Genomic DNA, 72,089 nt, shown 5'->3' on the forward strand with positions numbered 1-72,089 from the left:
TCTAGTTGGTTAAAGGTGGGAAATAGAGACGAAACGCAAGCCGTAAGAAAGAGTGCGTGTGCCACCTCTCGTTTCGTCCTTGGAATGTCCGCTGGATGGCGGTGCATATGCGGAATATATGATTAAAAGACGCGAGACGGTGGTACTTGGAGTGTTGAATAAATCGACGAACGGACACACAGACAGATGCATGGACGAACTCACCGATGGCTGCACCAATGGATGGACGCATGGACGGACGCAGGGACGGACGCACGCACGGACGGGCGAATGGACGCACGGACGGTCACACAGACGGGCGCATAGACGGACGGAAGCAAGAACGAATGGACTGACGGATGCTTCGCCCAACACTCCACCATTCACTCCGTGGATATGCTGCCATTTTTTGCCATAAGGAAAGACTACAAAAGCTTTCTGCCGCACGTAAACAATACGGAAGGTTCCGACCGTACATGAGAGAGTGCGGTAGCTTTCTGCATACCTCAAATGTACATAAGCTTTCCGTGATACGTGAAGGGTACAAAAGCTTTCAAGACGTACGTAACATTGCCGCTTCTCACGAGTTGTCACTCTGTTTCGAGACACAATTTTGACCAATGCACGATGGGAAGTTGTGACCTAATCTCGGAACGTGATTTAGGCATAAAACTACAAGTGCCTCGTTTTATGTACAGACATTACTTGCTGCACTAAGGAATGCAGGGATGTTTACAATGAAAAATAATTCAAGTGTATAGATATAAAGCGTAGCTCCTAAGTTGTAGACATAGTGTGATGCAGGTAAGAAGAATAATAAATAATTTAACATACCAAACAACATTCATACGAGAAAAACAAAACAGTCATTCAGATGCCACGCGAGTGATTAAGCGATTCGATAACATGGCAGCTAACGAGGTGTGAGACAGATTTTCAAGAATTTTTCGCAAGGATTCAGTGTAAATAAATATTTTTTTTTCTTATGCAGACCTACGCCTCTCTGTACGTAATACATCCAAGACAACTGCATTGTATGCTTGAACTGTTTATTGATGAGAGATCAGTACTATATTAGATGGTTAAACATATATGACGAAGTGTGTAAAAGAAACTTGGAAACCAACAAACTACTTAAAAACGCACAGATTTGGTCTCGCAAGACATACATCAAAGGACCTTAGTATCTGGTTTGGGCATGGCGAAGAAGCTTAACGCTCAGGCAGACCTCAGAGCTCATTGTGTCACAAATCAACAGTCGCTGAATCATTAGAAACTTTCAGGTATCAGTGGGACTGAAACATTAGTCGCACGCTTTTCGCGTTTTTTCAATGAACGCACCAGCCAACAAGGCACACAGGAAAAAAAATGTGGAGGGCGCCACAAAGGGACCAGAAGTTACGACCGATTCCAGCAAGCTCGTACCGGTGGACTCGCGGACTGAGGGCCCAACCACGTTCGCCAGACGTTTTCTTTTATTACGAAAATGTTTGATGCCACAGTCCACCAACGCTTCATTGACATCAAATTGGTCGTCGATGCGATATCGAATAAATGCACATGGCAAATTGAAGATCAACTACGTTATATCTGGGCTAGTATGAGACTGACCATTATACTGAATGGTGAAATAGTGCATCTTTACATGTCCTTCTTTTCCCCTTGGCCATTGTAAAAAGTATGATGTAATGCGCAGAAACAGATTAAAAGGAAAACCACACACACAAAAAAAAACATGTCTGGTTTTATTGCACGCTGTCACTTATCAGCCACGCCCATCGACTGGGACAGAGCGCGCAGCCCCCGCGTTTGTCTGCCCGCCACGCGAGCCGAATGTGAGCACCGAAACTTGGGAGGAGCGATGCATTTATGGAAAAGGAATTTCAGCTGCTCTAACATGAAGCCTTGAGAGGGGTGAAGAATGGACCCTGTTTTTAGTTAACGCGCACGGAAATAACCTATATTGTGCAAATATGCACGAGAGCAATCCACCATCGCGAGTACATTGCAGGTGAAGATCCATCGCTTATGTAGCATACGGCGTGTCCGGTGAATGATTGCACAGCGCGTTGTTTCTCGAAGGTTAGGGAACGTGCCCATAGCCAATTCGGGGCGTTCTCTTTCTCACCACGTGGCGAGCGCTGCGGTGGTGACGACAGAGAGTGAAAACTCTGTCTTGGCGAGAGAAGGCAGTCTCGCTCTTGTGCTCAAGGAAATTGACCGTCACGACGGAAGCAGCATACGACGACAATACACAATGACAATTGAGACCATTCCCTTCAAAATGTGCGCAGCTTACACTACTGACGCAAACCTGCAGCCAACACGGGAGCCTCTTTTCGACATTGCTACTGCTGAATTGCAGCTAGCAATGTCAAGGTTGTGCTAGAAATTCTAAGATATTGCTAGCAGTACATATCGTGGGTAGATACTATTCAATATTTCGATTGGTACTACGCACGTACTACATGGTTTTCGCGGGAACATGCAACGTGAGAATGTCTTACGCGGTTCTGGTGGCAAGAAGTCAAGATACTGGCGGTTGCCTATAGTGATTTCAAGAAGGTATGGGACTTCCTTTTTAGGGCTTCATAACTGCGGAACGATTCCAACATCGAGGATACAGAAAGAGACAAACAGGCCAAGCACTCATTGCAAACAATGCGTTTATCTGTGCGAAAACAAGTACAGGTGGCTATTCAGACACTAGAGCCCGTGAATGACAACTTACGAGAACACAGCAGTTGTCTTGGAGCGAAAACCGGTGGCAATATATAGCGGTTAATTGTGGCAGGTGTGATTGTACGTTCTATTTACAGCTTACATGCATTGTTCGAAGATAGCGAAACTTCTGATCTCAAGAACAAATAGGAAGCCTCGAGGTTATTTTCTCTCTCAGGTTTCTTTACCTGTGGTAGCGTTAACGGACAATGGGTTTAGCTATAAGTGTACTGCTACGGACATGCTTTGTCTATGGTACGACGGATTCGCGTTTTCAAATTCTTACCCACCCTCTTAAGAGAAAAGCCTATACAGTGACCGCTGGGCCCTGTGTCTTTTTTTTTTATGATTCCTCAATTTTCGTGCCCTTCTGCAGTTGCGATTTTAGTCACGCCATTAGATGTTACGGAGTACACTACAGATAAATGTCACGTGAGCACTTAGCCCGTAATATTGGCTGGTTTTATAAAGGCGAAACTTTTTATAACACTACCCGTTAATCCCTCATAGCCGTTGTAGTGTGTAACTGGTATAACTTTTTGACCTCCAAGGTGGTGCCGATGAGAGATTCCTTTTGTGCGTTGTTGAACAACAATAAATAATGCTCAATGTACATGGCAATGGCTGCTACTCGGGAATGAGAGACAGGAGAATTCGGCTTTTAGTTAAGGCGCACACTGAAATCGCCATTAGCAGCCATCGGCATCTACATTGAGCACTATCTGACAAGAAAGAGTTGCTACGTTATACTCGCTGGGTGTAACCTACTTAGTTTTAGAAAGATTTAGCGAGCGTTGAGCCGCAGTGCCATGAATGCAATGAACTAGTATATACCATGAACACGAGGTGGTTAAAGGTGAGAAGTAGATACAAAGCACAAGCCGTAAGAAAGTAAAAGCCGAATTCTCCTGTCTCTCATTTCCCATTAGCAGCCATTGGCATGTACATTGAGCACTATCTGCCAGGAAAAGGTTGCTACGTTACACTCGCTGGGCGTAACTGTTTTAGAAAGGTTTAGCGAGCGTTGGGCCGCAGTGCCATGAATACAGTGAACTAGTATATACCATGAACTCGAGGTCGTGTAAGGTGGGAAGTTGACCCGAAGCCCAAGCCATAAGAAACTGTGCGTGTGCCACGTATCGTTTAGTCCTTGGAATGTCCGCTGGATGGCGTGCTTCTATATGGGGAATATATGGTGAAAAGATGTGAGATGGTGGTACCATAGAGTTTCCTAATATACACCATAGGGAACTCTGTCTGTAGTGTCTATGAAAGCTGCAACACACGGCGCTTCACCGAGCATGAGAATGATGGGTAGTACACACATTTGTCTATATTTCGTACTTCTGGTCTGCTTCTGGCTCCGTGTCTGTCCGTGTGGCTTGGATCTGTTTTTTCAGGAAAACAAAAACTAGCAAAGTTCACCGTTTGCGATCCACAACCTTATTCTTTTAGGCTTACCATTTCGAATCAAGTCACTAAGTTCAAAAGGGTTTGTTCTTTCTTTCAAAACAAAACAGAAACACAGCAATAAACGAATTCGCAAGTACGACTTGCCGCCCACATGTGCGACGACTAGGCAAGTGTGTGTACTACCTATAATTCCCATGGTCGCTGAACGGTCGCAGCGCCAGAGTGCACTCTAGTTAATTTTGGGAAACTTTATGGGTGGTACTTCGAGTGTTGAATAGATGGACGAACGGACAAACAGACAGATGCATGGGCGGATGCATGGACGAACGCAGGGACGGACGCATGAACAGACCCATGCACGTACTGGCGGATGGACACATGGACGGTCCCACAGACAGACGTATAAACGAACGGCAGCAAGAACGAATGGACGGACGAATTCTTCGCTCCACGCTCCATCATTCAGTCCGTGAATATGGTGCCAATTTTTTTTAATTGCCAGACTAGTTGTTATGCGGTTTAGCGCAATTGTAAGCCACCGGTTTAGTTGTTAATAGTCTTACATGATTTAATTCATGTGACTAGATGCAACAAAGTTCTTGTCAGGAACGTGTTTTAAGACGAGCTGTTTGCCTGCTTTAGGCACAAAAATGTAATGTGATAGCCCGTTACGCTTCTTTACGTGACTTCAGTTCCAAGACAAATTACTACGTGATTTCATTGACGGCACTAGGAAATACATGAGGTTGAGCGATTTAATGCCATGACTACAGTTGCGAGCTGTTCGCTAGGGTGCTATTTCTTAATGCTGCGTTATTTAGTAACTTGCCAGTTTCTACATGATTGTATAGGATTTTAGTGATGTAGCAACCACAACTACTAGGCTTCTTGCGTTCCACACCGGATGTGCTAGCGCATGTGTTATGGGAGCGAAGCAAAAGATTAAGCAGAGGACGAGGCGAGTGCGTGCCGCTTCATACAATGACAGTTCCTGTTTGCACAACTTGGCACCGCAAAAAGCTTAAGCAGCTCTGTCAATGAAACTTTCGTTGATATCGATGTGATTACAATCCAGCCAACAACCTCTTACGTTGACTTCTAATGGTGGAGTAATGGTGGAGTACGAACAAGTAGGTTCCCATGGCAGAGTAATTGCGGGAGTTATATGTGCAAACAAAAAAGTCCTAGTGAGCTAAGATTGATTGATATGTGGGGTTTGACGTCCCAAAACCACTATATGATTATAAGAGACGCCGTAGTGGAGGGCTCCGGAAACTTAGACCACCTGGGGTTCTTTAACGTGCACCCAAATCTGAGCACACGGGCCTACAACATTTTCGCTTCCATCGGAAATGCAGCCACCACCGCCGGGACTCGAACCCGCGACCTCGGGTCAGCAGCCCAGTACCTTAGCCACTAGACCACCGCGGCGGGGCGGAGATAAAATCGAGAGTTACTTTGAGGAGCAGGAAAAGTTGCTTCACCGAAATCAGCTGAGTGGCCCGGAATACAGCGTTATGCGCTCCTTTTAGCATGTCCGTCCACTTCATGGCACCACCGCTGTCACGTGCATGTTTGGTGACAGCTTCAAAGCTGCAGTTCCGGGACGAGCCGCTCATCGGACTGTGTCACCGACACTCCTATTATGTATGAGCCGGAATTCAACAGCAATATGAGAGGGCGATCAGCGGAACGGAATACCTATGCCCAAATTATGCTGGGCAACTTAAGCAATTATGCTTCCTCGTCGCTTCCATGTTTGCTTCGGTTGAGTGCATTGTGTTCCACTCGCGGATTCAATGGTGCTGCTCTACTCCAGAGTCGAGTGTTCGCCCTCAGAGTTCATCGGCTGCTTCGATTCCACCATCGGAACTCAATATCGGACCACGATTACTGGGGCCAGGATCTCTACCCTATGCGCCACCGACGTTCATGCAGGGGCGGGAACTTCCTGTATCTCCCATGTATTCGCTCTGGCATGCTGATACTCAGCGGCAGCGCCGCTTTCATTACTGGTGGTTGTCAGGCATTGTACCAGAAATAAATCACGAACAAAAAATTTCTTTCATAACGTCATTGGTGAGGTCACCAAATAGTGGGAAATGATGAAAAATCGAGAGAAGGAGGCTTGCCGCAAAAGCCCTTCTTTCCCACTTCGCATACAAGCGGAAGACGATCGTGCCTTCCTTCAGGCCCGCTGGGGTGATGCAGTCAAGTGTTAAATTTTCATAATCATTTTTCCAATTCCGTTCGTGTGTTCTGAAGAAGCGAAAGTTAGGCTGATTGATATCTCAGTATAAGACGAACCTAAATCGACACAAATAAATTGAACTTTTTATTCAACATTTTTATAAAAATGACATAGACTGAGTGTGAAAGTGTCAATCTATAAAATCAACTTTAATTTAGAATAAACATATGGACACACTGAGCAAACATTGAAGCCAGAATATCCAAACCATTGCGGAAATAATCAGTAATCCCGAGTTGGACACGTCGTTTTGACTCAATCATGTTTGTTATGATGTCGCAAATACTTCGCTTACAAAACTTGGGTACCAAACAAGACTGCAATTGAGAGGCATGGGGAGGCTTTGAGCGAGCAGAAATTCTTTGAGAAAGAACGTCGCTGGAAAAAGTGTTGCAGCAAGTTGACTTGTCCTCATCAAGGCAATGGCATTGCCATGACGAAGAAAGTTTACTTGTCAAAACGCTGGCTTCACTGGCATTCTTTGTACTATTATTTAATTGTCCATGACGTGCATATGAGTCACAGTATTAGAAGTAAAAAGTCGCAAACTTTCAGAGTGGCTACAAGAAATTCATGAGCAAGAAGCAGCTTATATGTACGTGCCGTCATTTGAACTAAACGGAGACATTCCTGTGCTGATAAAGCCATCTTCTGAGGCAACGGACATGATGCAAGTATACCGGCTCGGCAAATCCTGTCTCATCAAGGTGACCTTCAGAGGGGATTGCAGCCATTCACATGTCAAGGTTGGTCGCTTTTGTCACACTGTCCGACCATTCATCCCAAGGCAACTGCACTGCCACAACTGTCTAAAACTTGGTCATGTTAGTGCTGTGTGTAACAACAAGCAAGCATGCCCACGTTGCGCTGGACCCCACAAAGCAGAGGCATGCCAAACAACTCCTCTAAAATGCAGCAACTGCAAAGGGAACCATGAGACCTCATCCAAAGACTGTTAAGTAGTCATGAAGAATAGGAGCATTCTGAGACAAATGGTGAAAGACGGATCCTCACGAAAGGAAGTGGTAACGGTTGGTCAACGATGGCATTCCCGTGGACGGAGGTTCTCGAAGAAAAAAAAGCAGTCCTGTGCAGAATGTGCCTTCACTTACGCGGCCGCCACCACCACCGCCGCCACCACTATCATTGTGACCTCCCCCGCCCCCTCCACCAGGTGGCGTACGTCCAGAGGGGCTGGGGGACACTGTGGCACAACAGAGAACATCTGGCTCTGACTGGCCCGCTTTGCCGCGGGAACCCGTGTCCACAGAACTACAACATTGACAGTCAACAACGGATATGCCCCCAGCAGGCAGTCTATCCGCACAAGAGGCACAATTTTTTTCTGCATTGAGCTCGTTCATGAGTGTTATCCGCACTCTCTTGGCTAGTCTACAAATCGCTGCCGCTAATTGCGCGCTGCAAGTCTTGGACACACTAGAACCAATTCGCGCCGGACTTCAGTGACAAGATGGTGCACCATAGACCACAACAGCCTTTGCGAGAAACTTTCAAGCATGCTATATTATTTTAGTGGAACGCTAGACATCTACAGTCAAGATTGCCGGAGTTTAGACAGTTCAATTTTGAGAATAAGTCTCCCATAACCGTCATTTGTGGAGCGCATTTTTCAAAAATACCTCGACTGTCGGGCTATGAATCGTTCGTTTCTTTATTGTGCATTGAGCGAAGTCAAGTTGCTGTGTGCATAAGTGTTTGCCAAAGAGTATAGTTTCACAATAGAAATCTCTGCGTGTGTTTATATCTTAAAAAGAAAAAGTTGTCGTTTACGCTGATAGGCGCATATATAGCACCGTCACGTCGACTGGATCAACAGATATTAAATTATATATTTGCATGACTCCAGCACCTTAGACATTGATGGGCGACTTCAACGCCCATCATACACTGTAGGGAAGCATCAGGACAAATCAAAAAGGCACGAACCTTATCGATCTTGCATCAGAGCATGGGCCTCAGGTGCTGAACGACGACCACCCTACTTATCTTCGAGGACTAACCTATTGCCGTTGCCTGGACTAGACATTAGTGTCGAATAGCATTGTCACGAAAGTCAAAGGGTTCCCAGATATTGAAACTTACGGCAGCGACGATATCCCCACGTACGTGACAGTCCGAGGTCTGAACGATTCTCCTTCCCCTGGACACTCAAGACATATTGACTGGGAGTATCATCATCATCATCATCATCATCATCAACAACAACAACATCAGCCTGGCTACGTCCACTTCAGGACAAAGGCCACTGCCATGTTCCGCCAGTTAACCCGGTACTTTGCATGCTGCTGCCAATTTATACCCGCAAACTTCTTAATCTCATGTGCTCACCTAACCTTCTGTCTCCCCCTAACCCGCTTGCCTTCTCTTGGAATCCAGTTAGTTACCCTAAACGCCAGCGGTTATCCTGTCTACGCGATACATGCCCGGCTCCTGTCCATTTTTTCTTCATGATTTCAGCTATGATATCCTTAACCCTCGTTTGTTCCCTAATCCACTCTGCTCTCTTCTTGTCTCTTAAGGTTACACGTACCAGTTTTCTTTCCATTGCTCGCTGCGTCGTCCTCAATTTAAGCTTAACCCTCTTTGTAAGTCTCCACGTTTCTCCTCCGTAGCTAAGTACCGGCAAGATACAGCTGTTATATACCTTCCTCTTGAAAGATAGTGGCAATCTACCTGTCATAATTTGAGAGTGCTTGCCAAATGTGCTCCACCCCATTCTTATTCTTCTAGTTACTTCAATCTCGTGGTTCGGCTACGCGGCTATTACCTGCCCTAAGTAGACATATTATTTTACAACTTGTAATACATTATTACCTATCTCGAAGCGCTGCTCTTTCCCGAGGTTGTTGTACATTTCTTTCATTTTCTGCAGATGTATTTTAAGACCCACCTTTCTGCTCTCCTTGTCTAAATCCGTAATCATTAGTTGCAATTTGTCCCCTGAGTTACTCAGCAATGCAATGTCATCGGCGAAGCGCAGGTTACTAAGGTACTCTCCATGAACTCTTATACCTAGCTGCTCCCATTCTAGGCTTCTGAAAACCTTCTGTAAGCACGCGGTAAATAGCATTGGGGAGATTGTGTCCCCTGCCTTACACCCTTCATGATTGGTATTCGGTTACTTTCTTTATGAAGCACTATGGTAGTAGTTGATCCGCTGTAGATTTCTTCCAGGATGTTTATATATGCTTCATCGACGCCCTGATTCGATTATTCGATCAGATATCAGTGGAGAACAAATGCATGCACGAACCACCGGAATCCATTGAAGGAGTGATTTGGTGTTTGATGGAGACGTCCACGAGGATGTGTTCGAAAGGATCGAGACGTACCGCACTGGACAAGAGTTGAAACAACTTCGAGTGGTCCGCCGACGTGCCGAAAGATGACACAGACGCACGAAATTTATCTATGACCTCAGAGAATCCAGACGCATTCAGAAGAAAATCCAGCGTCAAATGCACAAACTCCAGGAACAACGATGGAAGAGTTTTTGTGACTTGTTAGACCTTCGAAAGCCTTTGCTTTCCGCATGGAGGATTCTTCAAGGTATTCACTCGCATCCGCAACAGCGTCATCCCTTCGCAGCTCTGGCTCTACATCAAAGTCGCTCACAGCTTGATGTTTCTGGTGAATTTTGTTCAAAGATCACCGGTGACATCTTTATACCAATCGCTCTATTGCCACTGGACGTTCAAGTCGCACGACAACAGCAAATGAAGGTTGCATTCCCTATGAAAGAACTTGATACAACATTGAACACCTGCAGACGCTCATCGTCCCCAGGTCCGGAAGGAGTGACCTTTACTGCCCTACGTCACCTAGGCCTGAAGGCGCAGCGCTGTCTCCTGGAAATTTTCAATAGGTCTTGGCATGGTGGAATGGTGCCTGATGAGGGGAAGCGCAGTCGCCTGGTGCCTTTGTTGAAGCCCGGAAAGTCCCCACTGCATTTGGCATCATACCGGATTACAGCACTAGCAAGTTGCGTCGGCAAGGTCAGAGATAGGACGCTGGAGAGGAGAGGATTTTACCTGGAATATTATAACAACTATCGTGATGCCATGGCTGACTTTCGATGAGGTAGGTCCTCAATTGATAGCGTCATTAACTAAGTGACCTCTCTTCAGCAACAGAAAGCTAAGAAGCGGCTGTCCGTAGCTCTGTTCGAAGACGTGGGAGGTGCCTATGACAACGTGACCCATGAGGCACTTCTCAATGCTCTCAATGTTCTGAATGCTCTTAAAGCAGCAGAACTTGGAGGTCATGGCGTTGAATGGGTAAGAAACTACCTTACAAAGAGATCCATGTTCGTTTTAACTGAAGATGGGCCTACTAATAAGCATTTCACAAATGGTGGGGTGCCACAAGCCGGCGTTTTGAGTCCGACTCTTTTCAACCTTGTTCTGGTGAACTCACCTAAATGCTGCCACAGACGGCTTATATATCTCTCCACGGTGAGGACATCTACATTTGGGCGTCCGGTGCGACACGGCCTGAATTGCGCGCGAGGATACAGAAAGCACCAACAATGACAGCGGCATACCGTCGCAAGCAAGGTTTGACTATCGCCACAGAAAAATGCGCTTCGGTGGCGTTTACACTCAAACCGACGTATTTCTACCCATTGTACATCGATGGCACATCAATCGCATGTAAGAGCATTCATAGATTCTTAGGTGTCATCGTAGATTGTGACCTAACCTGGATCCCCCATGTCGCGTACCTGAAAGAAAGCTTATTGGCATTGAGAATGTATTCAACTTCGTCGCCGGAAAACCATGGGGCTCATCCATGCTCTCCATGTTGCAGCTTTATACAGCCCTCTTTCTCGGAATTCTCCGGCACAGCCTTCCTGTCCTGTCCAACACGTGCAAGACTAACATCCGTGCACTAAAGAGCGTACAAGACCAAGCACTTAATGCATGTCTCGGCATTCCAAGATGCTCATCGACAGTGGCAACAATTGTTATCGCACAAGAACAGCCGGTCGCAGCGCACATCATTTTTGAGACGCTGAGATGGCGTTTATTACGGCTATTGTCACATTATTTAGCGTGTTCGACAGCACGGAGGCCCCATGCTTATTTTTGCAGTATTGTGACAAAACATCAGAACTCATTACCGCCCGGCTTCAAAGTTGCGATGCATCCAGCAGCTGCGTTATGGAGTCTCCGTTGACCTGACATGCGCTTATCAGTTCCTTGAATCGTTAAGAAGGCATGCATGTCACCGCTAGCCCTAAAGCAATTGACTTTGCGTCTGTTGAACAAAGGTATTTAAACCGCACACATGTTTACACCGATGACTTCACTGATTCCAACAGCTCCACAGGAGCAGTGGTTGTTTTATCTGATGATGTGTTGCTTCAATACAAGTTTTCTCACACCACTACGTCGACAGCAGCAGAGCTTGCAGCGCTTCAAGGTGCAGTAAAATACATTCTTCGGCAGCAACCTAAACAATAAGTTATCATTTGCGACTCGAGGTCAGCCTTACAGACACTTCGGTTTTCAATTCAGCATGGCTTACACAAAGAATCACTATATCAGATAAGGCAAGACTACCACAAACCGCTGAAGGAAGGTCAGGATATTGTATTTCAGTGGTCCCTGAGCCATTGAGAAATTGACGGCAATGACCACGCAGATGAAGCTGCTTGATCGACTCATTACCAAGACCTGTGTACGCCCACCCCACTCTTGAGAACTGACGCTGCAAGGCAACTACAATCACTTGCTCACCGTATAACTCCTCTACAATGAAATACGCCGGGATTCGCTAACACGTGCCTGTAATAAATCGACCCAAACTTGCAACTTCGTTTGCCATCCGGGCTCTGACGATGCACTAAATGTTTACTGTGTCGCATGGGGCTGGCCGCAGCATCTACGAATGCGTACTGTCGTCTCTTTGGAATGGCGAACGATTCGGCATGCAACATCTGCGCCTGCGAGGAAACGCTTGAGCACATTCTATGCTGTTGCCCAGCATACCAGTCTGAACGACGTATTATGGAATCCAAGCTCTGTCAGCTGGACTCACGGCCGATTTCAGCAGAGAAGATTCTGGGACCTTGGCCAGGGGTTTCCCATACGCGCAATGCCACGATAGCCCTCTTGTACGTCTTAAGGACCATCAGGCTTCATTACCGATTGGGAAAAAACAGTGTGAGACCATGCTGTGTAGTATCCAGCTGACCATTCATCCTTCTCTGCATTTCTATCACTTTCCTTTCTATCATTATCCCTTTCCCCTTTCTACGTGTAGGGTAGCCAACAGAGCCAAGCTTGGTTAACCTCCCTGCCTTTCTTCTCTATTTATCTCTCTCTCTCTCTTGAACTAAACGCCTGGTCGCATTTTTAATGGAGGCGAAAATGCTGTAGGCCCATGTGTTGAGATATGGTTTCACGGTAAAGAACCCATGGATGTCGAAATTCTCGGAGCCCTCCGCTACGGCGTGTCATATATATATAAATATATATATATATATATATATATATATATATATATATATATATATATATATATATATGGTGGTTTCGAGAAGTTAAGCCCAACATACTAATGAACTAAACGCCAAAAGTAAAAGAAGTTTAAAGTATGTAGCTGAGCGAACTAGAAATCAAGCCTTTCAATAAACGCATTTTCCCGACACGAGCTTGGCTGCCGTCTTCACCAATTAAACAAGCGACAGCGCACTTCTGTCAGTCTAGTCAGGCTTGCAGAGAACTGTGTTTACTCATGTATCCAAGCAAAATCAATCGCTTTTCTAATAATGGGTCCAAGTTCTTGGGCTCGCGCGTTGCCGATATGAAACACTGAGAAACCTTCGCGGAACTAGACATAACCGAGTAAGCACACTTCAGAGCCGCGGAAAACATGTGTTGCCTGATTAAGTCATCATAGACAAATGCGTGGTTTACTTGTTCGGCGTAGCTTCCTTCGGCTTCTGATCTCTGCCCGCCACTACTTGCTCTCTTTATCTTCCCCGTAGTCGCGATCTAACTTCTAATATCACTGAGCGAGGAGTGAGAAAAAGATGAAGCAAGTGCTTTAACTTCAAGTGAATCACTTCGTGTGCTTCGCCTGATTCGAAATTTAAATTAAGAAACAAAAAAAACGCATTTAAAACAGAAAGAGAGGAGATCTTTACCGGGATATAAATCTTTTTATTTGTAAAAAAACTTGCGAAAGCCAATAAATTCTGACTGACTGATTGATATGTGGGGTTTAACGTCCCAAAATCACCATACGATTATGAGAGGCGACATGGTGGAGGGCTTCAGAAATTTCAAACACCTGGAGTTCTGTAACGTGCAACCAAATTTGAGCACACGGCCTACAACATTTCCGCCTCCACCGAAAAAGGAGTCACCGTAGCCGGAATTGAATTCCGCGACCTGCGGATTGGTAGCTGACTACTTTACCCATTAGATTGCCGTGGCGGGGTGAAAGTCAATCAATGCGAGCACTTAAATCAACCTCACTCTGTTCAACCGGATTTTGAAATGCCCGGCAACTGCGAGAAGCGTGCATGTTCTTGAAAACCGAAAACAGGACCGAGTTTCCGGGGCATGGTAAGCGTACGACATTTTACAAGTGCTTCTCATGTCTCTCACATCTTTTATCGTAGATGTGGTGGTGTGGCAATATGTGGGCGGGGAATTGAACTATTGCCTCGTCCCACTAACGAGCACTGGTGCGAATGCATGTGATGAGATTCCTCGCAACGAAGGTTTTCAATGCAATATTGTAAAATACTATGTCGTTGACGCATTGCTACCGACGTGACCATTCGGTTTTGTGACCACTCAGTGCACGCTTTGCCTTTCGTGTCATGTTAGCGTGCCGGCTCCATGTGCGAACCCACGTTTATCTGCCGACCACTGCTTAGGGTGCGATAGCAACAGATAACAGAAATGTATTGTGAAGCGCGGTGAGTGTTTTGGGGCAGCACGAACATTCGATCATTACAACGACTATAGGCGCCGCAACGGTAGGTGGAAATGGTGGACGAGACGGTGATATCGTTAGCGTGCACATCAACGTCGCAGAGCGTGAAGACGCTTTTATGACTACTGAGAGACCAAACTGCATCGCAGATTATCACCGTGTGACAGCTTCGGAGCACGGCTGCAAGGCACCGCCTGAGTGGCTGGAATGACCGAATACGATCACCTTTTATTCAGCGGCTGTGGTAAAGTTAGTGAAAATGGACAGTGAAAGAGACACCCCTTCTTGGTGGAACGCCTTCCTGCGTTCATGGCAGAAGCTACGAGCCTTGTCCCTATCGTTCCTGTAGCAATGGCAGAACCACTGCAGCGTTCATCTACAGTGTTGCCAACTAAATATAGAAAAACAACCAACGGCCCTGTAAAAATATCTTATCTCACATGCACAAGTTTCTTCAACCTACGTTTCCCATGTACGGCTAAAAAATGCGCTGTGTAGCATTAATAAAGTACATACTATACTTCACAGTGATATATGCAGTATAATATGGCCTTATTCTTACCACTAGAAAGAGCGGTGAAACATTTTTTCTCGAAATCACAATGACATAGGTAACATACGAGCAACTTAGCATCGCACTGATTGCGCCAGCTTATGTGGGAGAAGTGTTCCGTACAGAAGTGAAAGTGGAATGAATATGTCCAGCTGGGCTGACGCAGAAGCGTTAGCTTCCGAGCTTTCCAAAGGTAACCTTCAACCATTTCTGTAATCAGCGGTAACTATCGACCTCTCATGTCGTTTGCCTAGAGCATATTACATAAACATAAATTGAAGATGTGCGAATGTCTTACTGCACGCTCCCACCGGCTAGAAAATATTGCGAGTTTTAAAGGTAACAAATCAACATGCATTCACAACAGTACATTTTTCACTCACGCCCGTCGCACAAACTTAAGACCCACCCTTCCCTTGTGTGTAGGGTGGAATGCGGGCTGTCAGTAAAGAGTCAGCTTCTACACGCTTACCAGGAGCACATCATGTTTCCCGATAAAGTGGCGTGAATCCGTATAAACCACACAGTCGTTACGAATCTCGTCTAATCTTGCAGTAAAGAAGCAGATGCTCCAAATGCGCTGCTCGAGAATATAAAAAAACACTAAACAAAACCCCTAAGAGAGCTGGTTCATGCGTAAAATTTGTTCTCGCGGTTGTTTGAGAATTGTGCGCACCTGGAGGTGCAAGGCTTCTGTGCAGTGTTGGAGGCTTCTGCGTGTTTCTTGTTTAGAAAAATACGTGGGCTAGATGAAAACAACTCAAACTAAACGACATTGATCGATGTTATACCAACAAAACTTGTCTGTATATTTTTTATGCTTTGTGTATCGGGTGATTGCATCACGGAGTGCGAGGCAGTATATATAGCAGTGTGAGGCAGTATTCGAAGCTAGAAAGGTCCTTCATTATGGAGTTCCGAAAAACTGTTTGCCTCATGGCCTGCGGTAAGTATTAGTGTGCAGCAGCAGGTTTTTAATATTTAAAGTGTAAAAAGAACACTTTCGATGAAGGCTTTGTTTTTTTTTATTGATTGGGTTGGGACAGGGAAGGGGTGATAGCACACTACGAGATCTAGTGCATGAAGAGCCAGCATGGATAATTGCACACATCACAATATTTTCAGCTTTGTTAAAGTTTGCGGCCCAGCAATCAATGCGGTGCCGCTTCGAGTGCATGTAAAACAGTCAATAGAGCTGTTGACGTCAGAACCAACGGCACGCTATGCGTATGCTACCCAATGGCAATCAACACAGTAAGACAGGTTCCACTGCTGTAGGAATTTTCTCGCCACCTCTCTTTCGTGCAGCTCAGCCGTTTTCACAAAGAGGAATAGCTCCTTATCTTTGTATGTGATCCGAAGGATGCCTTTGTTAACAATCCTTTTAACATTGCACTAAGAGAAATTGCCATGGTTTCATAGTATCACCCATAAAACCGTGAAATCGTGGCAGGCAGGGTTGCCCAGCGGGACCGTGCCCCGCCGTTCTTGCTCAAACTTATTTGCAAGGAAATAGCGAGTGAAAAACGACCGTTTCCAGGGATTGCCCCCTCCTCAAAAAAGGATTTTTCCCGCCCTCCAAAAAAATATTTCTGTCGATGCACCTGCTCTATTAGCTTTACTTGTTAACAAATATATATCTGGTATTCTTTTGGACAGCAGTAAAACCATCTTACTTTTATCGAGTTTTGGATACACATGTATTTTCACCGTGCTGCTAAGCGATGTGAATATTGCGCTTGAAAACTTTTCTTCAATGACATACTCAGTTTTCCGCACGTGTTATTATGTAACTTTATCATTAGCTATTTGTACAATTTTGCGAAAGATATATAACTTTACGCCCCACGATCCGCTGATGTGGCGGAAGTGTTGCTCTCTTACGTTCAAGCATTTGATGGCGAAATCGTCAAACTTGTTCTAATAAGTAATGTGGAAATTTGGTCGTGCACGAAGTGGCGAATGTAAAACCTTACCAAATATATGTTTTTCTTTTTGCTTTTTCTTACAGCGATCCTGTTTTCACTAGTCGTAGAGCAAGCATACGGACACGTAAGCCTCACCTCTGTATATAAAAATCGCCAATGGCACCGCAGCTTTAAGAAGCACACACATTTTATATATCATACCTGCATGAAACATACTGTTTTACACTACGCCTGAGCACATTGTTTTGAAAGCGCCGCCTCGGCGAAACGGTGGCTACAGTGCTCGGTTGCTGATCGAGAGGTTGTGAGCTTGATAGGGCCGAGGCTGTTGCATTTCTATGAATGCAAAATGGCAGAGGCCCGTGTAGTGCACGATGTCAGTGTACGTTAAAGCACATTACATGGTCAAACGTTCTAGAGCCGTCAACTTTGCGGCGTCTCTGGTAATCATATTCTGGCTGTGAGAAGTAAAATCTCCATTACTAATATTACTTGTCAGCCATTGATTGGTCACAGGTCACTGACAAACCAAATGTTGATGAATAAGTTGAGGAGTTCAAGGGGCTTCTGGTAAATAGCCTGCGTAAGGTTATTCCGCAATATGAACCTAAACATAATAACAATTCCCACTGCTTTTCTTCTGATAATAAAGTTCTAATACAATCTACTAATGAATAAAACAAGAGTAAAGTTTGAAAGCCCAAAAGAGGGACGAAGTAAATAGGAGAAACTGATTCATTCTCCAATTTTTATTTACGCACACACATAGAATACAGTCCAGAGACTGCAATTGAAATGATACGTATCATTTGCAAACCTTGTGTGGTGTTCTGTGCTGAGTGAGTGCGTTGGTACTATTTTGCCTGTGTTTGGGTTGGTGTACCTCACCGTGGTCCTCATTTCAGTTTTCAAGGGAGGTCACACACACCTGAGAATCATTTAGGAAAACAATTGGTCACATGTTTTTGGCTCCGCATGTCGTTTACTGGGAAGCTACCGAACAAAAATTTTGAAGTGTATAGAGGCATCCAAGTATGGTTGAAGATCAGGAGTACATATTTCAAGTATGGTAGGAGGGTAAATAGAAGAGAACACAAGTAGGTTACCAAGGCGTATGCCAAGTTGGCTACCCTAAACTGAGGGAACGGTAAAGCTAAGTATAGAGATGAGACAGAGAGAGAAAGATAAGAGAGACGGAGAAAAAAAAACAAGAAATGTGTCAGCACATGGGCTGACATCAAGGCAGTAGTTGCATTATACAAGATTCCAAGGCAATCGTCTAGACTCGTAGTGCTAAATAAGAACAAAGGAATTTGATTGCCTTGTGAGCCGATGAAGGATAGACTGTGCTCCACAAGCATCTGCACGGAGTGGCCAATAGTTTAATTGTCGCAACGCGTCAGGGAGTTTTCCTCTCTTAGAGGCAAATCGAGAGCAATAGCAGAGCAGATGACCGATGTCTTGTTCAGTGCCGCAGACGTCGCATTCCACAATTTCAGTCACTCCAAGGAGCGTTGTATATGCTTTTGTGAAGGCAATCCCCCAACCAAAAGCTACAAAAAGCAAAGCTTCAATTAAAAGCAAAGCAAGTCCGGATGAAGGTTGGAGTTCAAGTTGAAAGCTTATTTGATGGATTCTTGTATGTCTTATGCTTACGGTATTCCACTCCAGCAGACACAGACTACGTGCCAGGCGAAGAAGCAACTTTGCAGTGTCTGTCGTTGATTTGGGTATCAGAAGGGTGTGCTCTCTTTGCTGGGATGTGTGAGTCGCGTTTTCTGCGGAAGCATTGCCACTGATCCCACAAGAACCCGGTAATCACTGTAAGTTTACCTCATTGCGTGTTTCTGTAACGTGATGATGAAGCTTGAAAATCTCTTGTGAGCTGCTCGTAGAAACCTCGTCGGAGAACTGACTGCATGAACGATAAGGCTGGTTTCGAATCAGAAAACACAGTCCAGTTGCTTGATCTATAGCAATCGATGTGCCCTAGGTCACCGCACAGAGCCGCTTTTTCTGCCACCGCAGATGTCATATGTAACAGCTCGATTCGCATTGGTTATTCCTTCGAGTTGGTATTTCTCGAACCACCTGACCAAGACGCTGCGGTCTAACCATTTGTGTAGATATGCACGTGGTCACTGTAAATGTCGTGCAAGAGAAGCATGCTAAATTGCTTAAAGGCTATCGAAGGCAACTTTGATCTTTTCTGCAGCCTTGATATTGCAAGACGTACTTGTGGAAGGGTCAGGCACCGTCAAGGATACAGCCGCTCTCCACAGGCGTGTAATCTGAAGTTAATGATGCAGAATGCGAACAGCCAATTGCACTGAATGTCGTACGGGGTCTTTGAACAGTGGAGATTGTCAAGTAGTGAGATGGCTTCCTATAACTTTGTCTGAGGGAAGTACACTTTTTTCCAACAGTGATGTGCACCATGATAGAGTAGCCCGTGCAATGGTAATTATTTCAGTCCTTGATGCACTTTTTCGTAAATGAATGCATATCCTGAGAGCCTGGGATTGAGTGTTTGGGGGTGTGCGTAAGCTAGTTTTGTCCGTAGTAAATATTACAGGTAAGCTGTACCACAGAAACTCAAATAATATCCTGTACGGCTGTAACATAGACTGCAAGGACATTGTCCAAGTATTGCCTGCAAGAACCTGAATCAGTGCCAATGGCAGTCAGCCGCTTTATAACTCGTTTGACGGGGGGAGGGGGGATGTCCAAGACATGTGTCGGTCGATCATGAAGAGCAAACCTCATAAGCGCGAAAATGCACGCGACAGCGACAAGCGACGCTATGAGCGACGAAACGGCGTTCACGCGATTGCTCGTTTCTCCAGATTTGAAATCCGTCGCTCATTGCCCGGAAGTCCTGGGCTCAAGCTGCCATTAGCGAAAAACCGCAAAAGACAACGACTACATAGGTGCACGTGACCCCGCCTGAGTCACGTATGCGCAACAAGAAATAACGCAATGTTTACGCATGTGCATATAAAAAAGAGCTGCAAGGCACTCATAATAACTTTCTCTTCCATTACACAACAATGTATCTTATTTTTAAATTGTATACCACTAACTACGCAGTTTTTTTAGTGAGAGTAGGCGGCTTCATGCCAGCAACAGTTGAATTCGCTCGCCGAAGCCGTCGCGGGAATGAGGTTTGCCTGCGCAAGCGACTGATCGCGCGAAGACGATCTACGTCGCATCGCTCGTCGCTGTCGCGTGCATTTTCGCGCTTATGAGGTTTGGCCCTTACTCCCAAGAACCTTTGACTCTGGGTGCACTACGCCAGTCGCCTACTAATTATTACACCGTAAGCGGATATCGGCTCTCTGGGGAGCGCCACGACTGCACACTTTCCACTTGGGATATCAAGCTCTTGCTTACGTAGATAGTGCAATGTCAGTGATACTGCCTTCTGAACATGAGCGCGAAGTTTAAATGGAGTCGCACTTGACGTTTATACAAAGACGCTCATTACGTTCACTTATTTTGAGAAAATGAATGAGGCGAAGGGTCTTTAGGATGAGTGACAGATAATTATAACACCACAAAAATGATTGAAGCAGCGGTAAAAAGCACTATGTAGCATGTAATAAATGCACGACACCAGACGTGAGCCCTTCTTACCTTTTGATCAGATTATCAGACATTCCATAATAATCTCTTGGTGCTATGCGCAAATTGAGAAATGTTTACTGACCCTTAATTAAAAACGCCTGCTACGAGAATATATAGACATTGTTATGCCAGCGAGTCCTCGTAAAACGTCCGTGCCTCTGAAAAAGGCAATCTGGGTCAAGGCCAGCCCGCAGTCCGCCTGACGCGAACAACTCAACGGCGTAAACACGCGCGGCGCCTCTCTGGCCCACGTGCAGTGAGTCAGCAGCGCACGTGACAGCGAGCCGGCGTCTTCGTGTCTGGGGGTCTGACGTGGCCCAGCAGCGACCCCATTGGAGGAATCTGCCCTGACGACCAGCGGCGCTTCTGATTGGACATTTTGGTTGGACCCGGTGCAAATAAAAGAAGCCCTGCGGCGCGTCGCGATCGGCGGTCCTATGAGAGAGGAGTCCCCATGTCGGAGAGCCGACATGTGTGTGAGTCGGTGATCTTAGGCGAAAAGTTGACCTATGTGTTAGAGAGGAGAGCTCGGCTCTTCGAGTCTCTGTCGGCCCCAGTGCCGAAATTGTAACGCCTCTGTATATATGCTGTACATAAACCTTGTTTAACTCACCGTCGTCTCGTCCGCTCGTCTTATCAGCTCTGCGCAGAAGCAGTCGCGAGCTGAGAAACATACGCTACCAAACGGCTGGTGACCTTCCCGGCGGAGTTGAAAGCAGTGGCGCCTTCGGGACCGTGTTGGCGTCCCCGTCTTTCGCAAATGTGGTGGCTTCGGCGGGATCGGTCCGTCTTTCGCAACAGTGGTTGGCAGCTGCGGGATCGGCCGGCGTCAGCGACATCGATGCGGTGAGTGCCTGATGTTTTCCCCTCAGTTCACCAGAATACTCTAGCTCAGGTTGTAGTAGTTTAGAGAAGGGCTGTGTGAAGCATTGAAGTGAGCTTTGATCGTTTCAAGCCAAGTCGAAGTGCTTTGAAACCAAAGTTAATGCAGAGGGGGTAAACACGGGAGTGTCAAAAATTGCTTGCGCGTCTTGCTAGTAGGCTTATAGTGGGTACGGCAAGTAGACTCTTAACAGGGGCAAACAGCAAGAGGCTAGTGTGAACGATGGAGAACCTTAAAGTGAAGGAACTCATCGAAATTTGTGAGGAACTCGGCATTACTTTGGGCCGTGCGAAACGAAAGCAAGCGATCCTTGCGATCATGAAGGATGAGGGAGTATCGGCTGAGGAAGTCGATGAGGCCTGGGTGGATATTAAAGCACGCCGTGAGGAGGCTGAAAGGCGAGAAGTAGAAGCTCGCGAACGTGAGGAGGCTGAAAGGCGAGAAGCTCGCGAACGTGAGGAGGCTGAAAGGCGAGAAGCTCGTGAAGAAGCTGAAAGGCGCGAAGCTCGCGAAGAAGCTGAAAGGCGCGAAGCTCGCGAACGTGAAGAAGCTGAAAGGCGCGAACGTCGCGAGGAGGCCGAGAGACAGGAGCGTCTCGAGTTGAAACGACTAGAATTGGCAATCCTACAGTGTTCGCAGGCGCCTAGCGTAGCTTCTCCAACAGTTCAGGTCAGCGGTTTTAGAATTCGGGACCAACTGCCACCGTTCGTAGTAGGCGAGAGCATGGCGAAGTATCTCGTCAAGTTTGAACACGTCTGTGAGCGAAACCCTTTGGAGCGGTCTCTTTGGGCGCAGAACCTGTTAGCTCTTCTTCCCGGCGAAGTGTCCGACGCGATAACTTGCTTGTCGAGGGAAGCGTTTGAGAGCTATGACGAGGTTAAAGAAGTGCTCTTGAGACGTTATAAGTTGTCATCCGAGGGTTTCAGGCAAAGGTTCCGGTATGCTGAAAAGGGGAATGAGTCACACGTTGACTTCGCGTTTCGTCTTAAGGCCGATTTAATTGAATGGCTCAAGGGCGAAGGTGTTTATGATCACCGCGATAGAGTGGTGGAATGCGTTGCATTGGAGCAATTCTACCGCTGCATCGAGGATAATGTCAGGCTTTGGCTGCAGGACAGACTTGGTGAAGTACAGCTAAACAAGGCAGCAGAGTTAGCTGAGGAGTATTATACTCACCGAAAGTTGCACAACAGGGCAGTGCGCGTTGAAAAGGATGAGAGAAAAGAGGGCTTTTCAAAGAAACCTGATCAACGGAGACCCGCTCCGCACCGTAATTTCAAGAAGAACCCGTCTCTTACGAAGGACAGTGTAGGGGAAGGGCAAACAGAAGCGGAGAAATCGAGTGAGGTTTCTACCACACAGGCATTTGAATCGGAAAGCAAACGGAAGCCGCTAATCTGCTACAACTGCAAAAAGGAAGGACACATCGCGAGAAACTGCCAGGAAAAGTTTGCCTTCGCAACGATCCGAGAATCAGAAAAAAACATGCGGTTGTTGGAGCCGTATCTCCAAGAAATTAGGGTGAATGAGAAAACGTGCCGAGCACTTAGAGACTCAGCGGCAACCATGGACGTTGTCCATCCTTCATTGGTGTCTCCGGATGACTTTACAGGAGAATGCGCGTGGATCAGGCAAGGCGCCGAGGAGCAGAGTGTTTCCTTACCAATCGCCACGGTTGTCATTGAAGGCCCGTTCGGTGAGCTTCGCACCGAAGCGGCTGTGTCTGCCGCGCTAAATGATCGTTTTCCTTATCTTTTCTCCAACAACTCAGAGCAGGTTCTCAAAGAGCAGGGCAAATCGTTCTTCCCCAACTTAGCGTGCATGGCTCTCACGCGATCGCAAGCGCGGAAGCTATCGCGGCAGCTTGATCTGGTTCAATGCGGTGAACTCTCCAGTGACCTTGTCGGCGGGTCGACGGAACCCCAGAAAGGAAAGTTTCCGCATGAGTCATGTGAGCAGTCACGCGAGCGGCCCGTCGCCGAACCGACCGGCGCGGTTTCCGTAGAAAGGGGAGACGACATAGCGCCATTGAGTCAGAGCGAGAGGGCTGCAACGCTCTCGCCTGTAGCGGAAAGTTGGAGCGAGCTGCCGAGAGTTGATCGAGAGACGCTCATTCGAGAGCAGCGTGAGGATCTCTCGATTGAAGCGCTAGTGGAAAGCCAAATTGAAGCGCTAGTGGAAAGCCAGAAAAACGCGGCAAAAGTGCTGTCGAAGGAGCACTACGAGGAATCGGTGAAGAAGCGTGCTTTTGAAGTAGGGAGTCAGGTAATGCTGCTGCAGCCGTTCAAAAGGAACAAGCTTGAGGTTGATTGGGAAGGGCCCGCCAAAGTATTATCGAAGCCTTGCGATACAAATTATGAAGTGAAATTAGGAAGGCGGCCGGACAAAATTTACAACTTGATGAAACCATACGTTCAACATCAAGCGGTCGTAAATCTGTTGTTGAATGCTTCAAAGGAAGAGGAAGCAGAAATTTTGAGTTCTAGTGAGGTAATTGAAGGGGGATCGATTGTAATCCGGGAGCAGATAAACCTAGAGCCTAGCTTAAGTGAAGGAGGACCTGAGAAAGATTGGTTCCGAGTTTGAAGACGTGTTTTCGGACCGCCCCGGAAACACGAGGGTGATCGAACACGATATCGAGCTAAGCGGTGAGGAGTCAATCCGTAGCAAGCCGTATCGTTGTTCCCCTGTGCAACGTCGAAAGTGTGAGCCGCTCTTGGTGACGCATAGGTATCGTCGCCTAAAAGTGGCCGGTTACTGAAGTGGAGCATGTTGCTCCACAGCGCAACTTTGACGTTCGCTATCAAAAAAAATAAAAAAAATAAAGGAAAGGTAAACGCTAATGCAGGTGCATTGAGCAGTGCGTTCCAGCTAGTAACTTCTCAACCTTTCGGTTTCTCGCTGGTGATTCGGCGCAAAATTTTGACCTCATCACGACCTGGGCTGAGCGCTCTCGTTCAGAGTGATCTCAAGGGGCCAACTTTATGTGGTATTCTAATTCGTTGCGTTGTTCTAATTGTGAAACATTCAAGTTCTTACTTAAGGAGTCTTGTGTCCCACATGGGCCTCTTGATGTAGAGGGAACAAAATTCCGATAGACACGTAGATAGGTATATGTTGTACTATACTTTGTCTGGTGTTTTGTCGGGTGACCGAGGGCACTTGCTTGTGTCGTGTGTTGTTTGTTGTCGAACCGTTCTTCGCAAGTTGCAGAACCATCGACAAGTGCTGAAACCGAAGGTGGTCAGAAGAGACGAGTGAAGCTGGTCGACAAGTTGTGGCGACAAGCCAGTAGAGCTGGGATCCGTCGTCAAAAATGGGATGTGTTTCCGGCCCTGGAGGCGAACCTGAAGGGACCTGGCGAACGAGCGCACCTGACATCCGAGCCCCGTGGAAGCAGCTCGTCTTTCGGGTGCATTGTCTGGCGGCGGGGGTGCTGTTATGCCAGCGAGTCCTCGTCAAACGTCCGTGCCTCTGAAAAAGGCAATCTGGGTCAAGGCCAGCCCGCAGTCCGCCTGACGCGAACAACTCAACGGCGTAAACACGCGCGGCGCCTCTCTGGCCCACGTGCAGTGAGTCAGCAGCGCACGTGACAGCGAGCCGGCGTCTTCGTGTCTGGGGGTCTGACGTGGCCCAGCGGCGACCCCATTGGAGGAATCTGCCCTGACGACCAGCGGCGCTTCTGATTGGACATTTTGGTTGGACCCGGTGCAAATAAAAGAAGCCCTGCGGCGCGTCGCGATCGGCGGTCCTATGAGAGAGGAGTCCCCATGTCGGAGAGCCGACATGTGTGTGAGTCGGCGGTCTTAGGCGAAAAGTTGACCTATGTGTTAGAGAGGAGAGCTCGGCTCTTCGAGTCTCTGTCGGCCCCAGTGCCGAAATTGTAACGCCTCTGTATATATGCTGTACATAAACCTTGTTTAACTCACCGTGGTCTCGTCCGCTCGTCTTATCAGCTCTGCGCAGAAGCAGTCGCGAGCTGAGAAACATACGCTACCAAACGGCTGGTGACCTTCCCGGCGGAGTTGAAAGCAGTGGCGCCTTCGGGACCGTGTTGGCGTCCCCGTCTTTCGCAACAACATGCACGTTTAATACTTTATTTTGATGCGTTTGTGGTGTGAGCAGTGGAGCGTTAAACGCCTATTTTTCTGCGCTCGTCAACTTGGCGTAGTGGAGAGTGAAGGTTGGTCTACTTCGTTTCACCGTCATTTAGCAGCCAAGCAGACCACATCTCGGCGCTTGTAAAAAACAAAAAAAAAACAGACACCTGTGTGGTTCCTAGGAACATCTCGGCATGCTACGTTATCACAGGGTGAGTGCCAGTGGTTATCAGCTAAATGTGTCTAATATCAAGGCTGGCTAACAAGTGAGAAGCACACCCGACATTCAACGGAGAAACCCGAAGGTGCTAAAGGTGGTTCTTTCAAAACAACCTAAAAGCAACTAGTACAGACAAACACATACCTTTGAATCTCGGAGTAACGAATATGGATGTCATCGCGATGAACGGCATGCTCCCACTTCGCTTTTCTTTAGCCCACTGAGAATGAAAGCACTCGAACCTCCGGCACAATCTCATTATCGGTGACGGTTGGACCCGCAGCACTGCCAATTGGGAGAGTTTGCAGGTGTACGTACACTACGTTAATATTCGGTGAACGAAGCACATCACATTACCACGCAGTATTTCACAAGCGCAGAAAAACACGGCCATTGTCCTGCAGTCACCCAAAAAAAAATCTGAGCACCCAGCGACCAGATCCGTAAGGCTAAGCAATCCTGCTATGTCGAACGGTGGCAGCAAGCATGCGCACGTCTAGTCGGCAGGAAATGAAGGCTGCAACTGATGCATGACGTCACAGGCCATGGCCGTAGTAGTTAGTGGGCGTGAAATATTTTCCTAGGTGGCATTGCTAAGACGATCGCCACTGCGACGAACTCTACACAATTTTTCTCCATACTTAGCCTTCGATTTGTTGTGATCAGGTGCATTCTTAATTGGCTCTCAACCCCACCGGCGATTACGGAATTGCTGGGAAAGACGTGTTGAAGCTGGTGCTCGGCACTGCTTCCTTTAAACAGCTTCCTCAAAGGAGAGTGATCACAGCTTAAGAAACGAAAACAAAAAAACAAGCCAGGAAAGCTTCCATGACACCACCCTCTGCTCGAAAGAATACCTTGGACGTGGTGCTGTAGAAGTTCCTATTAGATGCTGGCGTGATGACGTTCAAGTCACAATCGTATGCACAAGTAATAACCGTTGCCTCTGCTTATCACAGCGATGAGCTACCGCGAAGCGAATGTCGCAGTTTTACGAGAAGCGTCAGGGAACTTTGAAAATGCCTAAAGAAAACGAATATGTCACATGGTATTTTCTTTTGCGTCTGCCACTAAGCTGACTCAACACACTAGTGCACAACAATTTCCTTACCAAGCTTTTTGAGCAAAAACTACACAAAAATACGAACAGGACACTTTCCGAGGTCTTTATCGATGCAGCTTGAGCCGTTTTGTGCACGCTAACAAGGACATCAAACTTTATTATGCCCTTGTCCTGTGTTTATATATGCAGGTATACTGGGCCTATATTTTTTAGATACCGAGCATCTAATACTCGAGGCTTGTAGTGCGGCGCCGTCCGTAAGCTTCCTTCTCCTTCTTCCACCATCTGTGCATCCCTTCCTCCTCTACACACCGCGCGCGCTTCACTCCTCCACCATCTGTGCACCATTCCTCCTCTACCCACCGCGTGCGCTTCTCCTCTTCACGAACATTCGCTAGCTGTATAATGTAGCGCGCATGCGCCGTCACGCTTCGAGAACATTGGCAGCTGACGCGCGCGCATGCGCCGTCGCGCTTCGAGAACATCGGCAGCTGACGCGCGCGCATGCGCCGTCGCGCCGTCGCCCACTCTTCCACCATCTGTGCATCCCTTCCTCCTCTACACACCGCGTTCGACATCTACAATTCTCCTGATTCTCCAGTGGACGCGCATGTGGCGTCGCGCTTCGAGAACATTCAACAGTTGACAGTGCATGCGCCGTCGTGCTGTATATATACTCAAGGTCGGCGCTCGCTCGCTCAGTTGCCGCTCGTCGGTTGGTTTGTACGGCGCGTCGACGTCCAAGGTCGCGGTGAAATGAATTCCAACGAATCCACAAACACAATGATCGACGTCCCTTCGACCAGCGCCGCCCTTTCGCATACGTGTGTACGTGTTCACTCATTTAACACCCCCTCCTACAACCACGTTAACCAATTTAGCCATCGACCCAAGTAAGTCGCAATTTAACACCCCATTTCACAACCACGTTAACCAATTTAGCCATCGACCCAAGTAAGTCGCACTTTAACACCCCGTTAACCAATTATATGGTCCACATCCTCCTCAGTGTTCCCCCGAGGGAAGCTGCGGGCAATTTTTTTTTAAAGTAAGTCACTCCATATTACCCCTTGTTTCATTATTTCATTATATTTATGTTATCTGCTTTCCTCCACAGAAACTGTTGCACCAGCTACGCAACAATGTTTTGAAAGGTGTAACGTTGTTTCAAAAGGTTCCTTCGAGATTATGCTGAGAACGCGATCTGTGCAGTTTCTTCTACAACCTATGGCAGGCGCAGCAAAAAAGATCGAAGATGCGATCACTGATTAAAAAAAAACGTCGTTTTCCACCGATAATAAAAAAACAATTAAACAGTTGTAGTAGAATATGAGGAGTTCCCGCACTTGCAGTTCTCATAAAACAGCACAGAATGTCTCTGACGCCAATGCAAGGTGACCTTCACGAGATTTCGCTGTAGAGTTCCAGGGATAAATTATCATGCTAAAAAATCTTGCTCCTCATTTACTAACGTATGTGTAGGTTTCACTGAAATTATATATATATATATATATATATATATATATATATATATATATATAAATATATATATATATATATATATATTAATTCTCTGAATCCGCCCAATTGTTTCTTAAAAAGCCCACTCGTGTGCCGGGATTATTGTTGAATAGTGAGTGGGGTTTGACCTCCCAACAGCACCATATTATTATAAGAGATGCCGTAGTGGAGAGCTCCGCAAGTTTAGATCACCGGGGGTTCTTGAACGCGCGCCCAAATTGGAGAAAACGGGCCTACAGCAATTTCGCTTCCACTGAAAATGCTGCTGCCGAAGCCGAGATTCAATCTCGCGAATGGGGGGGGGTCAGTAGCCGAGTACTTTAGCCATTTAGAGTGCGCTTGCAGCGTTTATTTAATGAGTAAGCTCTCGAAGAAACTTCACAAGCGTGCACGTAATTTCGTATGATTTTTCAGAAAAATTCTAAATATTACTTTGAGATTACGTTTCTCGCCTTTTTGCTTCTACCTTTCATCTCTGGGTTTCCGAATCTTTTTATTGCGATAGAAATTATATAGACACTCTCGGCTGGATTTCACCGTCGGCATCGACGTCGATATCACGCACCGTATATATATATATATATAAATATATATATATATATATATATATATATATATATATATATATATATATATATATATATGTATATATATATATATATATATGGGAAAGAAGTGTATACCTAAGGGCTCGTTTTTCCGTGTTTTAACGCAATATTAATGAGATATAACAGACAGTAATGCCAAGGAATGTACAGGGGAAGTTATTAGAACCAATGGAATGTAAATAAGAAGAAAGAAGAAAGAAAAGTGGATGAAAAAATTACCAACTGTGAGCAGGAATCGAACCTACGACCTTCGAATTACGCGTTCGATGCTCTAACCACTGAGCTATCACAGCGGCCCTCCCTCCATCCACTTTTTTGGGTTTATCTGTGAATTTAGAAGTAGGAGCGACAGTCAGCGCCATCTATAAGCCAAACAACGAGTGTGAAAACACTCTTATGCGCATGTTTGGCGTCACGTAGCACGTGAACTTATTATGAGCGGGCAGCTGATTAATTGTCCCTCTTATACAACCTAAACACACCAAGTCTGCCAGTACGAGACCCTCGTTCAATGAAATAAGGGAAAGAAGTGTATACCTAAGGGCTCGTTTTTCCGTGTTTTAACGCAATATTAATGAGATATAACAGACAGTAATGCCAAGGAATGTACAGGGGAAGTTATTAGAACCAATGGAATGTAAATAAGAAGAAAGAAGAAAGAAAAGTGGATGAAAAAATTACCAACTGTGAGCAGGAATCGAACCTACGACCTTCGAATTACGCGTTCGATGCGGTAACCACTGAGCTATCACAGCGGCCCTCCCTCCATCCACTTTTTTGGGTTTATCTGTGAATTTAGAAGTAGGAGCGACAGTCAGCGCCATCTATAAGCCAAACAACGAGTGTGAAAACACTCTTATGCGCATGTTTGGCGTCACGTAACACGTGAACTTATTATGAGCGGGCAGCTGATTAATTGTCCCTCTTATACAACCTAAACACACCAAGTCTGCCAGTACGAGACCCTCGTTCAATGAAATAAGGGAAAGAAGTGTATACCTAAGGGCTCGTTTTTCCGTGTTTTAACGCAATATTAATGAGATATAACAGACAGTAATGCCAAGGAATGTACAGGGGAAGTTATTAGAACCAATGGAATGTAAATAAGAAGAAAGAAGAAAGAAAAGTGGATGAAAAAATTACCAACTGTGAGCAGGAATCGAACCTACGACCTTCGAATTACGCGTTCGATGCTCTAACCACTGAGCTATCACAGCGGCCCTCCCTCCATCCACTTTTTTGGGTTTATCTGTGAATTTAGAAGTAGGAGCGACAGTCAGCGCCATCTATAAGCCAAACAACGAGTGTGAAAACACTCTTATGCGCATGTTTGGCGTCACGTAGCACGTGAACTTATTATGAGCGGGCAGCTGATTAATTGTCCCTCTTATACAACCTAAACACACCAAGTCTGCCAGTACGAGACCCTCGTTCAATGAAATAAGGGAAAGAAGTGTATACCTAAGGGCTCGTTTTTCCGTGTTTTAACGCAATATTAATGAGATATAACAGACAGTAATGCCAAGGAATGTACAGGGGAAGTTATTAGAACCAATGGAATGTAAATAAGAAGAAAGAAGAAAGAAAAGTGGATGAAAAAAATTACCAACTGTGAGCAGGAATCGAACCTACGACCTTCGAATTACGCGTTCGATGCTCTAACCACTGAGCTATCACAGCGGCCCTCCCTCCATCCACTTTTTTGGGTTTATCTGTGAATTTAGAAGTAGGAGCGACAGTCAGCGCCATCTATAAGCCAAACAACGAGTGTGAAAACACTCTTATGCGCATGTTTGGCGTCACGTAGCACGTGAACTTATTATGAGCGGGCAGCTGATTAATTGTCCCTCTTATACAACCTAAACACACCAAGTCTGCCAGTACGAGACCCTCGTTCAATGAAATAAGGGAAAGAAGTGTATACCTAAGGGCTCGTTTTTCCGTGTTTTAACGCAATATTAATGAGATATAACAGACAGTAATGCCAAGGAATGTACAGGGGAAGTTATTAGAACCAATGGAATGTAAATAAGAAGAAAGAAGAAAGAAAAGTGGATGAAAAAATTACCAACTGTGAGCAGGAATCGAACCTACGACCTTCGAATTACGCGTTCGATGCTCTAACCACTGAGCTATCACAGCGGCCCTCCCTCCATCCACTTTTTTGGGTTTATCTGTGAATTTAGAAGTAGGAGCGACAGTCAGCGCCATCTATAAGCCAAACAACGAGTGTGAAAACACTCTTATGCGCATGTTTGGCGTCACGTAGCACGTGAACTTATTATGAGCGGGCAGCTGATTAATTGTCCCTCTTATACAACCTAAACACACCAAGTCTGCCAGTACGAGACCCTCGTTCAATGAAATAAGGGAAAGAAGTGTATACCTAAGGGCTCGTTTTTCCGTGTTTTAACGCAATATTAATGAGATATAACAGACAGTAATGCCAAGGAATGTACAGGGGAAGTTATTAGAACCAATGGAATGTAAATAAGAAGAAAGAAGAAAGAAAAGTGGATGAAAAAATTACCAACTGTGAGCAGGAATCGAACCTAATATATATATATATATATATATATATATATATATATATATATATATATATATATATATATATATATATATATATATATATATATATATATATATATATATATATTCGCCGCATTCTCAATATCGAGGAGAGTTCGACCCGCAGCAGTGCCCATCCCGTGAGCTAGCAGGTGGACATTCAGGAAACGAAGCACACACATCACGGGCGCAGTAATTAACAAGCGTAGAAAAACACGGTCATCTTCACACAGTCCACAAAAGAAACGCGAGCACCCCACGACAGGCTTCGTCAGGCTTAGCAATCCTGCTATCTCGAACGGCGGGAGCACGTATGCGCACGTCTAGTCAGATTGAGATGAGGGTCACAACCGATTGACGTCACAGACCATACCCGCAGTACTGAGCGGGCCAGAATTATTTTTCTAGGTTGAATTGCTAAGACAATTAGCACTACGACAAACTTTACACAGTATTTATATATTTTGAGCTCTCAATTTTTTGCAATAAGGTGTATTCTTGGCGGGATTTCATTTACCTGGGCGATCGCGAAATTGCTGGGAATGATGTGTTTAAACTGGTGCTTAGTGCTGCTTCGCATAAACAACTTCCTTCGACGAGGGTGACCGCAGCTTGAAGCAAAAAAAAAAAACGAGTCACCGAAGTTCGCGTAATACCACCTTCTTCTCGAAAGAATATTCAGCGATGTGGCGCTCTTGTAGTTCTTAGTCGAAGCTGGAGCGATAAGCTTCAAATCACAATAGACTGTACAAGTAATAACCATCGCCTCTGCTTATTACAGAAAATCCTCCGCGAAGCGAACGTCGCAGTTTTACGCGAAGCGCAAAAGAGCTTTGAAAATACCCTAGGGAAGCCGATATGTCACGCGGTGTTTGTCTTTTTTTTTTTTGCCAGGTTGCCGCAGTGAGCTGAAAAAACACGAGTTCACATCCAATTCCTTAACAAGTTTTATGGACAAAAACGAACCAGATATACGAACTTTGCTCACCCTGAAGACGTTAGTGGGGCGCCTTGGGCCGTTTCATAAGCGATAACAAGCTTTCTGAACTCTATTATACCCTTATCCTTCTGTGTATACAATATGCACGCATACCTTTTGATTTCGTCCTCACTTTTATGCTTTTTGTATCATCGTAACGATACTTCTTTAAAGGACTCCACTGAACCCCACCCCTACTTCATTGTTTCGTTGCGATGTGGTTTCATCCGTAGAAACTGTTGCAACGGCTAAGCAACAATATTTTGAAGGGTTTGACATAGTTTTAGAAGGTTCCTTCGAGATTACGTTGAGAACGCGATTAGTCAAGTTTGTTCAAAAGCTTACAGGAGCCCCAAAAAGAATTATCGGAGATGCGATCACTGATGCAAAAAAAAGTGGCAGCACATCCACGGAGTGAATGATGGATAGGGGGGCCAAGCATCCATCCTTCCATTCTTTCTTGCTTCCGTCCATTCATGCGTGCGTCTGTGTGGCCGCCCATGCACCCATCCGCCCGTCCGTGCGTGCGTCTGTTCGTGCGTCCGCACGTTCATCATGCGTCCGTCCCTGCTTTCGTCAAAGCATCCACTCCTGCGTCCGTCATTGCGTCCCTCTGTCCGTGCATCCGTCCAAGCATCTGTCTGTGTGTCCGTTCATCCACCTATTCAACACTCCAAGTACTACCATCTGATATCTTTTCGTCATATATTCCCGATATACAAGCACCGCCATCCAGCGGGCATTCCAAGTACTAAACAAGAGGAGGCACACGCACACTTTCTTACATACAGTTTTTAATATACATTAGAGGGAACTCTGGCGCTAGTGTCTAAGGAAGCTGCAACACACGGCGCTTCAGCGAGCATGGGAATGATGGGTAGTACACACATTTGTCTAATTTTCGTACTTCTGGCCTGCTTCTGGCTCCGTGTGTGTTTGTGTGGCTTGGAGCTGTTTTTTCACGAAAACGTAAATTAGCAAATGGTCACCCTTTTCGCTTCACAACCTTATTCTTTTAGGCTTACCAATTTGAATCAAGTCACTAAGTTCAAAAGGGTTCGTTCTTTCTTTCAAAACAAAACCGTAACCAGCAATAAACGAAGCCGCAAGTACGAATCGCCACCCGCAAGTACGAAGACTAGGCAAATGTGGGTACTACCCTTCATTCCCATGGTCGCTGAATGAACGCAGCTAAAGAGTGCCCTCTAGTTAATTTGGGGAAACTTTATGCTTTCTTACGGCTTGCGCTTCGTGCCTACAGCCCACCTTTAACCACCTTGAAATCATGGTATATGCTAGTTCACTGTATTCATGGCACTGCGGCCCAACACTCGCTAGACCTTTCCAAAACCTAAGAGGCTACGCCCAGCGAGTATAACGTAGCTACCCTTTCTTGTCTTCTGTGCGTTGTTGAACAATAAACAATTCGCAGCGGCGCGTTGACTAAAAGCCGAATTCTCCTGTCTCTCATTCCCCCTTAGCAGTAATTGGCATGTACATTGAGCACTATCTCCTAATGATAAACAACGCACAGAAGAAATCCCTCACCGGCACCACTTTGGAGGTCAATATGTTATACTTGTTACACACTACCACGGCTACAAGGGATGAACGGGTGCCGCTATAAGGAGCTTCGCCCCTAAAAAACGCCGTTATTCGCCGATGCCAAAAAAAGTTTTATGCAGATCCAATAGAATATGAGGAGTTCCTGCACGCGTTGTTCTCAAGAAACAGCGCATAATGTCTTTCACGTCAATGCAGGGTGACGTTCACAAGCTTTCGCTGTAAAGTTCTCAGGTTGAATTATCATGTTAGCCAATCTCGCTCCTCATTTACAAACTTATCGGAAGTTTTCACTGAATTAAAAATTTTTTATCACGTTCAGCTCTTAGGTCACCGTTTAGTCTAACTCTGCCGAATGTTTCGTGAAGGGCCGACTTGTATGCCGAGATAATTATGTAAACGTATCTGAAACAAACTTTACGAGTCGCGTTCTGCGCGTAATCTCGAATGAATTATTTGAAAAAAAAAATTCAAATGATTCCTTCAAGCTCACGCGCAGAGGGAGACTGGTGGAGTTTGTTCGAGAGCTTACTGGAGCATGAGCAAATAATGTTGAATGAGTGATCACTGATGTAAAAAATAGGCAGATGCCTCGTACAGTGGGAATCGATGATATGCGAAGCACGAATGAGAAAAGTCGATATGTCACTTTGAGATCAGCACAAAGTTACGAGGTGGAGGTAAATAATGCGGTACATAAAGTCCGTATTATGATTATCAAGTTTTATAGTGTCGTTTACCTTCGTGTTCTATTTACGTCACGTGATAACCAATGTAGTATATGTGGAAATGGCCACGAGCACGCCATGAACGTGGTATGTTGTCATTCTCTTAGAAGACACGCGTGTCAATATTGTCGCGTTTGCAACAGTCATATACTGTCGTCAGACATTGACGACATGTAACACAAAATTTGGCATATGCCGATCTAGCAAAACAGCTGCAAACGCGTCATGAAGGGCCCAACGTACTCCAAAATGGCCTTGACGCGTGCGCACGCTGGGCACAGCAACGCTGCCTTAGCAAAACGCGAGCACTGTATAGTCTGACGCCAGGCACGACCGGCGCGATCAGCGTCCGTCGGTGCGGCATGACGGCAACCGGCGCGAAATGTGACATGCTGCATTCAGCACTGATGCGTTACCCAGACTAAGGTCATTAGATGAAAAAGTTTTCAAGGTAGCGACACCTCCCTTTTCCTCTTCGCTTATTTGCCTGAAACGCCCCCAAGAAGGGTCAAAGCGTGCGTAAAAAGCGAACGTTTGTGTTCAGTTACTACGGCGGATAGAAACAATTATACCAAATGAGAAGTAAATGAGACCTTGGATAAAAGGTTACTTAGTAGAAAATAAGCGGTAAAACATAAGAAGAAGCGTGATTTGTGTTACCCAACTGGACTTGTTGTGCAAGTTCTATATTTCAAGACACGGAGGAAGGAAAAGTAAGGAGAGGCCCTGACGTCACGCGTTGTGAAGCCGGGACGAAGCCAGAAGTCGGCCTTATTGACTAGGCAAATCTCCCTCGCTTGTTTACATCCGAATGTAAAGCAGAAGGCACGACTCTCTCTCCGGCTCGGAAAGCACGTGGGCTGCGCAGCGCGTGTGTCGTGACGATCCGAAACTAATGGAACGGGGCTCATTACTCTGAGCCTGCGGGATACCTTCAGCGAAATCACTTCGTCCGAGTAGTAACAGGGAGTAACAGCACGCCGACAACGAATCAACTACGAGAGAACGCGCGCTAGATGCACTGACATCGGCGAGTGCTTTCATGTCATTAATTCAGCAACTGTACAGACAACACGATCGGTCGTGGGCCTTCTATGGTTGCATTCCGCCACGCGGCCGCCGACGCAGCGTCCTGCCACTGTGTCCGTGTTCCTCGTGAAACTCACCGGCGTCAGCATTCTGCGACCTTGGTGACTTTAAGCACGGTGCTAGTGACAGTTGAACGCGGTTGCTGTTACGTTGAGATTACATGCGATGCTGGTGGAGAGTGTACCAAGCGGAACAGAAAAGGTGTTTTAATACGCACATGCAAGTTGTTACTGTACACACACAACACGAAACTACGTATGTGCACATGTTCCTCATGGCGTCCTGCTGGGCCCAACAGCGTCGTCCGTTGTCACAAGCAGGAGCACTGCTCAACCGTCACTGACCTGCAAGGCGTTCGTCGTCATTCAGCTTCGTCATGGTGCCCAACGCCATTTCGCTGAACACTAACTGCTTCATCCGCATCATCCGCCGCACGACACAAGGATATGCACTTGTTCTACGCACTGTTGAATCCCCGTGATGGACAAAGGGATTTGTAAACGTTGCTAAGAGTAATGTAACAGCCAGGAGAACTCTGCGTAGCCAATAACGCGGCGCAGAGCACAGATATTGTCCGCCACGGCTTAGCACGAGACCTGGGGAGGCACACATTCCGCCGCCAGCTGCGGCCGCTCACTGCTAGACCAGCTCCACTACGCAACACGTAACCGTAGCAACGCCGCCATTGTGCCTAGTGAATATGGCCGCCATGATGTCATTTCCGCTACATTTTTTACGCCCTGCGCTGGCTGGGCAAGCCCTCTCCTTACCTTTCCTTCCTTCGTGTTTCACACCATTAGCCATGGCGTCTCGCATCGTACGTCGTAGTTCGTCCAGTTCTCCGAATGTGTTTTGCTCGTGCATGTGATGTGGCACAGTTAACGTTCTTCTTGCTGGATCCTGTGACCCTGACTTACCACAGGGCAGCACTTTGTTGTGACGTTGTGACGAGTGATCGTAGCCGCTTGTGAGCACACAAGGAAAAACCGCGGCCAGTCTGGAACGAACGCTTGACCAGCAGCACTGCGATTACAGCTTTTTCTGAAAAAATACGTCCACTTTCGAAATCATGCTGCCAGGTAATCGTGGTGCATGTTATATTAGCTTGGTGACTAAGAGAGACTGCGGCACCGCAATGCGGGTGCACGCAACTTAACGACAAGTTAGGGTTGTACGAGTGGGGTGTCCCGGCACTACAGCGTGCGCGTACAGAGAGGTTTGTGAGTGACGCCAACAGACACGCACGTTGTACCCTTTGTGACTCATCACCGCATTCACTGTCCCGAAGTGATGAACTTTGCGACGATTTCGTCACCCCACCATCAGCGGCAAGTAGCAGAAATGTGCTGGAATGCTGAATGATGGGCATTAGAAAAGCGTGATGGTGAGCGCGGCCTTTCCAGCAAACTCGCTGTAGCACTGGTCTTCCCGCATGTTAACCAAATGCTGGCGCACCACTAGCGCTTCTCTGTTGTGCACGGGATTGTGCCGTTTGTAACCGTCATTGTGAACTCGTTCGACAGAGTAGCTGGAATCGTTACATTCCTGCACACCCGAATACTTTACAGAGTGCACCCGAGCTAGTACGGGCTGTAATTTCAGTCAGAAGCACCGACCTGCACTTCGCCCTCACCTCACCTGCAGCATGCACCCCCACCCTATGCCACCCCTTAGAAAGCGATGGAAGGATCTTGCCAAGGTTCCTTGTTTTAACTAGGGACCTTAGATCTTGCTGCCCAGCCCTGCCCGCAGTGGAACAATAATATTTAGCAATCCAGTGTAATTTCTTGAGCCCTTATTACCATTTAGTAAATATAACTTTAGAGACAGCCCCATAGCTAAACCTTTTTCCACAAAAGTATATGTCCACTTTTTTGGTTAATACTTTAAGCAGCTGTGCAGTGTTCAGCTGTTTCCCGTGATATTCAAAGCACAATGCAGCTGTGGTAACATGTGGGTCTAATTTCAAAGCAAACCAAAAGGTTGACAAGTAGTTGAGCAGCCCCCGAAGAACAATAAAGTAAAAATTTAACTGTAACGTTAACAGACAGCTAGAGATGAGAGACGAAGTGTCGAATGCTGCTATTCTGGTGGAAATTGCGAAAAAAAACTGCAGATGGGTACGGCTAAGGCGCCCAGATAAAACAAAGTTGCTTAAAAAGGAACCTTGGGCGACACATGTAACTGGTAGGGATGATAACTGATACACATACACAAATATAGAATGAGCGGTTATGAAAATATTAAACGTGGAAGTGCGCGCTCAATGGAGGGGACGCAAGAAGCGTCAAAACAACAATGCTGGAAGGGGCGTTCGTTCTGCAAAGGACAAAAGTAGGGCGCTGATGCATCGATAGATGCGCTGAGCTACGTACAACGGCACTACTTCAACGTCCTATGTAAATCAGGGCACTGGAATGTTAAAAGGAACAAGGAGGCACAATGTTGACTACAAATATTTATTCTTGTTACTTCGTTACAATCTCTGGCAACATTTTCATAGCAGGCACCTATGAATAAACAAGAATGTCCTGGACAGTTGCAAAGACACGCAAACCACACCAAGACACTTCATTTGTCAGTAAACAATAAAACTATGAACAAAATTGCAGCATGTGACATTCAATGCGGAACATTGCTGGATCATTGCCTGAACAACAGGTACCAGAGGAAGACTCACCGTTACATTTTTCTAATATGAACATGCGTGCTTTGAAACATACAATGAATGGCCTAACAACACACTGTACTGACAATTTACACAGACGCGAATGCCTTAATGGCATGAACAAAGGTGAACATGCAAACCGATTTCCACTGCAGCTTGTTGTCATATACATGAGGTGTATTACAGCAAGATTCACTGAGTAACTTTCGGATCAATAATATGTGTTTTCAAATATACAGGTGATGACACAGTAGAGCATTGCACTAACCATTTCCGCCGACTTTCATAGAAATGTCTGCATGGGATCATGAAAGTCAAACAATGCACACTACATCCACAGAGGTGTTACAATACAGTTTGTGATGTCACATGACGTACTAATGAAAGGCGCATTCAATAATGCTTGCAAAAATGACCTGTGTGATTTGAGATGTCTAGTAAAACACTGGAGTAACAATTTCCACAAACTTATACACTAATGTCTGCATGGCAGGAACAATTCAACGGTGTATGTAAACTGCAGATAAGTTGTTGCCACGTTGTTCGTATGGCTAGAGGACAGTATGGTCAAGTGACGTTTGGAAAAAAACTGATATTTCCAAAGTGACGGGAAGTTGCATTGTAACAGTTAGCTACCGTTTCCACTAGCTATACAAGTGCCCTGTGGCATAAGTGTAGCAGTACAGTTTATATATCCACACATTACCGCAAAACCTTGGTCGTACATTACATAACAGATAAGAGACAGGCATGTTCATCATTGCTAGCAGGAGTAACTAGACTGTTTGAACAAGTAATCAATGGACACTTTGTACTTACAATTTGCACAAGTGATGGTAATGCCTTCACGGTGTAAATGAAATGAAACATTACCTTGTGTAAAGAGATGTTCCTAAGGTGCCTCTCGTTCATTTGTCGTGCGAGCTTATAGGAAGGTAAATTGGGCATTGTGTGTATATGCGTCTTTTGAAGAGGATGCAATGAGTACATAAAAACATTGCACGAAAAATTTTTGTATTGTACATGACTGCATGCATGGCAGAATATGGAAAGGTACAGGTTATTTCTATCGCGCTCATCTATGTGACTTGCTGTCATGTTACATTGTAAACTACAGAAGGATACCTTAAGAGTTGTGCCGTGCCAGAAACATGTTCTAAAACTATGAAAAATAGACCAATCACATACCAAAACAGGTTGTGCTTTGGACCTTATACTTGCGCTTACTTGAATGGCATGGTACACGTGGGGTAGTGCTGTGAATCTAGGCAGCACAAAATTTTTTAAGGAATGTAAATCTAGTCAGGATGTTGTCAGCAAGTTGACAATGGCAGCTTTAAGGAACTCGGACAGTATGGCTCTTGGTGCTTCAGTTTCTCAAACACGCACGACGTGCAAGAAGGAAAGATTTTTACAAGGCTATTGAGGGTGCGCAGGCAGCTAGATAGAATAAAAATGCGTTCTCCAAGGAGCTCTCCTGGCACGCATGCCACATTGGCTGCAAGGGCGCTTTCTACACTGCTATTTTTTATGAAGGTTGGCCACAGCAGTTCTCGTTCCTACACTTTTACTTCCACATTTATTGTCGATTTGCACGCTTCGAGCCAATGTCTCTTTCCTTACTTGTATGTGCATCCTTGCGGAGAAGAACACGGAAAGAATAGCCCCCAATACATTATGACAGTGTGGAAACAAGGTATTACACGATTTCGCACTTCCAACAGCAATTTTGGTGGCTGATACAGGAACATGATTATGGATATGCTGCTCTTTATTTTTTTGAAAGTGAGACTCCGCTACCTTTAGAACTTCTACAACTGCTTCAGAAGCTACACACAACGCTAACTTTTCTTTGTACGATTTCAACTGTGTGAGTCGCGGAACGTCTTTGTTCCCTGTCATGGCACTTACACAAGCATCACAGTTTTTTACTAACTTCTTAGCACTGTGAACAACATACCCTGTGAAGTACAAAAATGACTCGTGCTCTAACATATTCATATAATGAATGTCAGCAGGAGTTAAAACTGTTTCTCTGGTGCTGTCTTCATTGTCTGAGCTTAAACCAGCAAGTACAAAGCCACCGTCCTTAGCGTAGCTGCCATCAGCACTAGCGTGTAGAAACTGCGCTAACGTGGCGGAACGCAACGCGCACTTAAATTCATATAACCTGGGAATCGGATGCTTAGCTCTAAAAGTAGAGAAGAAATTTTCCAGCGCATTTTGACAAAATCTGCTAAGGAACAGAAAGCGGAATTTGCAAAATGATAGGAAATACTCCTGCATATCAAGTACAGAGAGCGTACTGAGAATAGTTCTGTCTGCACAGGCTTCCATGGCGCATTTTCGACGGTGCCGATAGAGAGCCCTTCAAAAAGTACAACAAAATTCTTGAGAAAGCCAATACTTGCCTGCCTCTCTGTCTCAATAACTTTACTTAAGGCAAGTTTGGTTGTTCGTGATGTCATGATGCGGAACTACTTGGCCACAGTTTCAATAAACCAAGCAGTTGCAAGCGCGGACTTCTCTATCAAGCCCTTCTCAACAAGGATGCGCAGTGCAGCCCCAGTATCCACTTTGAAAAGACTGTAAGCAGGGCCCACCTTCATTTTTTCGTAATGACAAGGGTCAATACATGTTTGTTTTAGGTGCGGAGCCAATTTGAAGTCTCCTTTATTGTCAATTTCAATGAGTTTTTTTATTGGTTCAATGAGAACAGCATTTGTGGAGAGACCAGCTTTTACAACAATGTCATCAGGAAGATACAAAGTTTGGCCCCTGGTGAGGTGATTGCGCAGATTTTTCAACAGGTGAAGGGCATCTGCTATAAACTATAGCTTCCGATTCGAATCACAGGGGTGTGTAGCACTGCGATTTGGCCGACTGTGCTTGCCCATTCTGACAAGAAATAACCTCCATAGAGCCTGATTGCCAGTCAAATGGTACCCAATGACCTGCTTCCATCTGGTAGTAACACCACCCAGCATAAGTACGAGGCCATGGGTAGCCAAGGTGTCTGCAGGGAGGCTGCCATCTGCCAAGGGAATCGTAGGTCTGTCCAGTACTGCGTCAGCCGAAGGATCATATATGAGGCCTGGGGTTATCTGCATCTCATCCATCATGAGGCACGCATGGCGCTCGTACTCTGTCGTGCAGTTGACCTGCGCATGATTGGAAGATACGATTAACTAACATGAAAGGTTAGGCAGGAAATAAAAGAAGTGTTAGTGTTTAAGTACATTACGTCGCACAAGTAGGCTGCAATAAGGTGCCATAACGTAAAAAGCCCCACAGTCAAAGGTAATCATTCCGTTAACGTTAAGGTCACCTCCATAGAAGCACTTCCCAACCAAGCATCCATTTGAATGAGGTCGACCTATGTAATGAAATAACTGTTTATCATGACACAAACACACGAGCCGTCGAAAGATGTCACTGAGAGCTTGCAATGCGCAAAAGCGTTGTCAGAAATATGCATGTTCAGTCAATCAGTGATGATTCGTGGTTTTGGTGCAGCGCACCGATTCGGTACGCTTGCCACAACCAGAACGTGCAATGAACAATTTCGTTATTTTATATAACACACTTTATCTGGCCAATATCTCGCGCTACCTTACACTATAAACTATGAGCTTCCTATCACAAAACTCTCTTGCATCCTGTCATGATCAGGCAACTATCAAATGGATGTTTGATGGCTTAGATTGTATTGTAGTGTCCTGCAAGGCCTAGGTTGTTATTAGATGGGTTGCAGCTAAAATGACAATTCTATGCTATCTAACTTCTATTCAGGCAACCATGAAGTGCTAACAATTTTTCGGGAACACCGTGATTGTATTATGAGGCATGCCAGCATAAGTACAGAAAATACAAACAAAAATTTGAAGTATCGAAACTTCCATAGTGTTGCAAAATGGACAAATTAGCTACAATTACCTTAACAGCGAGAGAGTCTATAATGTCCACCAGCAGCCCTGGACGAAACTTGCAGTGCTCGATGTGACGTTGAAGTGTACTCTGCGAAGGCAATGGCTGGCCGAGCTCCTTGACCATATCATAGCCCCTCGAGCCGCAGGATAGGTGAATCTTCAGTGCTTTGGTCAATGTTTCCTCGGACTACACTGTGCCTCTTGGTGAACGATGCAAGCTGGTGAACTGATCTTCATTTATGTACGAAGACAGGTGCAGCATAAGTTTCTTGTGCTCCCGCTTTTTCACCCTCGCCTTAGCCTTCACAATAGTCAGCTGTGCGTTTATTCTGGCCAACAGAGCTGCACGTGAGGCTGTACCTGTAAGTAAAGGATGTATACTTAAATAAAAACAATGACATCTGGGTTATTCTACGTGAAACGTCCAAGTCATTTCAGCTACCATCTCAAATGTATTTAAAAAATAGTACAGATCTGTTGAACTGAAAACAGTCTGCTGCTAGATTCTCTTGGAAAAAATCTCTTTTGTTTTATCGCGTGGGAGTCCTTCCGAATTTTGTAGGGTATCGTCGGAGTGTTGTTTACGAAAATAATTTATGGCGAGAGTATTGCATCTCGTTGCAATACCAAGTTTAGTCTACATATTAAGGAAAGGCGTTTGTGTAAAGCAGTGGTCTCAAACTCTCCTCAGCCAGCGAGCTGAAGACACTACATTGAGTACTGCAAGGGCAGGCGCAGTTTTAACTAGTGGGCGAGGGGATCGGTGGGTGCGTTTGAACAATATGACAGCTATAGTTACCTTTTGAAAGAGCGGTTTCCTCATATCACATATGTGTCTAATTTACGCATGGTATTTAGAGTCAGGGTTCGAGAAATAACGATACCTATCTTCAGAATGACTGAAATCGACGCCAATTCTTGAATGGAGAGTTTTCGTTCCACGACCATGTTTCAACGTGTGATGGCCTAATGCACTGCGTCACGAAAAAAATTCTTGAGGCCGGCCATGTCTGTGTAGCTCATGAACACACTTATTAAGAAAATGAAAAAAAAAGAAATACGGGACAAAGACAGTCCTCTGCAGGCTGCAGTCAGCATATTTCAGACCCCTGGAGCAAGTTCGCAGCTTGACAATACATATTATTCTTTTTTATCACGAAAGAGTTATATACTGGGGTCCACCAAGCAAAGTTCAAGCAAAAGTTCAACAGTGCTGCAGCGAAATTCAAGCACCCTAAGAGCAAAGGCTGTGTCTTTATACAGCAATAAATAAGCATGGCACCGATCAGCTTAGCTGTGTATCGAACATTGCGTAGATTAGTGCAAGCTTCAAGCCATTTTCTTTTAAAAGCTCTTCCATTCAGTTCCACGCCGTCATGGAATTCGTGAAGCGTGTATACATCTGTAGCTTCATATGGACAGTTATAGCTAAAAACAATCACGGGAATGAATAAATTTTATTTTCGCAACAAAACGTAAACAAATTCCCTGCGCATAAACTGCAGCGTTACGAGTTTCAAGTAATTGGAAGCTTCAAAATACCTGACGCTTCACCTAAGCACATGCAGTGTGAATGCGCTTCCTTAAATAGCACTGCAAGTGCATCACATGGTATCATAAATGCGAGTAAGTTGCATAACTTAGGTCTGCTTCAAAAGACAACGGTGCGTCAGCTTAGCTGTACAGTGAAATTACAATAAAGTACTAGCAGCCGATACAGTTTAGGCAGGTCTGCCTTTTTCAGTATTCTTTGTTCACAACCATTATGTGTGTAGCAACGAACTCCAAGTGGCCCAGCTGTGCATGCGCACAATCACTGCAGTGTTTTTTCTTTTTCGTTGTGGAACTACGCAAGCCAATTCTATGGTCATGAGGAGATACTTCCACTAGGATGATGCATTTACGAACATACAAAATAAAGTGCTAATAAAAAAACCTAAAACCATGTAGTGCGAGTACACAACTCTTTTTTATGCAAAAAATTGAGTTGGTTTCTATAGCCCTGTAGTAAAATTGTGCAATAGTGGGACTAAACTTCAAAAATTGTTTTCTCCACTAAACGAAAAAAAATAGTTACGTGCTTGGTGCAATAAACATACACCTGCTTACTTGGTATACTGCACGCAGAACTCTGTTGCACAATGTCCAGAGTAGCCAACCACTTCTGCTTCAATTGAAAGGTGGGGCGTATCCTCTGGGGACATTTCTACAAGATAGAAGCCACCCCTCTCGGTTAATTACAAGCATTACTTCCACGTCTACACCATAAATGTCACCGCAATCGTACCTTGAGTATCACTCTCATGAGATCCGTGAAAGTAGCAATGGTCATGTCCTATTGAGCTGCTGTCAATGCTCCTGCCATTTCCTGAAAATGTCGTTTATAAATGAGCAGACACTATAAAATCAAACGAGACAAGGATAGTGCAATTGATTGAAATGCCGTTCTATTCAACCATTCTAGCAGCTGCTTGCACTTAAACCGCTCCAAAGAAGTCGACGCTTTGTTAACAAACTTTGAAGTCTCCTTATACGCCAACCTAGCAAATTCACGGCACTCATTGTATTAGTGTTTCAATGTTTATTGTCACACAGTTCCTCAACTCCGGCATCTGAACACAAATCTAGCGTGTATGCCACACTGATGGGATGCCTGATGAATACGTGAGACACAACATTGCTTCGAGTCTTACGCGTATGCTTTCATGTACACGAAATCACAATCAATGGACACATTCCTTTTTACGGTGTGCACGTAACATTTGTCGCTACAAATATCGAAAAGGGCGCATCGATTGCACAAACCAGAGACCATGTTCAGCTGTGCAAATTAAGGCAGGGCAGTTGAAGTTCATGCAACAGTGCACGTAATATTGCTGCCAGATTTAAACATGCACAAAAGGAAAACAAAATGCATTGGATTTTGTTGCATGGCCTCCAACTGCTACGACGTGGATTGCATGCAACAATGCGTACATGTGTTTTATTTGTGCACCAAAATGCATTTCTAACTTGGTGAAATGAAGCGCTATAAACGGACCAACAAAAAGAGAGACACAGAGGAGAAATGACTGCATTTTCAACTGTTTGCAGTAGCAAGGAGCGCACAACCCTTAAATGCTGTTTGCTGCCAAGCGGCTGCCATTTCGAAACTCCAAATCCGTAATGCGTCATTTCAGCAACGGTGGCTTCAGCTTAAGACAATCAGTTTTCGATTAGGGGACGTCCGATGCACTCAATTACTCGATGGCCCCAACGGGCAATGCACAAAACAACCAACATTGAAAGCCAGGTGCCCCAAGCACCGCAGTGGTCTCAGCGGCTCACAAAGCTTTGATGCGGTCGCTAACCCCTGTCGTCACTTACACATGACAACATTAACGCAGCTGATCATGCGGTGTGCTTCATACGTGCGTACCTCTTTAATGAGTCCCTTTGCTGCAGGCCCAGAAAGTTATATTGTAAAATTATGCGTAACGCATAAAGCATGCGACTTTTCCCTCATTAATGCATGCGAGTCCGTAAGAAATACACTAGGTTATTTCGAACAAAGTGATTAGCTCTTGCAAGTGATTCCTTGTAACGCATTGATGACATAAATAATGTTAAAACTGAATTTTCTCTCTCTCCGTACATGTTGATTTTTTTCACAGTCTATCGATTTCTTGCGAATGCAGAATGTTCTTTAATTCAAACGTGAAGACAAAACGTTCCTGTGCCGGCGCTACCACTAACAAATAAAGTGGGGGTAGGGGGGGAGGGGTTGGGATGGTATGCTGGCAATGCAAACTAGCAATCTTGCAGCATCACGTGAAAGCGAGATCAGCTGTGTTGCATTTTTACTCCACTGCGCCTTTCAGTGTAGTCATCCCGTGCTTACCGCAGGAACCAAATATCGGTCGCGTACAGCCCGACAATCTCTTTCAGTAGCTATGTTCAAGTTGCTATGTTCGTTTGTCTACCTAAAAACTGAACATGTAATGCTCCTACAAGATATCGAGCAGTGCGATTATTCAGATAATTCAGCACGAGTAATACAAACAGCGCAATGACATACCTAAAAGCAGAGGTCTTTTCGTGCGCCTTCGCTGCCGGGAAGGCTTAAAAAGCGTTGGCACAGCGTCGCGTCTGAGCTTCTTTACGCCGCGTTCAAGAGCAAGTGGCTCAAACTGGTCTGGCGTCAAATGCTCCTGAAAGTGCAGTCATTTAAGCTGTATTAAACCGTACATGCATACGCACAAATATTTGTAACAAAGGTCACGTACTAGGCGCGCGTTAGACGCACGTTGTGTAGCGTTTCAACAAAAGCCGATAAATCAACTCACCTCGCAAAGCCGCGTCGACGGCGTTGCACGGAAGTCCTCGCGTGAAATGTTTTGTAGCCACACTTCACGGCGTGCATTATTCCGGATGCCACGAGGTATGTTGCAGAGCGAGAAACCATCTTCTGTTTTGTTGCTGCAGCCTACAGCACAACAACCCGGCATTGTTCAAAAATTGGCACGTACTTAACGTACTCAAGATCCACTGCGAAGCATGCTTGGCCGGGCGACTTCGCGCCAAATGGAACGCTCCTCTTCTACAGCTGATGTCTTGGATACGATAAGGTCCCTAGTCTAGGGACCTTAGGATACGATCTCATCTTTCGTCGCGGCAAGAATCCAACTGGAACCATATGCACATGCGCACTCGTTTTGAACCTTTTGCTTTATAATAAATATCACCACCATCCATTAAAACCGTCACGTGCAACGAATTCACCTATCACAGACCTTGGATGGCAGAGAAAAAGAGGAGTAATCGAGAAAGTGAGGAGGACGGCTCGAGAACAATGAGTGACGCTACCTTGTTTCATCTAGGGACCTTTGTCTTAGCAAAGCGTGTAGCACTTGCCTTTTCATGCAAGCGTTGCATGATCAGCGCAGCGTGATAAACGCTATGATCCTTAGAAATACTTATGTGTGCATTTTCTAGTGAAAGAGGCATATTCAGATTATATACGTGTTGTTATGGTGCCTCAGATAAGTGCAATAAATTATTGCACTTATCTTTTTATTGGACTATTGCACAAGTATGAATGCTGGATCTTGAGCACCATTGATGGGCGCAGCGGATGGGGTCGGCCGTTTAAGGTATCGGCTGGTGCCGTTTACAGCACCCGGTATCGTTATGCGTGGACAAACAGACAAATGCACAGACACACAAAAACATTGCATCGAAGGCCCCTGAGAAAGACTGTCGTCTTTAAAAGCAAAAGATAGCAAGAGCGAGACAGCTAGTGCGAATGCTTAGAGCATGCTGCCTGGCACGCACCGTTCACTTTTCTAAAGGTCGTCTGCTACGCAAGAGCAACGTAGGTGGTGCCACGTTCGAAAAGAGAGTGCGAAAGAGAGAATGCCGAGGAGGAATGACGCGATGGAGGAAAGTGTCACTACTTTACGAAGCTCTAGGGGCTTTATGCACATTACATGAAGACGGCATTATAGTGTAAGTTGAAACAGCAATTTCAAACGTACAAACACACGTGCGATACGCACCATCATCAATTTTTGGTGTGTACATTCAACATGATAAAATGCCCTGCTTTCAAAACATAATAAGCACCAAATGCGCCATGAAAGATGAGATTTTTCACAGTATTGGTGTTCAATACCAGCCCTCAGTTTAACAAAAGGTTTGGTTAGTTTTTGCAAGTTACCTCGAAAGCTATGTGTCTGTGGAAAAGTAACCTTTCCTTTAAAATAACGAAAGAGAGAGTGAGCGAGAGAGAAAGGAAGGCTGGGAGGTTAACCAGATATTGACATCCGGTTTGCTATACCCAGCGCTGGGGCGAGGAAACAGGGGCAAGAAAGAGGGGCTAGATAGAGAAGGAAAAAAACGCACGTGCCCACATGAGAAAGCCAAAACACACTGGAAGGGCGTTCTGGCTACAAACGTTCAAAAGGGTTGGTAAATAGCAAAAAGTGCAGTAGCACTTTCAGGGCCTTCTTCTGTGAAGTTATATCTTGTCGATATTGTGAAATCCTTTCCTACAACACAGGTTGGTTATATAATTTGCTGAGTTTCTTGCGAAGGCATGGTCATTCTCTGCTATACTCTAGGCGGTCACAAAAGATATATTGGATAGTTTCTTCTTTGCCACAGTGGCCACAGGTTGTGGTGTCGGCCATCTCAATGCGGAAAGCGCGGGCATTCGTAAACGCAACACCCAACAACAGTCTACATAAAAGTGTCTGATCTCCTCGGCAAAGCCTCGACAAGACTTCAGACTTAACGTAGGGTCAAACGAGTACAGTCGGGCATGCTTGAAGTGCGGCGGATTTCATTGTGATGTGGTTTGCTGGCAAGCAAGCCAGTGAAACTTTCGTGCAGCATCTGTCCTAGACAGTGAAAGTAGCAGTTCATGATCTTCTGCGTTGGCTGATCGGGCTGCTTGATCAGCCCGTTTATTGCCGATGATTCCGCAGTGACTGGGTGACCACTGAACTGTAGTTTGGTGCCCTTTCTCAGCCAGGTGGTGTATATCCTCTGATATCTGTAGTACCAGCTTCTGGTGCAGTCCACAGCGTAAGGCTGATAGTCGAGACTGCAGTGCCGCCTTCGAGTCACAGAAAATAGTCAACTTGCGTGTAGGTTGATCAATGACAAATTGGCGCGCGTTACGAAGGGCTGCCGATTCCGCTGCTATTTATGTTGTTGCGAGAGATGTCTTGAATTTAATCGTCGTGACCAACCCTGGTATCATGACTGCTCCAGTATATATATATATATATATATATATATATATATATATATATATATATATATATATATATATATATATGTGTGTGTGTGTGTGTGTGTGTGTGAAGTCTTGGTATTTTTCATACAAGAGAAGTATTGTGAGCTGCTTAAATGACAGTGAAGACAAATCGGCTTTTTTGGACGCCAGGTATCATATTATTAGTAGTTGGTTGAGCGAGGCCCCATGGTGGAGTCACAAGTCAAGCGGCAGGAAAGAACAAAGTTAGGATTGACTCGCCATGTGCGGTCACTTTTTTGCAGTAAGATGTGCGTGATCGGTCCACTGGTAGAGAGGCTAGGTGATGGCGAGGAGCCCGAGCAAGGTGCCATTTACGTGTCCTCAGCGCTTCAACATTAATGTGGACTTTATGAGGTGAGGAAGTTCCTTGTGATGACGATAGTTGCCGCTGTTGATGCACTTTGGGGCAAGCCTAGAAAAAACCAAAGTGCTTGAGCCTAAACACTTTGAAGCATTCGTATACTTGCGTAACCAACTTGCGTTGGTTAACGCACCTAGGCTGTACCGAATGAATCTAAAGAAAAGAACCCTGTATAGTCACAGCATAACGACTGTGGACATTCCCCAGTTCTTTCCAGTTAAGAACTTGAACAAAATGGCAGATGCCTGTCAGCCGCCTATTCAATATTGATACATATGGGCTCCATGAAAGGTCTCTGTCAATTATAACACCTAGAAACTTGTACGATCGGAGGTAAAGTATCCTTTCGCTGTTTATCAAAACGCTGTAGCTCTGCATTAGTTTGCACGTAAATGTCACAAGTGCACATTTGTTAGAAGAAAGTTCCAGACCTCGTTTACGGAGGTGAACAGCAGCTTGAGTGGCAGCTTTCTGAATTTGCGCTCGGAGCTGTAGACGTCTAAACGCAGATTTCGTTTGCGTACATTGCAAATCTCACAGTACTTGGCAGATGCTCATGGAGAGCAATTAGCGTCAGGTTGAATAGTACAGGGCTAATACGCCCCCCTGGGGAACACCACAGTAAACAAAACAGCCCAGTAGAGTACAGATAAGCCCATTAAACGAAACCACATGTTTCCCAATCTGAGTCACGACAAAAAATGTAAACAAAAATAAAAACAAACTGACAGGTGTACCTCGAAAAACTTGTGGCTGGGACAGTTGGCGCAACACTTTGAGAAATATTTTAGACGCTCAAGCACCACCGACCACTGGAAAAGACCATCATTGTGGTCGCTTCCTGTGCTTGCTATTGCGTCAATATTTTTCTCTCTGAGGTGAGAGGAGCTTTGAAAGCTTCGCCTTTCATTCAATAAAGAAATAATTTATGGGCAGCTCATTCTAAGCCAACCCCTTTAAATTTTTCAATAACGGAAATGATGTATTCCGAGTTACACAGTTATCCTGTGTTAAGGATAACGAGTTGCCATGTTTAGGAACAGACAGATAACGTGTACGTAATAACGGTGCGTGCTATGTGACGCGATACAGAAAATCAATTTACAGAACCTCCGTGAAACAGAGCCTGCTGTTGTCCTTTAATAATAAAAATAACCCGGCACCGATTTAGCAGCAAGTTCTTCTGTAAACTGAGACGTTTTTTTAGAGTTTGAAAGAGGAATAATACTGGCGCTTTTTTCTTTGTTAGACACTAGGAACAGGGAAAAAGTATATCAGATTTTATTTGCAGTAATTATGGTGTAATTGTGAAGAAAGAAAAGTGGACCAAAAGGTAACTTGCCTATGGCAGGGAGCGAACTTGCGAATTTCGAATAACACGTCTGATGCTCTACCAACTGAGCTACCGCAATAGTCACCATCCCTTCCTCATAAAGTATGGACCTCCTAATGTACACGTGATGATCAAACTTTTTGCCTGCAAGGAAGATAGACACTAGTTCTTTTTCTGCCTTCCTTCAAGAAGCGCTTACTTACTATCTCAACCCAAATAATTTTCATTCTGCTCATGCATATTCTCAAGCCAGATGCTTTGCCCTCATGCTTACGCGCAGTGGAGCTGCACTTCAATTTGTTACTGACAACAACGACAAATATGCTTTCAAATCTAGGAAACAATGAGTAGAGGCAACGTGAAATGACAAGTTACCTTGATAACAAATGATATTGCAGTGACACAAGCGTCTCGTCACATACAAGCTTGCGATTATCGGAAGAGCAAAGGAGCATAGCAATACAATCGCGGCTAGCGCTCTTTCCAGGGCCATGCTTCACGGCACTCACGAGCACCAGGGTTGCTAACCGCAGTGTACCTGTAGGGTACTTACGCACTTTTTCAGGCACCGTAGAGTTGTATGGCACTATTTCGATTTTCTTTTGAGGCGTATGGAAATAATATTTGCTTCCACTTCTTGCTCATTGATCAGCGGAAGATACGGGCGACCGACGTGACGTCGCCGAGAGTGGCATTCCGAAATACATTCCTAAACTACGTATTTCTTTAGAATAAAACTAAGACTATTTGAGTTCTCTTGTCAACAGCATAGGGCAGACATGAGAACTAAGGCGTCCGCCTTGCTAGGCTGGGGTAACATGTAATAGAGATTACGTAAAAGAAGATCATTTTCCGGTTCGTGTGATCTTTGGAGACAGCGCAAGGAACCATGCGATTTTTTCGTGACGTGGGATGGGTGGAGGAAATAGCATCTCGTTTATGATGGGGTGGTCGTTTGCGCTTCACCAATGTCATGCGATTATTATTATTATTATTATTATTATTATTAATATTATTATTATTATTATTATTATTAGAATGTTATATTACTATGAATATTAGTTACGACCTATTATACTCCGAAAAAACTAGGGTCCTGGTCCTTTAAAAACTCACCAGTTCACGTTGCAACTTTAAGGGCTTTAGCGCAGATTAACGTTAGTTTACCCGCTTATTTTGCCACCTACGTACGTTTACACGAAAAAGTCCCCATACATCTTGAACCTATTTTAATAGACGCCAGTTCATTTACTATTGTTATCCTTAAAACCCAAGGTTTTATACATAGGCTCTCGTCCTTACATGCACCCTGGTAACTGTCTTCACAATCACTTAAACACGCTCCATCATTTCCCGGCTTTAATCGAGCATGCCTATTTATTTCGCTTCAAAAAATTTCGCTTTACAACTACACGCGTAACAACGTAACCCCACCTCGCTTCAAACAGCGAAGCACATCTCTTTGAATTATGGTGAGTGGTTTACCCTTACTCATTTCGCCTTTACCTTTCCAGCGGTTGCCCGCAGCCGGCTTTCATTCCATCTCTGCTATCTAATATATCTCTTCCTCCTCTCTTAATGTTGTTTATGATTTTACCGCTTACTCACTAGCCGAATACTTCTCATGAGTCTCCCGCTGTTTTTTTCTCTACCGTGGATTAACATTCTTTCATTACAAATTCCGGAACCCTTTCTCCTTCCATGTACAACTTTTCTTTCTTTTAATCCCGTAATCTCTTTTTCCCAGCGTAGGATCGCGAACCGGACGCTCATCTGGTTGACCTTCTTGCATTTCCGTCCTCTTGCTCTTCCTCCTCCTCCTCTTCTAATTTTCTCTATTTCCTGTTCGTTATTCTCTCTCCGAAATGTTTTCAAACCAGTTTTAAAAGTAGCTACCGATATCAGTGCCACTACACGTCTGCATGTGCTACAATGAAGTGAATTCTGAACCTGTTTATTGATACGCTGCGCTATGCTCAAGTGTTAGGCTGAAATGTAGGGTAATAGAGAAGTTCCGTATGGTAAAGTAGTGCAATTTAGACCGCGACATAGGGTACGTTCCGAAAATTTGTTGGCTACAGTGGTGAGCACTGGTTGTTATTTCTTGTTTTTTGTTTGTCTTTGCTGCCACACCTCTAAACACAAAGACGTGTACCAAGCAACGGAAGTTATATATAATAAAGACACTAAAAGAATAAAGAGCTCCCATAAGGTTTCCAAACAGTCCCATTAAGGTCAAACATAGATATACATCTGGCAGCCCAGTCGATGTAATTCATAACCCCTACCAGGTTATTGCCCTCATGATCTACATAAGTACGAAAACCACCAAAATCGTTCCCCACCGGGGCTGTGCAAGTTAGGCACGGAATACGCAGTGCGGCCCCAGATTCTGAGAAAATTTACGACGCATGCTTGTGAAAAGAGCACCTGAACAAGCAGAAAAACTGGGCCGATCTGGAGGGTATCAAAAACGGCACGTGCCAAAGCACGAACAGAGAGACGTAAACTGCGTTACCGGCAAGATAAGAGGGGGAATTCGCAGCTGCTTCGTTCTTGCCTCCCAAAAACCTTCGCAAGGCACGGTTCGTGTCACAAAACAAGATGAACTGGATTCCGCTATTCTTTCTGCTGTGCGGTAAGTACTACCGAAAACTCGTATTTTTTACGACTATGAAGAAAATGAACAGGCGGTGATTGTTCCTTAATTTGCAGGGTATTGTCAAGGTTCCTCTGATACCTCAATAAAACAAAACAGAACGAGACGCACGGTGTATCCGGTTTGGAAGCCTCCGGCAGTCAAGGTGATAACACTCATGCAATCTCAGAAAAATTTAGGGGAAGTTTATTATATCAACACTCTTCTTGTAAGTAGCCCTATAGAGTAGATATTCAATTGTATGCTTCTCTTCTAAGCTGCTCTACTGACGTTTGCTGAAAACGTTTCGCATTCGTTTGTTTCTATCGACACATCATTCAGGGGCACAGGGGACTTGTAATATTGACAGCATGTTCTAGAAGCCATGGTCAATCCTACTATTTCGTAGAAGAGTAAATTTTATTTTCAACAAAGTGAATTCGCAAAAATAAACAGGGCCTTATTCTACTGGTATGCTTGATTTTCTATTTCATAGCCTTATGCCAACGTTCTCAGCAGACACGTGGTAACTTTCCGAAATTGGCAAATCATTTCGGGTTGTTGAGAAAACACGAAAAACCATTCGCTCGCTGTATATTTTTTTGCTCAGTGTTGTAGGAGTGAATAAGGTCGTAGTTCTCAATAGTATTTACTGTGTTCTTTGTTCTCAAAGAGATTCGTAGCTATAATGTTACTACAGGTAGATTGATAACTATAATGTTATAAGGCACAGACATTCAGTGAATTATAATAAGAAATTCAAGTCAAGTCAAGTTTATCAGATATTTCCTTGAAATTACATAATTGGCATATACAGCAAGAAGTCCCAAACATTCAAGAAGCTATGATGAGGACTTCTTATGCCTACATTAGTGCTCTAATAACCAAAAGTGTAGCAAAAGTATTCGGAATAACGAACAAGGTTGATTACCTATAACCTTATGAATAATACATATAGTAATAAAATAATCAATACTGAAAAAAAGTTACAAAGGCATCATCAAAAGCAAGTGAAAAATTTACTACTAAAGAAAGAATAATCAGTACATAAACACGATAATGTAACATATTGTATTATCAATATATGGGTTATATAATAGAAAAAATTGCATACAAAAATAACAAAAAATGCTCAAAGCTGTTCGAATTCGAAACACTATTTGCACGAGTTGATTATTTCTTAAACAGAATATTCCTTGCTGGCATGGTAAAAATGCCAATTTTGTGCGATAATTTTCATTCAGAAGGCATTGAATATCAGACAGCTACGAGGTGTACGAACTGTATGAACTCTAGCGAGCTGTTCTAACTTTGGTTTTTTTTTTTTTTGGGCCAGGCTTACGAGTTATGTGGACTTGACTTGAGAGACCATGAAAAATGCAAGGTAAAAATTGATTATCACGCTCTTGATTTGCAAAACACACTTGACTGCTAAAAATATCAAGAGGCTATACAACTTCGTGGATGCTGAAAAGAACGTATATAGGACGCAAGGCTTGTACCGCGTGTTCTTCATACGTTACAGCGCTTAGCATCAGCGTCATTGGCTGCATAATAAAGTGAATAGAATAAAAAGAAAGCCGTATTTATTTAAAAAAAACTGAATTGCTGACTTGTAGTTGAACGAATAGCTTATGTCACTAGCACCACTCCGAAAAAAGAAAAATTGTGAAAGGCATCTGTGTGAAAAGATTGCTCAATGAATTAAAACATTAGTATACCAACATGTGCATTTTTATAAGTAAAACACTAACTAGTTGCGAAGAAAAAAGTACTACATATACACAGATTGGAAAAAGCGCTTACATAATAATGTCAAAGTTGTTTTGTTAATTACTTTTACTTCACCAGACATACAGTACTCTCTGAAAGTGCTAAGCATTCGTTCAGGTGATATTAAAACACTTCAGTACTTTGGATTAAACGCTAGTACGACTATTTGATTTATTTATTGAGTGGTATTTACACGTGACTGTTGCAATTATTTCGGCACTGAATGGTACAATATTGCGTATTTATATTCACGTATTGTTTGCATGAGCTGCAGTTTATCATTTCAGTTCTTTTGGAGAGTCGCGACAAGGTTTCCAATAAAAAGTATATAGATTGAAGATTTGTGAAGACAAGGCGTAGTGTCGTCTTTTACCCTATCGATTGGGTAGTAATGCGCTCTATGGATGAAACAAGTAGAAGAGGGAATTACTGATGTCGAAAACGTGGGGAACGTACGATGCCCGTCATTATCATGCCTCTAAATCAGAGTGCAGCCTTCGGGGGCAAGCGACTCATGGAAATAATTCTTGAAGAAGGATTAAAGTATGTAGCCATAAAATACCTTTCAACGTGATTTGTTGTTGTGTTTTTTTTCATTGACCTAATGTCAGCTAATAGTTCAGCCTCTTTTTTCTTCTTCTCTCCGTTTCGTTATATCGGTATCTCCTGTAACTTTTTTTTTGTTTTTGTTGTGAACTGCTCGCGTTTTCTTACATAGAACTGTGAAGGAATTTGCCCAACTAGCTACATTAATGAACCACAAAATACAATCTCGTAATGGCGCCCGTCAGGCGTCATGCGGCTCATAATAGGGCAACCTGTTTTGCAACGCTTCTCCCGCGTTACGCATAATTTATTGTGAGTGCGTTTCTCGTGAACGACTTTTGAAGCAGTCTGTCAATGAAGGATAGAACTTAAGAAAACATTTGGAAGCTTGCCGGAAAAATTGAGGCCTTCGCGGAATTTTCATACTGTGGATTAGGACTCCTAGAGATTGCCTACATTTTTGCAGCAAAGCGGTGAACGCATATAGGCTGCATTCTACCATAGCTTTAATGTGATCATTTCTGTAGCATGATGTCAACAAAACTTATAGTATTATTCTGTATAGCCTACATTATTTTGACTATGTTATCCTTGTATAAACCCTCTGAATCTGAGTAAAAAACTTTTAGCCATTCTCGCCTTTGGTGGCGAAACTTCCATGTTCGTCTCATTCCCAGCTTCTTGATATGTAGTGTTAAAAAGAAAAGCTTTGTTGAGTATCTCAAACGGGGGAAAATCTCCTCAAAATTACCTCTCCGATGAGCTTAAGATGTTATACTCAATGCTCTTACACTTTTTCGCACGTATAACGCATAAAGGGCAGAGATATTCTATTAGGTTAACTAATATTCTTTACATCACGAGAACTAAAATAATGTGCTAGGACTGTTCATATAAGTGCGTGCGATTGCAAAAAGAAGAAAAGTCTGAGATGCATGTTCAAAGTGAAGCCTCACGCGCATAAATGTTGCTATTCAAGGTCATGCAACCAATGTTTGATACAACTACGGCTTTATTCTGTGATGGCAGTATCGTGCAAACGTTCGCCATGTAGTATGGTTCTTTGGACGTCGCGACACAACCGGTGGCGGACCAAGCGTCGGCACATGCTTACTCACAAATACTGCCACATCATATACTGTTAATCTACACTGCTCTAGCATATCTGTATATTTAAGGAAGAAAAGAAAAGAAGGCGTAATTAGCCAAGCGTATAAAAGTGCCGTAACAGTTTTTCCTGTTCGTAAATTGCAGCCCTCCTTTCCTACAAGTACAATGCTTATCAGTTCATCCGCCCGGAGTATTGCTATCTTTTGTCTTCTCTCTTTCTCTTTATAACATCTTGTTCCTACCAAACTTAATTCCCCTTACCTCTTTCTGAGCACGGGGTAGCCAGCCAGTTCAGGAACTGGGTAATCTACCTGTCCTCCTGCTTATTACTTTCTTCCTTCTGCTTCTCCCGGAATTTGCACACCACTAGAACTTCAAAGCGTGAAGTCCTATATGATGCAGCGTTCATCTAACGCAAACGCACGTTAACCGATGAAGTGCTTGCAAGTGTTCATGCACCTTACAGGCCACCACGGGTCTTTTTTATAATTGGAATGTTTAGCGAAGTTTACATTCACCTCGCAAAAATGAACTGCCAAATTTTAACTAGAAATAAATTTTATTTCTGGGGCTATTTCGTCTGGCCTCCAACGTAATATATAACGTTATTGATTCAAAGACAAATAAGGAAGCTGGTCATTTAGAATGACAATTTATTTATTCGTTACACAGGGACAAAATTGAGGCTGTGATTGTATGCGAGTATACGTTTAATGAACAGATTGCATAACTCATATTAGTTTAAGGCCCTGGTTCGAGTTAGGGTACCATGTTAGCACTGCATAGTATGTAACAGTGACTGATTGATATGTGGGATTTAACGTCCCGAAACCGCCATATGATTATGAGAGACGCCGTAGTGGAGGGCTCCAAAAATATCGTCCCCCTGGTGTTCTTTAACGTGCACCCGAATCTGAGCACACGGGCCTACATCATTTCTGCCTCCATCGGAAATACAGCCGCCGCAGCCGGGATTCGATGCCGCGACCTGCGGGTCAGCAACCGAGTACCTTAGCCACTAGACCACCACGGCGGGGTGTATGTAACACTGTTTTAACTGTAGCCATGTCTGTGGTTCTTTCCCGAAGTGCATGTCACAAAGTGCATAAGGTGTACTAAATGTCAGCGTTTTTGCTGTATTCCATCTCTCTATCTTTGTAAGTAAGTAAGGTGATATAACATCGCGATTTGTATTTCTTTTTCTTATATAGTTGCACAGTACTATTGTGCTCCTTGACAGTGTCAGTGTTGCCAGGGTATTTACCTTTTCCTCACACCCTCTATAAGATTGCGCCCAGTGAGTGTGGCTATTTCGTCGAGTAAGTAAAGTTTTTTTTTTACACGCAACTGCTGGCTTAGATGTTTAGTCAACAAACTTCTGAGGCAACGAAGCTAGTAGACATTTGTTTACAGAACGTTGTAATTAAGTTCACAAAACACAAAATTAGGTTGTTTCTTAATCAATATCTGTCGATTATTAGCGTTTTTCTGGTTATTACAGATAGCCGCAAACAACACACAAGCGATACCACGTGATAAACCCGTGCAAACGAGCATAGCACAGAGCCTTGAGTGCTGCAACGACAAAACAGTAACAATGACAGTGGCTCTGCGATGACGCACATTTACTTTTGCAGTGTCAAGTGCGATAACCGCTGCATCTGCATGGGACGCTGCATACGCTGCATCGCTGTCACGAACCTTCGCGAAAGAAGCATATCGTTTATGCGCAAAACGTTAGAGAGCATTGCAATTACAGTGTGAAAGCGTTTGTCACAAGCTGTGTTTTTTGCATTTTGTGGGCTTCTGTAGTAAGCAGAAAAACACTAATAATTGGCGGATACCAATTTCAACTGTCTGATCAAGTGTATCACAAATCGATGTAAAACTTTCTGCATAGCATTTTATGATTGGCCTTCTTGCTTTAGAAGCTTGTTACATTAATATGATGGAATAGTCAAATAAGCGAAATACACAAACTAGTCTTATTTGTTTCATGTAATACGAAAAAGCAAATATTTCGACTCGTAGTCGTAGAATTGATGGACTTTTTTTTTTGTAAATCTCACAGAAGACAGCTGGCGCACTCTTCATATCTTTTCTTATTTAGCATCATCCTATATTGATGGCTAGATTACGCTGTCTTTAGAAATAGAAAAGTTGTGCTTCAACGAGTACAACTGATACTGAAAAAGACTGGACTTCCGCTGCTTTTTGTTTCCTTCGCATTCACTTTAGCGCTGCGTTTCCATCTGTATGAACATGAACCAAGCTGTCCACCCATGTCTAACATTGTTGTTTGAACGCTTTTCAATGACAGCTGCCGCCATGGTGCGCTACAGGCCGTGGCCGGTGCTGTCGTGGAGAGTGCATCTGCCCAACAATGTTCAACCCGTGCTCCTCACTGCCGGAAACAAACACCAGGGCGCCCGCGGCGACAACTAAACGAAGGGGGCTGTGCATGCGGGATTGCGCGTTGAACTGCTACAAAGCATGCCACTATGGCAGGCAGAATGGTCGTTGCGAGCGGACGCGTGACTCGTGCACTCCTGCCTCTAATTTCACCGAACCCCGACATTTCGACCGGATCCCCCAGATTTCCGCTGCATCGCGAACGTACGACGCATGCAAAGATAAATTTCACGGTGCATGTCTTACGGGATGTGCTCGCCGTTGAAAGCACCCGAAAAATTGTGCGGGCGCATCACACTTTATGTAATAAAGATGCATATGGTGCCTCACTTTATGTAATGAATATGCATTTGGTGAACAGAAGAAAGGAGGTCCTTTAAGCATTCGCAATGTCGAACTTCGAGAACTTGGACAACTAAAAAGGACGTGTTTAGTGATTTGCAAAATTATGCCAAACATTCATGTTTCGCGCTCTATCGGATTACATTTGCCCCAGCCACGTGTCGAGTGGTTGCATATTTTTCTCTCTAAACACTGTGAGAGATGTTTATTACATGCAGGACGACGAAAACAATTTGCGAGGTATACAAATTTGCAACTGATGAGAATTTCTGCAAACAAATACTGCAACCAATGGACCTTTCCGAAAATTGCAACGCCGCGCCTTCCCATGGTGGATCGGCGCTGGGGCATTAAGGGAGAGCGGAGCGCCGGCGGTCAGAGCAGACGACGTATACACGCTTTCCCGCTTTCGCCTGCTTTCATCGCGCGCCGTGAGTGGTTTTAGCAGGTGTAAGAAGCGGCTATTGTGAAGAAACGCTTCTTCTAACAGCTCTGACTTTCATTCATGCATACTAAACTGTGTTGTTCGTCACAAATAACCGTAATCATCACTGAACCATGCCGAATAAGGAAAATGGCGGACACGCTTGCTCGGTTCTGGGATATGATAAACTGATAATACGTGAAAGTCACTGAACGTTTCACTCACTGCTTACCCGCCACGGTGGTCCAGTGGCTAAGGCACTCGGCTGTTAGCCCGCAGGTCACGGGGTTGAATAGCAGCCACGGCGGCCACATTTTTGATTGCGGCGGAAATGCCTTAGGCCCGAGGGCTTCAATCGCTAGAGCCCTCCACTACGGCGTCTCTTATAATCGCATGGTGGTTTCGGAATGTTAAACCCCAACGCTTATTTTATTCGTTCATTGCTTAGTGCTACCTCATGGCTTCGATGTTTGTGGTGCAGCTAAGTTGGACCTTTGTTATCTGTGTCCTCACTGTGATTACGGGGCAGGAATTTTACACTTGCAGCTTACCCTGCAATGAACTACGCAAGTTTGTTAAGGAGAAAGGCTTAGATACCACGTAATAAACTCTCAGGGTCCCCTATTTATCCGCCTAAGATGATTTGATAGAGAAGGCCATTTTGTGTTTCTTTTCAGTCGGTGTACTGATCCTACCCCGCCAGTCTATGACTGTCAGCAGGGCTTTGCCGTGGGTGCGAACCACTGTTGCGTCGCAGCTGGGAGAGAGCACTGGTGTAGCTTGGGCGTGGGCACGTGCCGGTGTGGCTTGAAGGGGGCCAGTGCCCCTTTTGCCACCCCCGGCCGACGCCCCAGCCCGCAACCATTCACAACGCCCTTTGAAAACTTGCTGTACATAACGAGGTTTTCACTGCCTCTCAAAACGGAGGCAGTGTAAAACTGATATTTCATTGCCTGTATGATGATACCACATTGCACCAAGCTCGGACGTCATGCGATGACGTGTCACGTTCAGTCATGTGACGTTTTGATGACGTCACAATTTTGGCGATGTCTGACGTCATATATGTTGTCATCACGCGGTGGTTTTTTTACGATCACTCGACGTCACCGATGCAAGACGCAAACGGTCGAGTTTCAGGTTTGATGAGGCATCTAAGGTTTTTGCCTAAAAACAAAATTGACCGTTAGTGGTTTTGGTGCCCGCGGCGTCGGCGTCAACAGGAGTGCTGCAAAAATCATCGCTTGATGGCGTCACCACATGACGTCGTCGTGACATCACGGGTCACCAGAATGTTTAAGGTCATTCTTATGGCCCTATGATTCCGTCATGAAACGACATCATCGCTTTGCACTGCTTTGTTATTGTGTGATTGGCCCACCAATCACAGAGGCCGACCAGAACAAGGTAAGGTGCTGAAAGTTTGCAATGTCTCCAATCATAAATCAGTGCAAGGCCACTTTAGGTGCAGAAAACATTCCCAGAGGGGGGGGGGGGGGGAGGATCAATAAAATGACTGAACAAAAAGAATCAGACGGCTGTTGCCTTCAGGTCGCTTTGGGTGAATACATGAGAAAACCTGCGTTTTTTTTTGCGCTGTTACGTAGTGTTTATTTAGCTGTTAACAGCATGGTTACGTTCAATCGCGTATGCTATTTGGTTGCCATAAACCTAGAGGCCTCACCTATTTTTGCTTCGTGCATCTCTCTCTCTCTCTTTCTTCTGTGTTAAGGCAAAGGAGCGCTAGATGTAGTTTAACGATTATACATACAAAAGCTACACTCACCGTCAGTATTTTTTTTCACAATTTCAGCTTATGGAAGCGCTGCTGTGGCCATCTATATTTTTACCACACTGAATGAGGCTTTCCGAATTGCTTTTAAAGTCATTCTGACCATTAACAGCCTTCCACAGTAAATCAGTCTGACTTAAACCATCTGTGCCCAGACAGTGAGTGCGTATTAGCACCGCAAGAATGTTCATGTAAGAATTTTCATGGGAGCCGACACAGTAAAATAGAATAACGGGTGAATTATGTACACTGACGCTCATTCTGTTGCATATTTCTTCCAATTGTTAACTAGTCATTACCTTTTGTGCAGTCAGGTCCAAAATTTGTAGGTTAATTTCCTACTCACAGTTGTGGAAACAAGAAGTACGCAGAGACAGCAGGTTTTACGCTGTTTGAAAGCAAATACTCCATGCGAAGTATCCACTCTATAGACGTGCTGCTAGCTGATTTTTACTACTCTCAGTGTTTGAAGTGCAAACTTTCTCAAACGAAGCATTTAGAACAGGCAATTAGCATTCAAATATACACAGCATAGTGGGGCTAGAACTCACTTATAAGGGTGGAAGTTCGACATTATTATTCGCGAGGTGCATGATCTTGCATTGCGTACCACGCGGAAGCATATTGTCATGACGTCAAAACAGGGGTCTTGCCGTAGAGATTGAGGCACCAGAAGCAGGTCAATCTTTTTAATTAGAACGCGCAAGCGAGTTCTTCTTCTTCGTCCTTTTCGTAGTCCTTCAAGGCACATGCACAACTGCCATCGTCTTTCTTGAGCAAGCACGTGACGATATTACGAGTGACAGTCCCCGATATAATTTACTAATAGAGAATCTGTACGGCCATACTGACAATAAAACAAATGACAAAAGCTTCCGCTAGGTGAAAATACGATCAACGAAGCACAGGAGACCGAGTCGCCGCAAAAGCCGAGAAAAATTTCCAATTCGATGGGCGTTTTTGCGGGTACGTGAGCAATTTCCCAAGTCATTAACAAGTCAAGGACAGCGGTGTTTTGTGACTACATATATGTTGCTCTGGGTGGTGCCTCTTCTGTGAGTGCAGATTGAAGCAGGGTAATGACGCGCGACATTCCCGCAACGATGCGTTCGTACAACCGCGCGCCGTGGGAAACGGGGTGAGCCAACGCTTCCGCGAGCAGACGACACTCCGCCGGCGCTGTGGTTTCCCATAATGCTTTACAGCGGCCGTAGGAAGGCGCGCGTCAATTTCTGAAAAGGTCCATGGGGGACGTGTTTTCACTTGTCTTTCAGTACTAAAAGTGCTTCAAGACAATACAAAAACGTTCCGAATATTATCAATATTAGAATTCAATATTTATTTCAAAGAGCAAAACTGAAGCTTAACACTCGAGAAACTGGTCTTTCACACGACAGTGTTCCTCTCAGTACGTCTTTGTAACTTCCTAACCCTCTCTACGTTGCCTTACGCTTTTGGTGCATTGATGCGAAAAACGGCCATGGTGTATACATATAAATCACAAAGAAGGAGTATAACTTTTTGTCCATATCAAGCAAGTACTTATCTGAAAGAGTAAAACACAAATGCCCCACTGACTCATGTCAGTAATACAAAAACTTGAAAAAGAGTGTCACAGTGGCACATGAAAGCACCATCCTGTGATTGCAATGACCGGCATTTTGCAAACGACAGCCGCAACAAGTGGCCAAAGGATAGCACCTGAAGCCTTGCTAAATACTGCTGCGCGCACTTAGTTTCTAGCCGTAAAAAGTCACCTAAAGCTGCGCGTGTTGCGATTATTCATAACCCTGGGTTCTGTTCTTGAAAAGCTGCACTTCATCGTATATTCTACGCATTTTTGGCTCGTTTGCATGTGGTTTACTTTGCTGTCAAAATCATCGTGTATTGTTGTTATACCTGAATAGCTGCCCACTTCTCAAGATGCATAAAATATCAAGAAAAATATTCCGTCACCACCATTACCACTTAGCGATAAACAGGACAATTCTACAGGGTATTACGTTTAGATGCATTATTCGTTGGAGTTAACGGGGAAATTTACAAAACAAAAATACTGCATCTAGGCGTTAGAATTACTTCGCTGAAAAAGTGAAGGAAGAGAAAATTATCCAGCATATTGAAGGGTTGATTCTTTCTACCTAAACAAGAGTAAAATCCAGAAGCTTTGTAATAAATTGAATAAATTTGAAGTCTATTTTTAGCCCTATTACCACCCTTACAAAACTGGTAACACATTTTTCTCGAGATCACAAAGGCTTAAGTAAAATATAAGGGGTTTAGTATTGCACTATTAGCAATGGCTTATGTGTGACAGAATTTTCGGGGCAGATGAGAAAGGGGCACGTATGTGTCACACTGAAGTGCAATGGAATAAACCCGAAACGTTGCAAATGCCAAGTAATATTGACAAAGGAGGTGGTTTTCGAGTATTTCTGTATTTGAGATCAACTATAGTCGTCTCAACAATTTTACCTATAGCCTATTTTATAAAACTAAATCCAAGCTGTCGAAGCTTTCTCTGCGTCTTCCAACCGACTGCAATACATCTTCAGATAACGTAGGTGACCAATCGTCACACATTCACAAAAGTACTGTACTTCGTTCAGAAAAAAAAAGTTGGCAGTAGCTGTCAACACTCTCAGCAGATCTCCACCTTAAGAGCAGCTGTACATGGAGCTTTCATTTATAGTTTTTTGAGTTTGAATTGATTGGTTTTAGGAGCTTTTTTGTCAATAATTGTTGTTTGAAGCTGTTTATGTTTTCGCTGTGTCCTTCGACCGACTACAATAGATCTTCAGTTGACATAGGTGACTAACCAACACACATGTACAGCAGCACACAGCTCAAGGCAGATTGGAAGATTTCCACCGTTTTTCAACGCTGCCACAGAATATTCGATTTTAGAGCAGCTGTGCAGAGCGTTTTTTCTTACCGAGTCTTTATATTGAATTCAAGTATGCTATAACTTTTTTGTTATGGCTTGTTATTTTATTGTGATTTGAAAGGCGTTGAAAGCTTTTAAGCAGCAATAAACTTCTGTTCCACAAAGTCGGCTCCTTCGAGTTTTTTTACCAATCCACGGGCACGCCACAGTTTATGCATTGTGAGAGGCAGGATCGCTTTCTTTTGTTATTGTTAATGGCAATAATTGCCTCGTGGGTATTACTGACATATCTATTTATTTTCGAAAGAGACCGAGAAAAGCCTTCTTCAGAAAGAAAACTAGATTACTCCACCGCATGCATTAAACAACGCAAGGCCTATTCACCAGAAACGACTTGAACTTTCACTTGTCCGAGTACTACCTTCATGACTTCTTCCCAGCTGATTTGCCAGATTGACGCGTGTTAGTTTTGTATGTTGGGTGTCCAAGGCTCCCGCCCATGGCTGCACGACCACGCGGACAGCGTCAAAAATGTGGGTGTCATCAAGGAAGCCACCGCCAGTCAAGCAGAGTGGAGACCTGCCCTAGCCTTGAATAAAGGGCTGAATATAGGCAGTCAGTAGAGAGTGAGAGAGCAGTCAGTAGAGAGTCAGGAACGCCTCACCAGGGTGGCTTAGTCTATTGTTAAAGAGTGGGGTGGATAAGAGCACCTTCCGCTGCTGTTACGCACGCCGTCTAGTCTAGCGATAAAAAAAATGGCAGCATATCCACGGAGTGAATGGTGGAGAGTGGGGCGAAGCATTCGTCCGTCAATTCGTTCTTGCTTCCGTCAGTCCATGCGTCCATCTGTGGGACCGTTCATGCGTGCGTCTGCTCATGCGTCCGTGTCCTGCGTTCGTCCATGCATCCGCCCCTGCATCCTTTCATGCGTCCATCTATGCATCTGTCTGTGTGTCCGTTCGTACATCTATTCAACATTCCAAATACCACCACCTCGCATCTTTTCATCATATATTGGATGGATGGATTTATGGATGGATGGATGAATGGATGGATGGATGGATGGATGGATGGATGGATGGATGGATGGATGGATGGATGGATGGATGGATGGATGGATGGATGGATGGATGGATGGATGGATGGATGGATGGATGGATGGATATGGCTGTACATTTTAGATCGGGCGGTGGCTAGTGCCACCAAGCTGTAATACTTAATGAACCAAAAACTAGATTTATTTTTTTCCCTTAAATAGTGAGGTTGAGGATTCGTACTTTGCAGCGAAGGGTTCAATTTACACTAGTGCCTTGACTTTAGCCACCAATCGAATAACCTCCTTCTAGTTAATTCTACCCGCTTAAAGTCTATTTTGCCCTCACTGTCCATAAACCCTAGTGCTTTGAAAAACTCTGCGCCATCAAGCTGAACTACAGGATGAAGCCTTTTACAGAACATCATCAAGTGTTCGGCAGTTTCTTCTTCCTCTCCACACGCACTGCATATAGTGTCTACCCCTTCGTATTTGGCCCGATATGTCTTGGTTCACAGTACTCCCGTCCTGGCCTCAAACAGTAGAGAACTACCCCGAGTATTATCACAGATCCTTTCCTTGGCAATTTCCTGCTTAAAAGTTTGATAGATCTCTAGTGCGGACTTCTTAATCATGCCCATTCTCCACATGTCAGTCTCCGTTTCCTTCACTCTCTTCTTAACCAATAGTTCTTTATGATTTGGCCACCTGCTGTTTTCTAAGTATTTACCAGTAAATTTTCTGGTTCGCTTCCTCCATTTTGCATCGACAATCTTCATGTGCAAGTAGCTAAAAACCTTCCTAGCCCAACGCTCCTCCCCCATTTCTCTAAATCGCTTCTCAAACTTTATCTTGCTGCTAGCTTCCCTGCCCTCAAATGATGTCCATCCCATATCACCTTGTGCTCCCTGATTTGATGTATTCCCGTGAGCTCCTAATGCAAGCCTACCTATTCCACGTTGCTTAATTTCTAATCTTGCTTGAACTTTTGATCTCATGCACAAGACCGCATTGCCGAACGTCAGCCCAGGAACCATGACCGCTTTCCACATTCCTCTCACAACATTATACCTATTGTAATTCCAAAGTGCCCTATTTTTCATCACTGCATGCCTGCCACCTTTAGTCGTCACGTATATTTCGTGTTCTCTCAGGTATTCGGTCCCATTGCTTATCCATACGCCAAGATATTTGTATTTATCTGTTATCTCTAGCGTGACCTCTTGTATTCTAAGCTCACTACCTTCGTTGTCATTGAAAATCATGACTTCTGATTTTTCTTTACTGGATCTAAAAAAACCTATCTTCCTCATTACCGCAGATGTCCATCAATCTCTGCAAATCTTCCTTGTTTGTGCCATTAGCACTATATCATCTGCGTACATTAATGCTGGTTGTGCCTGATCAATTATTTTTCCTTGTTTGACTAAAAAGAGGTTGAAGCTCAGTCCACTTCTCTCTAATTTGGCCTCTAATCCTTGTAGGTACATCATGAATAATAAGGGTGACAGGGGACACCCCTGTCTAAGCCCCCGTTTTACCTCTGCAGACTGGGATACCTGTTTTTCCCACTTTATAACTACCTTGTTACCTTTATAGATATCCTTTAAGAGATTAGTGACTACATTTTCCACGCCTAGGGTGTCCAGTATTCCCCACAATTCCTCTTGATTCACGCTATCGTACGCTTCCTTGATATCCAAAAATGCTAGCCACAGGGGCCCGTGTTCTTTTTCTGCTATTTCGATGCACTGCGTCAGTGAGAACAGATTGTCTTCTAACCTCCTGTGTTTCCGAAACCGTTTCTGCAGTTCCCCCCGTACCCCCTCATCCTCTATCGAAGCCTGCAGTCTTTCCTTTATAATCTGCATCGCCAGCCTGTAGACCACTGCTGTCGCTGTTATAGGACGGTAGATGTTTATGTCAGCTTTGTCCCCCTTTCCTTTATAGATCATGCTCATCCTGCTAAGTTTCCATCCATCGGGAAATTCACCATCGATTATTATTTTGCTCACTGCCTCTCTCAAAGCCTCCTTAGACTTCGGACCTAATGTCTTTATCAGCATAATTGGAATGCCATCTGGGCCTGTTGATGTACTACTAGGAACCCTTTTCTCAGTCCTTTCCCACTCTCGTTGTGAAAATGCAGCCATTGCACTACTTCATTCGTCCTTCTTTATTGTGGTGCATAAAGTAATTTTTGTTGAAATTTTTCTGTCACCCTTGTTCTTATATATTCAATAGCTTCGTCCCCTTCTTGCCTAGCACCTTGGGCTGTAGTTTTAAACCTCTGCTCTAGGCTCGTCTCACTTCATAGGGAGTTTAGATGGTTCCAAAATTTCGCAGCTGCCTTTCTATCTTTCTGATGTACTTCTGCCATCCACTGAGCTCCCTTTTTTTTAATGTTTTCATTGATCAGAAGGGAGGCATCCCTGCTACAGCTTAGAAAGGTTTCCCATTTTTTTTTCAACATCATCTGTCAGTTCAACCCGCTGCTTAGCATGTCTGTGTTCCCAGGAGGCTTCCTGACGTTTTGCTATGGCTCTCTTAACTTCCTCATCCCACCAACTTTTGGGTTTGTGTCTTCCTTTCTGGGTTGACTTGTCACGCTTCTTAGCAAGCTCTAGCTCAAAGAGTCTAATTAGATTCGTGTATGGACACACTGTGTTATTATCCTCCATGATTCGTTTCTCAATTTGTTTAGTGGCTACTTCAATTTGCCTTTCTGGATAAAAACTTTTTTGTAGTTGCTCATCTTGTCTCCTTCCCACTTTGACTGCTCTTCCAAAACTTAGCTTGATACGTTGGTGATCACTACCCTGACTTCTGGAGCCACCTTCATCTATGTGCATTCCCCTGAGCTCATCATACATCCTATGTGACATCAGTGCAAAATCTATCGTCGACTGCAGCCTTCCTACCTCCCTTGTTATTTGCCCTTCACACTTCTCGGTAGTGTTGCAAATGGTCAAATCAAGCCTTTCACACATATCCGTGATCATTTCGCCTGTCGGGTCGGTATACCCATCTATATCTTCTATGTGCGCATTCATGTCTACTAGTATAATTATCTCGCACTCTCTTCCTAACTCCTGAATGTCCTTTGATATACCCTCTACTATTGCCTGGTTTTCATCTCTGGCCTTTGCTCCCGTCCACAAGTACACGAAACCAAGGAGTGTCACTTGACCTGCCACTTTCCCTTTCAGCCCTAAATGTTCGTTGTACTCCTGCTTGACCCTTTGCCAGTCTGAACTTTTATGAATGAATGCCCCTATACCACCCCCCTTTCTGCTGCCTTCTGTTCTATTACAATGTTCCCACGCGTAGTCTGGATTCGCCATATAGAAGCACCGCCATCCAGCGGACATTTCAAGGACTAAATGAGAGGTGACACATGCACTTTTTCGGACGGCTTGCGCTTCTATTCTACTTCCCACCTTTAACCACCTCGAGTTCATGGTACATACTAGTCCATTGTATTCACGGCACTGCGGCTCAACGCTCGCTAAATTTTTCTAAAACTAAGAAGGTTACACCCAGCGAGTATAACGTAGCAACCCTTTCTTGTCGGATAGCGCTAATGTACATGCCAATGGCTGCTAATGGGGAATGAGAGACAGGAGCATTCGCCTTTACGGTAAGGCGCACGCAGTGAAGTTTTTATTGTTAAACAAAGCACAAGAGAAATCTCCCACTGGCACCACCTTGCAGGTCGAAATGTTACACTTGTTACACACTACGACTATGAATACGACAACGAGGGACGAACGGGTGCCGCTTTGAGGAGCTTCGCCCATAAAAAGCAACAGTTTGAAAGGCACTTCGTGGAAAGATGAGATAAAACAATGCTGAAGTCGTACGCGAGTCATTCGCGCGTCAAATCTCAACGTTCGCACATCTGCTACACTTGGAGTAGTAACGATTCTCTGCCCTGAAGGAACCGTTCATTTTTTTCTGTCACAAAACACGTGCGCTGGAAAAAAGCAGCCCACAAGAAACGAAGATCATTGCCGTTCGGGCTATTGACGAAGATTGTCAGCATTTTGTTTGTTTACTTTTGTTCGTATGAAACCGTGTATAAGCGTTGGAGCTAGTATAGTCGACGCTAGAGAGGTGGGTCAATATGTGGCTCCATGTAATTTTTGCGCTGGTTGTCTGTGATGAGCGTGCATAGTGGGAATATCCGTGTGTTTGACATTTTGAGGGAAGTTTTTATAGAACGCAAATTGCAGAAGAGGCGCCAAACGCATAAGACTCGGCGTCGATGGCATTAGAGAAATACAGCCCTCAAATGCGCTTTGTAACAGAACAACTGCCTAGTGAACTACGTGTACATGCAGTTGCCTATGCACCGTTTAACTGAAAACGATGCTTCCTCGATCATGCTCCTGCAGGGGATCATCCATTTCTCATATTGAAACCTGATATTTTTTCCCAGTCGTCCGTAATTTTACTTTTATCACAAGTTTGGTAACCTTACCATAAATGAACAAAAAATAAATAACTTTGTTATCATTTCGTCACGCCATTTGTTTATAAAATTAACCAAGATTATATATAGAAAACACAACGACAGTTTGCGGGCAGGAAACGTAGCACAAAAGCAAACAAAGGACGAGAATGCTGGCTTGTTGTTTTCATGCGTTCACTCAATTTTTCTGTAATATCACTCTAGTAAATTTTAGATCATGAATATGAACTTGATGCAGCGTCATTCAGTAGTATTTAAGAGCACTTCAGAACCAGAAGCTTTACGGAACCACTTGCTCCGTTTGGGAACAAGCAAAGTGAGTATTGGTTTCTCGCTGAAAAAATTACATAACTGTAGAGTTTAGCAAGACAGATAAAGAATGTAGATAAAGGCAGCTATATTAAACAAGGCTTCGGGATAGACTAAACATTTGAACATGACGTAAATAGTGTTTTTTAGGCATGCAGGAGTTTTACTTAGAACATTCAAATTCAAACGGAATACGCGACAGCAGACCGCAGACAAATGAGTATATCTACTTGAGATTTAAAACCGTAAACAAACGAATATATTGGCGTCAATAAAGATAAAATCTGAATTATTTTCAGTGCAACAAACTAAGGATGATTAAAAAAAAATTACCGGGGTGGAAATCATTGCCTGGGAGTGAAGCCGTGCCTCTGGCAAGATGGCGTTTCAGGCGGCCATCTCACTAGGGGCATGATAAAGTATCACAGTTCAGTGATTAAGAATGAAGCGTTTCCTCTCGCACTCCCGATGAGTGTTGTGTGGAAACCTTTCGGTTCACATAGTGCTTCAATTGCATCTGAGTGTTACTAGTTGCCCTTAGTGAGCCTCTAACTGTAGGCAAAGTTCCTGCGAAATTAAGTCACCCATACTGGTTTCTGTGTGTTCGTTCGTTGGGAACAGCTATCTTTTTTCATATCGAAGTATCGTGGCATTTACATTAACCTATTGAAGCCACTTGATCTTTAAGTGGGCACTACCAGAAAGGAGCATGTGTCCGCCATCTTCGCAGAGGCAAAAGCTGGCTTCACTTCTGCTGGCAAGGCATGGCAGGAGCTTCCATTTCACAATGTTTTTTATTCCTCCTTTCAAGAAACGCGTACCAAAGATTCGTCTTTTCAAGATTTTATTCAATTTCGCATTTAGGACAGCTCTCCTACTGCGATACTGTGTATATCTCAGGTTCTGTGTATTTGAGTGTCAGGAAAATTACCGAGACATGAATAAACCTTTCATGATCCTTAAGTCTGCCTTAAAGGGCTAACGGAAAAAGCGATATTGCACGCGTGGACCTCTTCCCTTCCCACACACATGCCCCCCACCCCACCGCACACACAGACACACAGACACACACACACACACAGACACACACACACACACACACTCCCACGTTTCCTGAGACGGAGGGACGGACCATGTTTTCTGACTACGCCTTCAGGCCACGGAATTCATTTGTCTTTACAGAGTGAAACAGCTTCTACAGAGTGAAACAGGCGACGATATCTATTTAGCTATTAAACACGTCGTACAGCACGCACTTAACGTACAATGTGGAGCTATATTGATGAAGTTGAGTGTAAAACCAACGGCATTAAAATTCTTGAATGGAGCCCATCGATATGGGCTAAACACATGATTTTCTGTGGAATGTTTTGTCGTACAGCGCTGTAATATTTAAACAACGCTTTGATTGGACGCACACATAGAATTTCAGTTGACAATGTGAGAAGATCGACGTGCAAGGATGGTGGTTCACTTCACCATTTG

General features: G+C 44.6%; 1 protein-coding gene and 4 non-coding genes across 5 annotated transcripts; 1 reads left to right on the forward strand and 4 right to left on the reverse strand.

The window, feature by feature from the left end:
* Window positions 1-29,061: 29,061 nt before the first annotated feature.
* Window positions 29,062-29,134, reverse strand: TRNAT-CGU (transfer RNA threonine (anticodon CGU)). Its single transcript has one exon. It is a non-coding gene; the product is annotated as a tRNA-Thr (tRNA).
* Window positions 29,135-29,985: 851 nt separating this feature from the next.
* TRNAT-CGU (transfer RNA threonine (anticodon CGU)) lies at window positions 29,986-30,058 on the reverse strand. The gene has a single exon. It is a non-coding gene; the product is annotated as a tRNA-Thr (tRNA).
* A 390-nt stretch (window positions 30,059-30,448) lies between these two features.
* Window positions 30,449-30,521, reverse strand: TRNAT-CGU (transfer RNA threonine (anticodon CGU)). Its single transcript has one exon. It is a non-coding gene; the product is annotated as a tRNA-Thr (tRNA).
* A 389-nt stretch (window positions 30,522-30,910) lies between these two features.
* On the reverse strand, window positions 30,911-30,983 carry TRNAT-CGU (transfer RNA threonine (anticodon CGU)). The gene has a single exon. It is a non-coding gene; the product is annotated as a tRNA-Thr (tRNA).
* Window positions 30,984-53,376: 22,393 nt separating this feature from the next.
* LOC142764889 (uncharacterized) lies at window positions 53,377-59,672 on the forward strand. The gene is made up of 4 exons (XM_075865435.1): window positions 53,377-53,502; window positions 53,580-53,668; window positions 54,839-54,886; window positions 59,252-59,672. Exons 1-4 carry the CDS (start codon window positions 53,469-53,471, stop codon window positions 59,606-59,608), a joined length of 528 nt encoding a protein of 175 aa, XP_075721550.1. The 5' UTR covers window positions 53,377-53,468; the 3' UTR covers window positions 59,609-59,672.
* Window positions 59,673-72,089: the final 12,417 nt, after the last annotated feature.

The sequence above is a fragment of the Rhipicephalus microplus genome, chromosome 6 (assembly GCF_043290135.1).
Source record: "Rhipicephalus microplus isolate Deutch F79 chromosome 6, USDA_Rmic, whole genome shotgun sequence".
Taxonomy (NCBI): Eukaryota; Metazoa; Arthropoda; class Arachnida; order Ixodida; family Ixodidae; genus Rhipicephalus; species Rhipicephalus microplus.

Coding starts and splice junctions, on each gene's coding strand:
- LOC142764889 (XM_075865435.1), top strand. CDS start 53,469: ATGAACTGGATTCCGCTATTCTTTCTGCTGTGCG. Junction 53,503..53,579: donor GCTATTCTTTCTGCTGTGCG/GTAAGTACTACC, acceptor CTTAATTTGCAG/GGTATTGTCAAGGTTCCTCT. Junction 54,887..59,251: donor GAGACCATGAAAAATGCAAG/GTAAAAATTGAT, acceptor TTTCAATGACAG/CTGCCGCCATGGTGCGCTAC.